We start from the raw sequence: 72,089 nt of genomic DNA, 5'->3' as shown, positions 1-72,089 counted from the left end.
GTGTCCAGACAGCAGCTCATAAAACTCTTCGGAGCCCAACCCTCCCCGGCATGGCTGGTTGCCTGCCAGTCTTGTGACACAGCAACCAGCCAGCGCCCAGGGCTGTTTCTGACGGGGTGGAGGGACCCAGGACCGAGGCATCTACCTGTGGTGCCTGCAGCTGCTTGACTCTGAACAACATGTTGTGGACGGGTACGCCCACGCTGCATGCTTTGGGATTACATGCAGCCCTGGATAATTCACACGGTTAATATTATGCTAGTAGTGACTGTAAAGTAGGGTGGAACGGTTATGTGAGTGAAGATTTAGCCTTATGGTACCAACGGAGCAGCCATAATCCCATATAGCATGAGACGCCACTCCCACCAGAGGAGCTGCGGTAATGAGAGCTCGCTGTATCAGTTACTTTATACTCTTCCTCACTTTTTCCTCCTCTATATTGCAGTGCAGGGTGGGGGAAGTGATGTTGGTGATTATACTTCCCACCAGCTGAAACCTCACTGTTTTATCTGTCCTGTGAGAAATGTAGGCTCATACATACAGCTGTTAGAAAACGTCAATACTTCATTTTGAGTGAACCAGGGCTGCAAAGGTTTAGCGTTTTACGTTTCATGCTAGCAAGCAGTTTTTTTTGATTGTCTGTTGTGTTTGTCACATCCGTGCTATTGACTTCTGTTGCCTTCCCCCCCCCAGTGATATTTATTAGCTTTGCGGTATACTGTGACAAATATGACTTAGTCCCTTGTGTTAAATGCGTTTTGATGTTCTTGATCAGTCCACTTGCAGTAGGTTGATAAATACAATCATGATATTCAAGGATAGTTCTGAGATAACAATTTTTTATGATGATATGATGAAATCCTGAACAATATAAAGCATAGTTGGTTGCTTCACTTAATTTCTGGATCTCTTTGTACTGAAATTCGTGAAATATGGTAACATAGGTTTGTTGTATCGCCTCCTTTTTCCATCATCTGCTTTTGACGTTGCTTACATGTTGCAATGGTTTGTTTTAGACCTGACTTTCACATTACACACTTTCTAAGTCACGCTCTTGGCAACAATTTCCCTTTTGCTTTAGGAATGCTTTTTGCTCCTTCGTAGTAGTCATAAGGTGAATCAACAATATCACTGATATCATGATACGACACGCACAACTAAACCGATATCATCACGAATGATATGGGACCTCCGTTAGTTTGTGACGTGTTGCTTTAATGATTTGTGTATTAATATGCTGTCTGCAAAATCTCTCTTATAGTTGACAAATGAAATGAATCCTGCTTGATATGACTGGACTTTGTGATAAAGTTACTTAAGAATATTTGTTTTCCATAAGTCAGGAATCTATAGAAAACAACTGATAGCTGGTGATGGATTTGAAAACCACCCGAGGCTCCACGGGAGGATAAGATTGGCTCGTAATGCTCCCCGTCAGAGTGTCTGCTGATAAATGTAACAGCCGTTGTCAAAGTACGTCAACATTTGTTTAGTGGGTAATGTGTTATCTCAATTCAATCATTAGACGTTAGCCCCACGGCAGGTGAATTATGAGATTTGTAGTTTCCTGTGCCGACTGTAAGCCATCAGCCCCTCCCCTCCCCTCCCGCCCTGCCCTGTTGATCCAGGACAGCGGGCGTAATCCCACACACAGCCCTGATGAGGAGCCTGTCACCCACGATGACATCACGAGGGGGGAGTGACGCAAAGTCGCCCTGCTGCGTACTGGGCCTGGCCTGCAGCACGTGGGGATTCACATGAGCATTAGTGCCGCCCGCCTGCAGAGGCTGGTGCCTGTTTAGCCACTGGCTTAAGATCTAGCATGGCTTGGTTGGCTTCACATTCAGGCTGACTTAGCAGGGGGGGAGATGTTGAACATTTGAATCAGTATGGAGATGCAAGCAGCAGCTCCATTTTGTGCCTCACATTAAGGCCTCTTCCTTGCTTATGGTCGTCTTATTTTTGTTTCGCAGGAGTGGAACAAAATTAAGTCAATTCTAAAACCCGCACAGCCGAAAGGTTCTTAGGTTTGTGTCTCGGAAATGTCTCATGTTCCTCAAGGGTTGATATGCAAATTAAAGCAGTAGTCATCTGGCTTGCCTTCTAAATGTTAATTATGTAATCAGAACATTGTTTGTACACTAAGCAGAAAGGATATTTTGGCATCATCGCCAACCCGGAGACATATGTTTCCAGTAGTGTGTATATCTGTGAATATACCTTAATACAACGTGGGAGGTTATTTCTCCACTTTATATCTGAAGTGTCTTTTATGTTTTATAAAGCTGGCGTACCCAACATTGACAAACTACTAGGATTCATTTATCTTTTGTGTGTTTTTGATATAAATTGATTACTTTGCACAGCAGCTGGATTCTCGCGAGAATTGCGCGATCAAGACTTTTTTTTTTTCTCTCAATATCAAAGATGTTTTTTCACTCTTCTCCCGACTTGCTCATCAAGAGTTTGATTGACGGATGGTTCATCCAGTCACCTGCCAAGTATTTCTTTGAAATTGCCTGCCCTTTCCCAAACACTTTCCAGTGACGTGTTCTCAGATGGTTCTGTGTAGCAAACCATCTGGAGGGTCAGGGTGATAAATTGCAGTACTGCATTTTTGAATTTAAAATTAAAGATAAGATTTTTTTGTTTGGGAGAAAAGTTTTCAAAATCTCAACTGAAGACTTTTGGTTATAGAACTTATTGTTTTCCCTTCATTATAAATCAGTGGCCCTCGTGGGGAGTCCTTTAGTATTAACACATTTTGATTAGTATAATCACCTTAGTTGTTACTGCAGAGTATTACACTTTTTAAGCTCAAGGTTGAATTTCCCCACCCTTAGTTAATAAATAGGTGGGGCAGTGCTCCGAAGGATGCAGAGGCTTGTATTTCTTCACAAAGGCTAGAAATCGATAAAGAAGCCGCCAGGGCTAAATGAGGACTTCTCACCCACGGAGTCTGGAGTTTACGTTGGCAGCCTTCTGGAACACTGAAACCAAGACATAGTGTTCACCAAGTAAAGCAATGTACCCACCCGCCTCTCTTCAGCTGTCCTTAGGAGGCAGAGCAACCCTTTGCACTGGATGCTCCATGCAGCAGTCACTCTTAATATCTTGTTTTAAGGGTTTCATTGTGTGTAAACCTCTAAAGCATGTAATGCATTGATGCAGATTAGCTTCCCACCTGCCCCTTACTCATTTAGACGATCAGATGCTCTCATAACGTTTTCTGCTGTTTCAGGTGTTAGCCGCATCCACGCTGTATGTAATGTTGTCTCCGTGTGGAATGTGGGAATGCCACTTATGGTCCCCCTCTCCACAGCAGCCTGCCTCATGCGGATGTTAATTAGCGCTCCTTGAGTGGTGATTACTGGGCCTGACAGCAGTGACAGGCCCCGGGCACAGACTAGGAGCCTCTGAGGCCAGCTTTAATAGACTTCCTCATAAACCATCACGACAGACAGACAGAGAGGAAGGAAATAAAGCTAGTTATAGATCAAATTCTAATCACGATGAATGCCAAGATATTTGCTCCGCATATTCAACTTTTTACTCAGGTAGGCTCCATTTTTGTTGAAATGCTCTTAAAGTCTGAATACAAATCAGATTTTGAGAAAGCTTGATTGTCTTTGTTGTCTTTGTGAAAATTATAAATAGAGTACATATGAAAATGTTGTAATATTAAAGCTATGTTCAGCCTGAATCATAGGGACTATTGATCATAAATCCCAATCTGCTCTCCAATAAGACACTTCCTGTTTGAGAAAGAAACGTGTGTGTGTTCATTTGTTTAACGCAGAGTTGTTGCTTCTACTAAAAGTCTTTCCTCCACTACAATGTGAGTTTTGTCGTCCGAAGCGTTGGCATGCTGTGCAGCATTTTAGCAAACTGGGCGAACTAAGTGAACTCTGTGCTAAACCATGACATCAGCTCTCAGACACTTTGATAAACACTAGCGCTCAGGAGCTAAAACTGTGGCCCATTTCAGCCGGCTGTCTTATTACTTTGCTCCAGTGAATATATATAAGTCCACATTGTGCTGAAGGGAGCCACTATGAAGCCCTCTAATGTCTTCCCCTGACCCCATGTCCCATATCCTGATCCAGATTCACGCCTCGTCACCTGATCACTGAAACATTTTTTCGTCAAGTGGAAACATCACAAGCACGTCCTGTCTGTTCTGTAAACGGGTGCCCGCCCTCACTCTATTTACTGCTTGTTGTGCAACATCAATTAAACATCTCTGATTGGAGAACTACCTTTTTTTTTTCAACATCTCTTTTTTTTTGTCAATGAAACTCTTGCCTTAACTGGGTGGAGACTTGGATGTCATGCTATGAGAAAGCACATGATGACCACCAATATATATATCATTATCTTTAATCAAGGCATTAGGCGTTCACCAGGGTTTTCTCGACAGCGCTCAAATGTCGTTTTGCTCGTGAACTCTGCACAGTGCAGTGTTTCTATGTTTAAACTGTGATTACGAGCGGATTATTTTTAGACCATCTCAAACAGGAGGTTGCTCTAAATCTGGCAACTCGGAGATTAGGTGGTTATTCTCTGTATGCATTGGTTCTGTCATTTCTCTGGCTGAGAGACAAGGACAGCTTCTGAGAGCTAGCTAGTGTAATGTCTGATGGGCATCAAGAAGCCATGTCCTAATGAACAATAAAGATGTAAAATTGAATATGAATATCATGAGAAATGCTCCGATGGGGCCTAGAATGCCGGATCAAGTAAGTGAGCTTTTGCATCGATTCAGAATCACTTTATCATATTGATTATCAGCTAATGTACGCCACACAGGAACAACAACACGTGTCACTTTGCTACCTAATCCGCACATCCTGCTTGATCGGTACTGAACACATGCCAACTAAACAGCCTTGCGCTCCCCTATTTTTCCCCCGATAATGCTACGTTCTGAACAACAAATTTGCATTGAAATAGGCAGGCTGGACCGCTAGATTAAGTTATCTGTTAGCAGGCGGTAAGCAGCACAGTACTGCTTGGCTAAATGCCGGCGCTAACCGCTGTAAACGGCGATTCCATTGACTTACATTGCTCAAGTTCAGGCTAAATGCAGTAAAATTGAGCATTGGGCAAAAGTAAATTATAACAATATGATGATTTGTTAAAATGTTATCTTGTAAAATGTAGTTTTGGAGAGAAACTTGGAATAAATACAGTAAATGTAATATCCAATAGATGTAAGAGAGGGAATTATGACCTTTGTAACTTTGTTTTGGTTTTTAATGGACTGGTATTTGAGTAATAATATAGCCAAACCACCGTGAATGTCTTTTTCTTCTTATTCCTTGTGTTGCATTTTTAAGATCAGATGGATTTGATTCACTCACAATGTTCATAGCTACTGCAACCTGAGGTCAACATATTTGTACTCCAAACAATGAAAAACCCAAGGTCAAACTCACGATCTGTAAGTAGATCTTGTTTACCTCGCCTTGTTTTTGCCTTCGAGCTCTCTTGGAGAAGAAAAGGTCTGGTGGCTGAGTTCACATGGATCGGGTTTGGATGTTTCTGAACCAGCGAGCGAGACCGGGAGGCCTCTACGGGGGGAAGTTAGACTTGGCAAATTTTTGTGTGATGACTGGACAGCTTTTGGACTGAACCAAGCTCGAGTGGCACGGCCTCAGAGGGCAGGCACGGTGTGGAATCTCTGACATCAGCTGTGTGTGCATTCAAGACTGGTGTTGTCTTACGCATTACACACACACACACACACACACACACACACACACACACACACACACACACACACACACACACATGCACACAGCTGGTGGTGAACGCTCCATCGGGGCTGGAATGTGGCTGCTACATGTTTCACAATGCAACAGTGCTATCCATTATAGCAACAATAACATACCTGCTTAAGGAATCTACTGAAACACGTTTTGGTTTCCTTATAGGGAGGCTGATCTGTTCATGCTTTATTTTTTTTATTTTTTTTATTTTTTTAATTCCCACTTCTTCTTCTTAAGTTCTTGGGTTAGCTTGACACTTCTTACAGTGTAGGCTGAGGCAAGTGTTGAAAAGATAATTAATGTCCTTATTTGGAAGGAAGATAACCAGTCCTTGCTGCAGCTGCATGGGATTCTTTGCTCCACTAAAGACAAACACTTTTTCTTGGATTCACATGAAGAAGCATTTTTATATATTTTTTTTTTGCTAATGGACTTTGAAACGGCCCACTGGTTCCTCCTAATTTCGCATGTCAACAGCAGCCTCTGTGGATGTTCTGTTTTGCCTCTGTGGGTTGTATTGATTTTTCTCCAATGACCAGCTTACTAGTATATTTCCTTTTGTCCAGGGAAATGGCCACACTCCAATTTATTCTATTGATTTCCGAGATGTAAACCAATAGTAAACCGAAAAACGCCAGTCCCCTCCCCGAGGACTGGTCGAGCACATCTGCTCAGCTCGGAGAGAATTAGTGAGGCAGAAGTTTGCAAACAGAACAGGGAGCTAACACAATCTTTACTTTTCCTGTTGTTTGCTTTTACCTTTATGAATAACATTTAAGTCAAAGGTGCTTACTAACAGAATTTTTTTTTGACATTGAGAAAACGCAAACCACTCTCTCTCTCTCTCTCTCTCTCTCTCTCTCTCTCTCTCTCTCTCTCTCTGCAGCGGCCATGTTTAAGCCAGAGGGGGATACATACAATGCAATGCTCATCATATACTTTGGCATTATGCAAGCCGTTGGAAATGAATGTGCCTACGTCACGCTGTTCTACATTATGTATCCGGTTGCCCTTGAAGAAGACCGATGTTGCAGAAAATGACAAAAAAATTGGCTGATGTATCTCCTGCTTTTTCTTCAATGGCAAGAAAATCTGCCCCATTAAATCTGTGGGTTTATTTATCAGCACAAATACAACATTGTCAGTAAAGAAAGCATTGCCCAACCCTATAGAATTATTTTTACGCTATACCAAGCAAGGATTTTGCATTGAAAGTGAAACTCATTGCAGTGAAACTCACCTCTTCAAGAAGTACTACCCTGAGCCTTCCACGTAGCACTTATTGTATTAGTTTGTTGCACTTATTGTATTCGTATTAGTTTGTTGCACTTATTGTATTCGTATTAGTCTGTTTCTGTACTTTTGCTCTGGTTTATGCTCTTAGATGCTTGTTTAAGAAAGGAGATGCACTTATGACTCCTGGTGACTAGTAGTTCTCTTGAATACCTATGTTGAATACACTTATTGTAAGTCGCTTTGGATAAAAGCGTCTGCTAAATGACTGTAATGTAATGTAATGCATTGCTATGATTTTTGTCCAAGGCTGTAAGATCCACAGATTTTTAAAATTGATTTATTAAACACATTCGCATTACACGTCAAGAGGCACTGGCACAATACTACTACAGCAGAGATACATTTTTTGCTCAGTGCATAGTACAGAGTTGCCTTTGTGCAGCCGAGAGAGAACTTGTGAAGAACCGGGGTGAAGGGCTTGGTTTCCCTTCCATTCCTTAGTGATCGGCCTCCCGTCCAGCTGCAGCTCTCTCTCTCTCTCTCTCTCTCTCTCTCTCTCTCTCTCTCTCTCTCTCTCTCTCTCTCTCTCTCTCTCTCTCTGTTATGTAATGAGAGTCAGTGTGGGCTCAGTCAGTAAACCAGATTACAGCACTCCTCCCGATAAAGAACAGCTGAAGGACAGCCACCTTTACCACACCTTTTGTTTTTCTTCCTCTCCTGGTTTTTCTTCAGCATTAAGGTGTTTATTTTGATTGTCCACAGCGAACCAACGCCCCGTTGGTGGAGCTCTAAGTCGCTGATAAAGCAAAATTAACAAGGAAGCAATTGCTGCGATCCCACTTTTTTTTTTTAATGCATGTGTCTGTGGTTTTTAAAGAGCCATCGCAGACATCTGGAGCACTTAGGCTGCCAACTCTGATAACGTTAGACCGATCGAGACGAATGCGCATCAATCATGTGGAGATTTGTGTCTCTCCTAATTCCCCTCATTAGCTGTCAGTTAAGCTCAACTGATACTGGATTTCTGACGTTGATGTTTGAGAGTTTAAAAGCCTGATAGCGATAATATCTGGCAGATAGTGCTCATTATAGCTCGAGCAAATACCATACCTTAACAAATAATCTTGATATGGATCCTGTAGGTTTTTTTTTAATGATTTGTCACAGATACGTACTAAACAGGATGTTTTATAGGTGGAAAAAGTCAACTTGTCAGTGCTCTCTAGCTAACAGACTATGTAATCGAGGCACTATTTCGGAGATAACATACTTTAGAACATCTGTACGGCAATTTCTAGTCAACTATTCGGCGAATTATGATACAAAATAGTTAATATACGTCCACACATTGGACTAGCTCTAGCTGTCAGTACTCATTGTTCTTCCAAAGGTTTTGCTTTCCATCCCACCATCAATCCAGACCGGAGGCGGAGCACCGGGGCCACACTTATCACTCCTGCCACACCAGCCACATCGCCCTCCCCTGTTTGCTTACTTTGTGCCCTTTATCTCATTACTCATACGGGGCCGAGAGAGGGTGTGTTACATTCGTTGAGATCAAAGGAACCTTTTTTTTTGTGTGTGTGTGTGTGTGTGTGATTGAACTAAAATAGATCTGACACATTAATAGCCGTGCTCTCAAACATCATGTCCGGACCATTAAAGGGAAACGGGGCAACTCAGTCGGCCTCATTTGGTCAAATAATTGTCCGGCTCGGGGGTCTTTAAGTCGTTTAAGTACCTTTTCAGGTGTAGTGTACTCCTCTCGCTCTTTGACCCCAGCTCCTTTTCCTCTTCATTTCTAAAACAAAGCTGATGTTTCACCCAATAGGGCTTCTTTGTTGCTGCAGGAAAAATGAGACAAACATGGAGCGAAACTCGCTGGTGAACATATTTGAGCATTTGAGTTGTCAAAATGGAGTAAAAAGAGCGAAAACTGGACCTACATCTATCTTGTGGACACAACGCACGACTCCAAATGAATGACTGTTGGCTGTGTAAATAAGTAACTGTTCCCTGAAAAGTCGTCCCTAAAAGTGTCCCAAAAAAAAATCATTTATAGTATGTGTAATATTGTTTAAATTATAAAAATGTTCAAGCTAGTTGAGGATCCAATTTATTGGTTCATGTCATTAAATGGTTAACCACAGCTCCTCTTCAACAACGTTGAAAAAAAATGTAGTTCTCTGTGTTCTCAAAGGTCATGCCTTATTGAGAGACCTTGCATGAGTAACCTACTCAGTGAAGCATGACAAAGCATTTAGCGCACAAGCACCTTTTGCATGTTGTAGGCTCAAGGGTAGTCTTTCTGTCTAGCATTGTGTGTGTGTGTGTGTGTGTGTGTGTGTGTGTGTGTGTGTGTGTGTGTGTGTGTGTGTGTGTGTGTGTGTGTGTGTGTGTGTGTGTGTGTGTGTGTGTGTTATACATTGTATTGTCTGTGTGTTTCTCTTCTTATGTTCCTTATCTTGGTTCTCTGTGAACACTGGGTAATGGCCTCACCCCAGGCTGATAACAACACATTGACCCAACACTAATAAATCCTGTCTGGACTTTTTAACAACAAGGACGATGAAAAAAAAATCTACTAGCAAGACCAGAATAGCTGCTTCGCTTCACATAGAAACATCACAAAGATGTTTTCTAAAACAATTACAAGTGAAGAGTTATAGCAGCTTTACAATAAAGAATTAGTAATAGAGAGTATTAGAAATAAAGAAAGTTTTCGCAATAATTACAGCAGGTAAAATTTCTTATGTGCTACTTTCTTGTGGCTTTCATGTAGTCTAATAATCAGGCTGAATTGACATTTATTTTTTAATAAAAGGAACAATCAGACATGTGCACTGTGATTCAGATGTCTGGGACCAGGCTAGGTCATATGTAAAAATGTCTTGTTGGTTTATTACTGCTTGGTGACATAGCTTTTTCCCCATTTAGCCCGTTGTTTTTCTCTTTTTCTCACCAACTTGTGTCTTCATGTTTCGAAAGTAATTGCCATTTTAAGCCATGTCATATAGTTTGCATTGTTTCTGTTCCATCAGGCGGAGAATCGTGCTCTTAAAACTCCCCCAGATGAGGATGATTTCTTTAAACTCAAAGCAGTTCGGCTGCTCATTATGGCCGAACTCTGCTGTTTATCCTGGTGTACATGTAGATAATAGGCATAGCACGATATGGAAATTTCCCATCACAATTATCACGGCCCAAAAAAATTGCAAATTCCCAATATTATCCTATTATTATAACTTTTAAAATGGCACTAAAACATACTGGAATCACTTAAACTTACATTTTGTTAAGAAGAGATAATTATTTGTTTCATTTAACAGATCAGACAAAACAAACAATCCAAAATCTTATTGAAGGTTATCACAGGTCATAAGATCTCCCTGCATAAATAAAAGATGAGTAAAAGAAAAACAACATAGCGGCAGCCTGTTCTTTTTTAGCCTATTTAAAAAAAATCAGGCTCTATTTTTCCCTTCTCTACCATGAAAGCTAGACGGCTTTTTCATGTCGCCCGTGGCGATATTTATGGGAATTCCCTGCTATCAAATTAACGCAAGTGTTACTGTGACCCGCGATAAAATCCGATACCGTCTCTGAGGGCATGCATTCCATACGAAGAGCATAAAAACGTTCCCTTTCTTAAATGTTCTAAGGGCGACAAAAACAAACTTGTGTCCCCCGTCCAAGCAGTTAGTTAACCCTCTCAGCCCAGCGAGGACTGACGCAGTGGGCTTTGGTGACCTCTCTGTCTCCCTCAGTGATCCAGGCCATTCTCCCGGCCCACAGCTCAGCACCCACGTGTTGTCAGCAGCTCCTGTTACGTAAGCCCTCCTGCCAGACAAAAGCTCAGCCATCCCAGATACAAATCACTGACTGCCCCACGTTGGCAGCAGCGCTGGTAATGTTAGCCAGAAGTACACACAGGGGCTTTCTTGTATAGATTTTTTTTTTTTTCTGTTTGTTTTTTGTAAAAATTTAACATTTTGGCTATTAAATAAGAATATATGTATTTTTTATTTTATTTTTGACATCATGGAATATAACTGATTCGGGGGAAAAAAATGCAATTTATGAACTTTAGTCCCTGCAAACCATGTGACAATCTTTGGTAACATTTTACAAAACATACACCCCACGTTTTCCATTAACCTCCTCGTTCGAAGTCTAAACCGTTTTACTGTTCCATTGTTAAGTCTGTCTGTTTTTCTTTATTTCACAAAAAAGTTTCACAATGTTGGAAGTAAACATAACCAAGACACATAGCAACAGCGTTCCTTAATTATGCTTGTCTCATGCGGGCTAATCAGACTTTCTAATATGCTCTCAAATCTGCTCCAATAAATGAAAACATGAATGAATGGCTGTGCATACAGATTGATTAAAACATCTATTTTTGAAAGATTAGTAATTTTATAATATTATTGGGGTTACACCAGAGATCTTGTGGGACAAAAACTGCGAGGATACTCTTGTGTTATTGAAGGAGATGCATGTGACATTACATGAAATGCATCAGAGTGGGTTCACAGGAATGGCTGCTGTTACAGCCCCAGAGTGACAACAGCCGTCCTTTTGTTGGTCTGTGTTGGTACTTTCTGTTCACAACCCCTCACATTTCTCGCCCTTTTTTCACAGTGCCTGGTTTTTATCTGTTCCGGTACATGTAGTCGTTACGCCAAATAGCAGCGTTTCTCAGGATAATCAAAGCGATAAATTACCTTTTTTATGGGACGTTGATAAGTAAACCAACAGTACACAGACACACGTAGCGCCTTAAAGTTCAGCCAGAGGCTTGGTTCTGCTCAAGCCATCAGACCAATAATCAAACAGATTATCATTGGTATTGGGCTGATTTTTCCAGCATCGCTACTGGAGGGCTATTAAAAAACTGAAACTTTCCATGTTGGGCTTTCACTTTGATTCAACATTTCATTTGAATTCATTTAAAAAAACATTCTGGTGTTTTTAGAAGTGTTTTTTCTTCTATATCCGAGATGGAAACAGCACTAAGTCAACTGAAGTATGATACCATAAGTTCTCTTTGAAATAGAAGAAGTTGGTGTGATGCAGCTCCACTGCGTCACACCAACTGCTTTCATTGACCACATTCATGTGAGTCTGGTCTAAATGTGTTGTTGTCAGAGTCTGCACCCAAGTTTCATACTTGTCACCGTTAGACCAAATTTCAAGGAAGACCATTAGATAAAACAGGTCGTATACAGTTTTACTTCTGCAGTCATGCTCTCTGTTCGATCTAACTCTCTGTATGCTCTCCTTCTATTTTTCTTGTTTAAAGTGGGGGCTAAATGTTTTATTTGTTATTAACCTTAAAGGGACAGTTCGTCCCTAAATCAAAGATAAATGTTTTCCCTCTTACCTCTAGTTCTATTTATCTGTCTAAATTGTTTTGTTGAAAGTTGCCCAGTGTTGTTAGCAGTAGAGATGTCTGCCTCCCCCCAAATATAACGGGACTATATGGCACAAAAAAATATAATAGTATTTGAAAAACTCCACAGCATTGTCTCTTTCCAAAATTCATGGCCCTTATAGCATTATGCCATTTATACTCATTTTAAGGCAGATAGGAAAATGATTGTTTCCTTGATAATACCTTTCTAGACGCACCCGGTTGCCCTATTTTCTATTTTCTATAGAGGTTGACGCCCAGAAACGCCCCGAACACAGCAAAACAAGAAAATACAGGCAGAGGGGAGGGACTCAACACACCGCCACATGCTTCTAGTTGGTAATTAGTGATCATTTAGAGGGATTCTTTTTTTCAATGAGTCTCAAAATAGTTTTTCCGGAAAAATCCTTCTCATTTTACCTTTTCATTTGTGAAATCCTGCCTTGGAGGAGTATGAACATCTTTTTCTGAGTCTGATAATAAACTGGACTGAATCGTGGTAGATCTTCTTTTGGTACCTATAGCAACACGCTCACTCCAACACACCCCTGGTGTTTTTTTGATGCAGTGCTATTATCGGTCAGAACACGGTCCAACCCACACCTCTGTGTAAGTCTGAATGGCGTCTAAGTCCCGTGGTGTTAACTCACCGCAGTCTCACATCTCTTAAGTTGTTGCGTATGTGATCAGTAGACCTGAATATCGCAGAATCGACAAGAATGCGAGGAGACCCTGCAGTGGAGTGGAATGCCTGACTTTGCAGAGAAACGCTCTGGAAACACTCCGCCGGGCTGAGAAAAGGCCTTTTGTGTGCTGAAGTCTGTTCCTCCCCTGCGTGCCTTTGTGGCTCTAACTGTAATAATGATGGAGGAACTGAGGGAGGGAGGAAGAGCACGAAGCGAGAGAATGATAGAGAGGTGTAAGAAGAGTAAACTCGTGACTCATCAGGCGCAGTGGAAAGGAGTTCACTGAGTCAGAGATGAGGCAGGAACATTGGGTGGTGGATGAGCCATGGGACGGATGGGAATAGATGACTGTAGGTAGATAGAAAAAAAAAAAAAAAAAAAAGAAAAGTCAGGCAAAACTGGATCAGGCAGTTTATGGACTTCAATGCAGCATAATGGCTGGAGCGTTTTATGATTGTGTGCACAGCGAATTTGTTATTGGAATACCCGGAGAACGTTGTCATTGTTCCTGCGATGACTACGCGTCGCACAATTTATTCTTTACATCTACAAAACTGATTGTAGCGATTGATGAACTGGCTTACAATGTCCAGTAAGAATAGCAGACTGTAGCTAGGATTTGCATCTAGTGTTGCAGCCCTAACATGAAGAAATGAAATGTATTTTTGACCTGCATTGATCAGCAAGATTTATCATATACCAGATGTTTGAAACGTTCTAAAAAAAAAAAATACAAGCAAAGTGCTGTAGAAGGACAACCATTACAGAACAAGGCCTGTAACTGTCCGAATTAAATCGTTCAAAGTGCTGCTGGAAAAAGTGTATGCACGCTCAGAATACCTTTCCTGGTAATTTAAAGGCTTTTATCCTTAACTTGGACCCAAAAGTGCATCTTTTTTATCCGGAGCTACTTTGATGCCTGCCCTTTTTTTTGTTTGGACCGTGCATCGACTGCCCTCCACATCCTTTGTGTCAACTCAACGGCCCAATCATGCTGACTCTCCTTTTCCCTCTCGGCCTTGATAATGTTTCCGTATCGATTTCGGCGCCCAACTGATGCGGGTCCTTTTCAGATCTGCCGTTGAAATCTGAAGAGTAAAATCGTCTGATTGATTTGGAAAGGGGGGGGCTCTTTGAAGGAGTTCTGTTTCCAGATATCACACCGCTCGAACAAATTTGACTTTGAGGTCCATTTCCTTACCTAACCCATTGTACTTTAATTGACATCTAGAATCACTGTTGATTATGACGCTCTGATAAGCAAAAATCCAGATTTTGACAGCACAAAAACAAGCAAATATTGGCATTTGATATCAGTTTGTGATGTGACTAATCTCCGATAGACTTGCAGGGGAAAACACAATTAATCTTGGCTGTTTGCTGAACACTTCCTTTGCTTTCTCTTTCATGTGGTGTTTCTGCGCCGACCTTTAATGACCTTTTTTTTCTCTGGCAGGAAAAAATAAATAAATCTTGTCTGTTTACATATTCAACAGGTCTTATCTGAAGGCGCTAATCATGCACACTGGTCTCAAGTCTAGAGTTTGAAACAGTCATGACTTCTGAATCCGAAACGGCTTATTAAAAAAACAATAACAGGATGAAGACAGAAACCACACAGTGTCGCTGCTCATACGACAAACGTCACATGCCAGTAAATCAGCTACGCTACACGTGTGGTTATTTGTTTTTTTCAAAGGTTTCAATGCAAATATGAGCAAACCGTTTGTGAGACTTTGCGTTCTGCGTCTTTTTGTCTTGACTGTGAAGGTGTCAAGTTCAAAAGCATTTGATCGTTATATCACCCTGCCTCCCATTCAGCTGACTTCAGATGTGTTTCTGCAGGTTTAACCTTATTTTATCTCTGTTCTCTTTCCAGGGGAGGCTGCTAGAGTAGCACCAGGCCGAGAGGACCGCTCCCCCTCACCCCTTCCCCTTGCCGTCCTGCCAGGGTGGCCGTGTTTTGTTTTTGGGTTTTTGTTTAGTTTGGTTTTTTTTCTGCCCGGATACAACCCCCGCAACCTGGTGAATTCATGATCACATGACCGTGGATATGGACGCAGTCCTGTCCGACTTTGTCCGTTCCACTGGAGCTGAACCAGGATTGGCCAGAGACCTGCTAGAGGGTGAGTTGCAGAGTTTTAGAGTCATAGACGGGAAACATTTTTATGAATTTCCTAATCACTGCTATTTTTGTGGGATGATACAGTGGGTCCCAAGTCACTAAGTATATTCATTTATGCAATTATCACATTGTTCTGTGAAAGTGCAACACAGTAAATACTTGTTTTTTTGGTCCAATCTTTCTTTATTAAATAAAATAAAATTAATAAATTAAACTTTTTGTCAAATCAGTTACGTTGATGTTCAATTAAGTAACATTTTCTATCCTTTAATTTATTCTTTGCTGCTCAAATCTCTTATACAATTCAGCTAAGAAAGGGGGGGGTGTGTGTGAAGTTGACAGCTGGTGATCTTCTGAGCGGCAGCCAGATTGACCGCTGTCTCAGTCAGTGCTTCAGGCTTGTTACTGTTAATTAGGCTATCATCCACCAACAGAAGGAAGGTATATCTGGAGTCAACAGGGCTCCTGTTGCCTAGCAGCAACACAAGCTGCAGATAAGTATACGGGTTAAAAAATGTAATGCAATGCAGTGAAAAAAGCAGCGAGACGAGACACGCTCCAAATTCTGATATCTACTCTCGCCAATGGCCTTCACATAAGACAAGACAGTTATTAGCTGAGTTGACTTGAGGTCAATATTTAAACTAATTAAAGACGTGTCCTTTGCTTTGACGTAGAAACTAGATTCAGGTTATCATGTTGGACCTGGTGTCTCAGACAGGTGTGGTTTCTATCCCTCTCTCTCTGTCTGTAGGCAAGAACTGGGATTTCACCGCTGCCCTCAGTGACTTTGAGCAGCTACGACAGGTGCATGCTGGGAACCTGACGTATTCGTTGGCAGAGAACAGGACGTATCCGCCGCTCGAAAAGGAGATGGCCAGGGTGGGGCGGCCTTTACTCCACCGCCAAGATGAGGTGGTGCAAGGTGAGGCCATTAAAGTGCCGGGCTCGCTGTTAAATGAGAACACCACTGGTTTGAAGCGCCCGAAAGCAGTTCCCAGACTTTAACCAGTAATAGCTAATGTATTTTTTTTTTTAAACTTAGAAATCTCCTTTCCTCTACATCCTCTGCCATTGTCCTTTAGCTGCTACAGAAAAGCGCCTGTCGAGGGGCATTTCCCACGCCAGCTCCACCATCGTGTCGCTGGCGCGCTCTCACGTCTCGAGCACTGGAGGGAGCAGCACTGAGCCCCTCCTGGACACGCCCCTCTGCACTTTCCAACTACCAGACCTCACCGTGTACCGGGACGAGTTCCGTGGCTTCATCGAGAGGGATCTGATCGAGCAGTCCATGATGGTGGCCTTGGAGCATGCTGGTGAGAAGAACTGATCACAAAAACCACATCGTAGATAAACAGACATTTGCGTGCTCACTGGTTAGGAAAAAAAGAGCTGCTTTTCTCGCCTTCTCTCTAGATACAGAACTCCTACACTGATAGATTTATAGTGGATTCACATCACTGTAAAGCTTCAACCTTAGCACACAACAGAAGATCCTTTTTATACACACACATGTTGACATGCAACAGTAGTAAAAGCACAGGTGTAAATAATATAGTTAATAATGGCTGAATTCCATTTAGCTGCTTAGGTTTCATGGTCCTGATATCGTGCATCCTGGCTAACCATACAATAGAGCCATCATTAGTGTTATTAGCACCATTAGCACATGTCTGCTTTATGGTCATATCTACCACATTTTTTGAGTGTAGAGGTTTTTCCACATTCATATCGTAATTAAAGCTAGGTCGGGTAATGTATTTTAGATTTTTTTTTTTAATATATATATAATGTAATGTAATGTAACTTGCAGACTTTATCGCTAGATTTTACAATTTTGCATTTTGGAGTTAACACTGGGCTTCTTTTTCGGTTGTATAATTTTTTTTATCTAGTTTACCCAGGTTTTAAATTAATAAGCAGAGAATACCTTCTTTTGTTGGAAACCTATCAAATGACAAATTTCATATTTCATTACAAATATCAAAAGCAAAACTGTATTCTATGTTCTACATCTTATTTTCCAGAAAAGTAGTTTTTAATACAAATACGATCTTCTTCCCAAACTTCTTTTTTTTTTTTTCTTTTCTCTATTTGATAAAAACAACAGCAACTGTTTTGGAATAATGCAGCGCCATATTTGTATAACAAACAGGTGAGCTAAGTTTTTGTTTCCCCACATGCCTGCAGGGCGACTGAACTGGTGGACTAAAGTGGTTTCTAACTGTCAGAATCTGCTGCCTCTGGCAACAAGTGGAGACGGAAATTGCCTGTTACACGCCGCCTCGCTCGGTTAGTATCACAGACCTTTTCAAACAAGACCCCAGTACCGTGCAGGTTCACACTCCATTAGAATTCATTAAGAGAGCTTCACTGTTGGTTTAAGCGCTAATTGCATTTTACAATGTTGCAGTGCACATTCACTTAGTCTCTGTGGCCCACTTAGGAAATTAATAATGTCCTGACTAATGTGCAGCCATTGTTCAAGCCCCTTTTTATGCTCCTGGATAGTAGATGGGAAAGTCATATTCATGTGCTTAACCTCTGCTTTTAAAACAAGATACTCATAGGTTCGAAGGCAAAAGCTGGCTACACGTTCAGCTTTTCATTCGTTGGTTTACAGTTCATTTTTCTGGTCTTTCAATAAGCTAATAATTTGTGTCTTTTTAAACATGTTTTTTTTTGTTTTTTTAAATGCAGGTATGTGGGGTTTTCACGACCGGGACCTGATGCTACGGAAGTCCCTCTACGCGCTGATGGACCACGGGTTGGAGCGAGAGGCACTGAAGCGCAGGTGGAGGTGGCAGCAGACCCAGCAGAACAAAGAGGTCTGTTATAGAGGCTGCACATTACTCTGGGTCCACTTTGTGATGACTGTATGAGGGGGAGTGGTAGTCTAAAAGCTTGGAGGAGCTCGTGGACTTCAGAATGTTGCTTGTTTGACTAATTTGACCAAAAGGGGCACAAATAAATAAGTATAAGCCTCCACATGCTTTTTATACCAGCATGTCTGCCTGCAGCTGCTCACACTTCTGCAAAAGAACATTTGAAATGCCAAAAGCACACAGCTCACTATTGTTCATTAGTTTTCTGTGTTCCATGGAATCCTCGCTCTCTGCTGTTGTTTACTGTTGCTCAAAACACAGTGGCAACGGTAAACAAACACCAGACACAGGCAGGACAACGTTGGGTTGCTGTAAACTCAAATTCTGAGTTATTTCCAGTGGGTGTCTATAATAACTAAAGCCTAGATTTATGGGCAAATACTGGGTAAATTTGGTTTACTACCACAAAGTCAGGCTTTTCATGCCTGGAGTAAATCTGTAGCTGTGCTGCAAATATTGGTAGATCTAGATATTTTTGATTATCAGGCCTGTGAAGATGATAACTGTCAAAATGAGTATGATTTTCCTATAAAACATTCATATAAGAAAAATCCCTCTCAAACATCACTTATGACCCATCAGAAGCGTGTGGTGGTGTTTGTATCTGCAGAGTCCCTGTCCTCTCTCTGTTTATTATTATTTATCTGTGTTCAGAACATTTCTGGGCGTCAACCTCTGCAAAAACGTAGCAACCAGGTGCCATCCAAGAGGAAGCTGGAAAAAACCAAAAGCAGACATAGACGCAGAACAACACAAGTATAGCGAGGCAAAACGGCAAGCGTTCAAAGCTCTGTTTCAAAACAAGAGTGAATTTGTGGTCGGCTTTCATCAGCTGCTGAGCGCCCTCACCTTAACTGCGGTCAGGGGGGCGTGTGCTTCAGGTGTCGTTGAGTCAGGGAGGAGGAGCCATAAGTGACATAAAGTTCGACCTGTACAAAGCTTACAGTGTTCAGTTTTTGTTGACATTGTCAGAAATGACATCATGCAGGAACCTACACCAGGTTAACACGGGGAAAAGGTTTTTAGAAGGGCTTCTGAAAATAGCATTTTTAACGCAAAACCAGAAATTTGAATGTTTGGATTTTAATACATAAAGAACACCACTGGTAAAGCTACAGATTAATATAAAAACCTCATTAAACAAATAACTCGCCCTTCAGTTAAATTAACTCCTTTGTGATTGGGTCAAAAAATAAACAAACAAAATAAAACTGAACATTATAGGTTTTTTATAAAAGTAGACTTTATGGTATAACAGTTGTACTGGATTTCCTTAGATTGTACAGCTGTACCTACGATTATAGTGACCAGTGAGTGTTGGTAGAGGCAATACAACTGCTGTAACAACAAAACATTTAAAAGTTTGCACAACAGGTTTGGCAGGATTTAAATCTTCTCCTGGTAAACAACCTCGCATTTAATTGTCAGCTGATAGTCCCTTTTTGCCTCTTCGTCAGCAGCCTTGACAACATGCCGCTGACCTTATCAAATATAAAGTGGATTTAAGATTGTTTTATCGTTATCATCGCCCTGCTGTTGAACATTATTATCTTAAAGCGACGGTATCTCCACCTTACTATTGGTACTCTTTATCAGAGAGAGACTGTTTGAGTTGTTCATGCACTCCGCTTCACTTCCACACTCTTCAGAGGCTTTTTTTTGTTTGTTTTGTCACAGAATACAATGACTCTTCTCCCAAATCAAGCAAGCGTAGCAGCACACTGAGTATGTTTTCCAAAGTGGTTGCAGACAGCGTGCAGACACCCGCGGATGAGATGCCACACGAATGACTGCCTCATGTTCAACGGCCACCACAGAGGTGTCCTTTTAGCAAATCACTGAAACCAAAATTGCTCTGGTGGAGCTGCACAGAGGCCAGCGGTAGAGGACTGCGGCTGCGCTGGGATGTTTTATTTCCTGAATGTGCCTTGAAGGGGATTAAAAACATTGAGTGTGAGGAATAAAACATAAAACTGTCCATATATGGATATTTGTGAGGGTTTTGTTGTGACCGACAGAGGATTTGAGTTAGATTCTTTCCTCAATTGTCAGCATGTAACCTTGTGGTAAGACGCCATAACGTCAGTGCATGCTTTTGTGACATTTGACACTCCCTCTCTAAATGACAAATGTGTGTGTGTGTGTGTGTGTGTGTGTGTGTGTGTGTCCTTCCTTTCTCCTCAGTCCGGTCTGGTGTACACGGAGGAGGAGTGGCAGAAAGAGTGGAATGAACTGTTGAAGCTTGCCTCCAGTGAGCCCAGAATACACTACAGCACCAACGGCACCAACGGGTGAGGAGGCCCGGCTCGGACAATGCGGGGACTGTTAGCCCCGACGCACACTTTAGTCACACTCATGTTTTTATTCATGAAAACAAAACAACGGCGCTCACAGTCAGAACTGGGCGGCTTGCCCTGGTTTTAGTCAATCTGCTGTTTATTGTAGCAGGCTTAAGTTCAAAAGGGTTAGATATACTGACGACGCTCCGCAATACAAACTCCAACTCTCGGTGTGGTTTCGCCTTCATACGGTTATGAATTTTCTGTTTGTGGCCCAACAAAACGTCTACAATTCGCATTCTTTCGTTATTATTAGTCATAAGGAAACCATTTTCTAATCCCCTCCCCACAGTATAAACAATTGTGTCTCTGTCGTCTTCAGGGCGGAGTCCTCAGACGAACCGGTGTACGAGAGTTTAGAGGAGTTCCACGTCTTTGTCTTGGCCCACGTCCTCAGGAGACCCATAGTGGTGGTGGCCGACACCATGCTGAGGGACTCGGGAGGAGAGGGTAAATAGGCCCAGAAGCCTCACATTGCTAATGCATCACTTTCTTTAATATTTCATAATAATGTTGAGAATTTCATCATAAAACTCCTCCCCCATTGTACCTAGAATTTTTGAATAAAACATTCTTGATTAAGTCGTCAATGGCTGATGACTTGTCACTCATGAGTTGTTCAAAGGAAGTAAGCGCCACCCATCTGGTATCTCAAGCTGGGTAAAACAAACAATATGAACTATTGACAAATACTGTGTGACCTATTGTTGATCGCATACACACATTTTACTGATATCAGAGGTGAGAACATCTAGTTATGGAATGATTGCAACACAAATGAGAATAATATATAAATACACCTCCAACTAGAGAAGTACCGGTTTGATTTATTGAGATTACAGTTTTGGCTCAAATCCTCCCAGTGTGCCGTATCGCCAGGAAACAGTGCTGAGGTCCTCTTTTTTTTTTTTTTTTTTTTTTTCCCGGATGTTTAATGTCCTCGATACTCTTTTCCCCAGCCTTTGCTCCCATCCCGTTCGGAGGCATCTACCTACCGCTGGAGGTGCCAGCTGCCAAGTGCCACCGCTCGCCCCTCGTCCTGGCATACGACCAGGCGCACTTCTCTGCCCTGGTCTCCATGGAGCAGAGGGACAGTTCCAAAGACCAAGGTAATGCTCTGCCTCATTCATCTTTATTAACATGTGAATAATGACTAACTTTTTTTGTTTTGTTTCTTTTTGCAGCCCTCCTAGTAATCTGTTGACATTTTAAAACATCGATATGGATGTACACTTTTGTAGTTTTCATACGTTAATGTGTGTAAGGTTTCGAGCTAGAGTTTTCTGACAGTACATTGTAGTTAGACCCACTTCACAGTTTGGCGCCTTTGCTTGAGGGGTCAGTCTTTTTTTATATATTGACCTTAGTGGTTTATTTAAGAATAGTGACTAATAGCCTGTGGGCTTTTGAGTATATCCAGTGATCTCTCCAGTTCAACACCAAGCAAGCAAACGACCTCCTTTCCAGTGTTAAAGTAGATGATTTTTTTAGTTTTTTTTATGAAAGTTTGACGGATAAAGTCAAAGATTTGTCGTAAAAAAAAATATATACTCCAGATAACTACATTGGTGTAAAGGCTGTTTTCTTATGTTTTCACCTTTTACAGAATAGAATTTTGAAGAAAAACACTGAGTACTAGTGCTCACACTAAAGTTTTTGCACAAATTATAAGTGTATCATCAAAATTCGAGACATGGCCCAGACATCGAACTGTTTACCAGTCTATAAATATCATCCAAAGACAATATCGGTCAGACGCCGCAGACTAAATTCCAAAATAGAAAGTGAAAGAATTGATTGCACTCAGAAGTATTTCCTGTCTGCAGACGATCCTGTGCTGGATTCAAACGTTTGATCTTTTTTCTAAGAATACTTCTTCTCTCCATCTCTACCAGCAGTTGTGATCCCTCTAACCGACTCGGAGCACAAAATGTTGCCTCTGCACTTCGCTGTGGACCCTGGGAAAGACTGGGAGTGGGGCAAGGATGACACAGACAACGTGATGCTGGCAAGGTAGGGTCTCCTTCTAAAAAAAACACCTCGCATATGTATGTACATCCAGCTATTTATATCGGGGTCAAACGTATTACAAATGTCTTTATTAGGATGCAAATGATTCATCTTGTATGCGTTTTATGGACAGCTGTCCCTATAGCACACAGTGTCAGTGTGCAGGGATTGACCCCTGACTCCAGATTAGCGACACTCCAGTGCCAGTGACAATAAGATTAGCTCTAAATACCTTCTATGAATGGACCCGGGGAAGGAGACGCCAAAATAGCAGCTCGGTAAAAATAACCATCCACGTCAGTCGATGACACTGTGGATGTCTTACTCAGATGAGATGGTGGACAGAGATGATATTACACAAGTGGCTGCCTCATATTGTTTGGAAAAAGGTCATTGAGTTAATTCTAGTGCAGAACAAGAATGCACAACCGCAAGATGCTTTTAGTGCATTTGCTATTTACTGCGTAATTCCGAGCCAAATGGCCAGTGACTGTTGAAAAGCAGCATCCAAATCATTCAGTTTTATTACATCAAGTTAGCTGCTATCCCTGGAAGCAGCTAGGTTTATGTAAAACTGAATACACTCTTTTGTAAATGAGTTATTTCTTGTAGTATGTTTCTTCCTCTGCATATTGTTTGGGATGTATTTCCTCTGGTACCGTGGTTTAGAAATCCAGCTCCCTGACTGTTGTCCAATACTCTCTAACAGCTAGAACATGAGAGATAACATCATCAACTTGCAAAACATCAACATTAATCGAATGTTTTCATTAGTAGGACACTGGAGCTCAAAAGTGTTTTTTTTTTTATCTCCTCTCACCGAGCTGTGACTCATTCCTCTCTCTCCTTCTCCTTTTCACCCAGCGTGGCTCTTTCTTTGGAGGCCAAGCTCCAGATGTTACACAGCTACATGACGGTCACCTGGCTGCCCCTGCCCTGTGAGGTAAAGATGAAAGTCCACGCGTCCATCAAGAGGCCATGTTTGCTCCTCTACAGCGGGGAGGTTTTATAAAGCCGCCAGGGTCCACCACAACTTTTTAGCGGATAACCTCGTTTCTACCCAAGCTGCTTTTTGCAATTTGATGAAATTCTGCACAGACATGGATGTTAACTGCACCGTGACTGGTTGGCAGAGGCGTACAACCGCATGGTGGTAATACTAGTTTACTCTTCCATCAGACAAGCTGTCCTTTGGCTGCTACACAGAGCGTATGTTAAAAACAAACCACACTGGGTCATTCAGGTCATAAAGTCCTGCAGCACAAATACTGTGACAAAGCTCTTCTTGTGTGCCACACACTAGCAGCAAGGAGCTTGAAATGACTAGTTTTATAGCAGTTTCATAGTTAAGCTGCAGGGGACTGGCCCCCCAGACAACAGGAAACCCTGTATTGACCTATCATTTTAAAGGGATTGTTCTGATTAGAAGTGCTACCAGAGGATAACTGTGTGGTGGGTATTATAGCGGAGGGACGGAGCGTTCTGTAAGCGCTTCTTGTTTGACATCAGAACCGTGCGTCATCGTGGAGGTCATGACTTTTCCAAATGCAGCATCGTTGATTTTAGAGCTTCCATGACATGTTTGCAGATATGAAAAGGCTTTTGTGTTTTTGCATTGGTCTGCAAAAAACAGCTCTATGAATCACTCTTTTTCGCATTCCTTTTCCCCCACAATACCTAATGGACATCTGCTGTACTGCTAGAGTTTAGCCAGAACGTGACTTTTTTTTCCATTTCTTATGAATATTATAAATATTTCCATTGTGATACGGTCAGAGGATTGGGACCTGATGTCATTTTCCCGACAGCACTTTTTCACTAGCTTGTGTTTCTGCTTTGTTTACTTTTACAGCAAGCACCTCTGGCCCAACCAGAGTCTCCCACAGCGTCAGCAGGAGAGGATGCCCGGACGCCTCCTGACTCAGGAGAGTCGGATAAGGAGTCCGTCAGCAGCAGCTCCAATGGCAACGGAGACACAACAACAGCATCCACGGTCAACGGAGGTGGGTCCTTGGCCAAGAACAGCTCCTCCTCCTCATCTAGTTCCTCCAGCAGTGGGTCGGCCGGGGCGGGGACAGGAACAGTGGGGAAGGACAAAACCAAGAAGGACAAGGACAAGGATAAAGACAAAAAGAGGGCGGACTCTGTGGCCAATAAGCTCGGCAGTTTTGGCAAAAGCCTGGGCAGCAAGCTGAAGAAGAACGTGGGCGGGCTGATGACGGGAAAGAACGCCGGAGCTGGAGGTGCCAAGCAGGACGGTGTGGAGAAGAAGAAGGGCTCGTTTAGGGGGAGGAAGGGCAGCAAGGATAGCTCGCCCTCAGCCCACGCCTCAGAGGATTCTGGGAAAGGCTCCCCCTCCTCAGGTAGCGAGCGCCTCAACGGAACGGGGAGCAGCATGAGCAGCAGCGGCGGGAGCAGCACCGAGAGCGAGAACTACAAGTACAGCGCCGACGTCAAGGTCAGCCTGGGCATCCTGCGAGCCGCCATGCAAGGGGAGAGGAAGTTAATCTTCGCCAGCCTTCTCACCACCAGCAACCGGCAGCCCTTCCAGGAGGAGATGATCCAGCGGTACCTGGCCGACGCAGAGGAGCGCTTTCGTGCCGAGCAGGAACAGCAGCGGCGCGACGCGGAGAGGAAGGGCGTCACCAACGGCATCCAGCCGCCTAAGAAGGAGACGGTAGCCGGAACGGACCTGAGCTACCGGCCTTATGAGGCCAAAGAGGAGCTGACGGAGGACGCGCCGCCTTCCTTCAACCAGCTCAAGCCCTCTCCTCTGAGCCCCTCCATGTACTCTGGAGTCGTGCCCATCCCCCGGCCCTCCTTCATCGACCAGACTCCTGTCGCAACCCCCCTCACCCAGCACCTTCACATGCACGGCTACATGGACACCCGGCGCCAGCTAGCCGGCGGTTCCCCGGCAACCTCCTACCCGGGCCTCCCCTCTTACGCCACCCTTCCCCGGCACTGCCCCGCAACGCAGGCTCCCTCCCATCCCCAGTACAATAACTCACAAGGCCCCGCCTCCCTGAGCCCCTCTCGCCTGGCGCCCTCGTACCCCCCCGAGTTCGACCCCCCAGACTACCCTGGGGCTGAACCTGCGGGAGGGAGTTACACCAACGGCTTCCGGGACATGCGCTCCAACTTAGACTCTCGGAGCGGGCAACCCCCGGTCAGACACTACTCGCTGGGCAGCGCCGGCGGTCTGCAGTCCAGCCGCTGTCGGACACCCAACTGCACCTACTACGGACACCCCGAGACGGGCAACTACTGCTCCTACTGCTACCGGGAAGAGCTGAAGAAGAGGGAGCCAGAACTAGCCATCCATAGGTTCTGAATGAACCTTGCTATGGCTTGAATTTGATTGAGTGGCCTTTTTCAGTTTAAAAAAAACAAAAAACAAAAAAAGAAACGGCTGGAGCATCAGCCTCTGAATGAACAAGAGAAAGGCACAACCAGCTCCCTCCCTTCTTTTTTTTTTTTTTTTTTTTTTTTTAGCCGTGTCACTTCCTGTTGGAATAGACGACCTCAGAAAGTGTCAGAGCGTCGTCATGACTACAGAATAAACAGGGTGGATTCTCGCTGCTGGGGTCACATGTTAGACCATAGAATTAACTTACTGCACTTCTGTTACATTTTGCTGTGGCTCTTATGCAGGCGTCGTGTGTGTGTGTGTGTGTGTGTGTGTGTGTGTGTGTGTGTGTGTGTGTGTGTGTGTGTGTGTGTGTGTGTGTGTGTGTGTGTGTGTGTGTGTGTGTGTGTGTGTGTGTGTGTGTGTGTGTGTGTGTGTGTGTGTGTGTGAGCGAGCTGCAGGCTCTCCTCCTTTATCAGTTTCACGCCTTGCTACTGTCTCCTCCTAGTGGAGAGAATGTATACGGCAAGCGCCATACAAAACACTCATCAACACACATATATACAGCACACGCACACAGAAACACTAAGTCAGACTCACACTACCACAAACACAGAGACGCAAGCACAAACACAAGAGTGTCACCAGTCCATATGTGGTCGGTGACCATGTCTGGATGGTTAATTAAGGGATGTTTGAGCATTGTGAAGTCAGTTCTGGTTCGGTTGATTTCAGTGTTACGCAGATTTTTACACTACTGTTCCTAGATGCTTGCGTCACGCGTACCTCGGGAAACAGCAGAATGAATCCTCGTGGAATTGCTTTTTTTTTCGCTGGTCCATATTTGCACAATGCGAATTTGAAAACTACCGCGCCATGCTAAAGATGAAGCGTTCTGTGGGCTGCTGTGGTGCTACTATTACAGAATGCAAACACATAAATGTCCATGCATCAAATACAACTGCTCTGCACTGTTATCCTTTTTGGCAAAACACTACTTATAAAGCTATAAATTGGATTTATTAAAGAGGTCAACCTGTTGGAAGATTTGAATGCAATTGGTCAGTTTATTAACCAGGCATTGTTGAACAAAGACGACACAGCAACACGTCGACACAGCCCCACGGTGGGATACTGATCCTAGAGCCTGATCCAGAGTATTCCAGACGTTTTGTCTCAATGTTTGTCTTTCTCAGTTGGTTATTCTTCTGTCTGTAACAATAGTTGCCGTTGAGGCATTTATTTATTGTGGCCCAACACAGCCATGCAATACTACACACTACAAAGTCAAAATGTCACATAGCACAACAGTTTTTGGAGACATCCTGCACATATGCGTAACATCCTTTCAAAGTTAAATCATTCAAATGCAACACGTTTTTGGGGGGTAATTTGACAAGTAAATGAACCCATTTGTTACTAAATAAGTGACATAAACTTGGTCAACACAAACGGTCTGCAGTTGTGACAATTGTCTCCAATTTCTGTTTGCACCATGCAAAGGGACGCATGCGTCTTTAGTTGGATGTTGATACACAATAATATTCTCACGGTATTGACAAATTGTGGTAACAGGTTATGATTCTGAAAAACTTTGAAATGACATGCCGTCTGGTGGTTGAGAAATGTGACACGTGTTTCATGCAATCGCACGAAAGGTCAAACGTTGAGGGTTTCCTTCCTCACGAGACATCTTAATGCTCATTGGTTTTCAATATCACTGCAAACTGACATTCTACTAAAGGCCGGTTCTCAATTTCTGACATTCGTCCCGACAAAAATCCAGTTGCGTTCTTCTTCTCTTTTTTGCACAATTTCAAGCACTTTCCTGATGTCCGTAGATACAAAACTTTTTACTGTTTTTGAAGTGGCCTGACTGTTGTCTTTTGTTCATCTCTGCAGACACTGCCACCTATGTTCATGATAGAAATCAGGGGCACGGGCCGGAGGGGGGGTTTTCTCGAAAAGGATTTCGTTACTGTAGAGCTACAGCGTTTTGGTGCCGGCGTCACCGTCTAACTCAGTTTCCTAGTTGCCTTTTTCAGCATTCGTTCTCGTGGCATCGCAGTCCTGTTTGTACGTTGAGTATTCACTGCTTGCCTCATTTCCTGCAGTCTCTACTACTACTACTACTACTACTACTACTACTACTACTACTACTACTGCCCCACAATGTAACAAATTATAATAATTACTAAATCGTGTTGAAGCTATTGCGATTATGCCATTATTCTATTCAGTTAGTTATATCAACGAGTTGATACCGGCTAATGTTAAGTTCGAGTCTTCCTTATTAAAATATTCAGATTTAAGGCTGTTTTAATGTCAAAACGACTACTTAAATACTTAATTATTTCCCCTTTAATAAGCCATGGGGGGGGGTCTTTCTTTTGAAGTAGTGTGACTCATGTTGAGGAATCCGTTCTTTGGCATTAAGTCTAGAAAAGCACAATTTAGTATGCAATTCACTGCCTTGCCCAGTTGAGGGCAGTCTTGTTTTCTTTTTGTTTTTTTAAACTCTGCGTTTGGAGTTTAAACCTCGCGACCTATACTCAAAACTACAAGTAATAATAACCAAAATATTAGGGGCAGCATTTTGGGTAGTGCTGATTCAACACTATGCTACACTGTAATACAGTATTTTCTGTGATGCGAAAGCTGGTTAAGGAAGAAGGGAGTTCATTTTGCTGTGCATTTTAAAGTAACACTAGAGTTTTAATGACAATAAAACACTTAAATCATGCTATTTCCCAAAAAAACAAAACACAAAAAACGTGCATTTGCTGTGTTTACGTGTGTTGACCCGTGTCCGTGCACTAACAGTTTAACTCAGACAAAACCCAGTGTTCTCTTACTGTGGGAAGGTGATGCCTGTTTTTAAAGATGTGTACGTGTGCAAACTCTCTTTCCCTCTCTCCAAAGTAATAATTAGCTGACAAAACCATTTCATTTTTTATTTTTATTTTGCAATGAAACGGATGCCTCATAAAAACATGTAAGACATCAGACTCTACAGGCTACAAACACCTTTTTTGTATTTATGAAGAAGAAATAACAGAAAACGATGAGAGGTTGTATAAATATGTTCCAAGTTATTTTTGTAAGCCCAAAGTTTTACAGTGTTTTTAAAAAGGGTAAGAATGTATGTTGTTGGAGACTGAAACGCGTATGGCCGATGAGCTTGTCAGAGCCTGGATTTGGTGTTTACCAGAAAGTGACATTTTTGCCGCCGAAAGCGACTCCCAGACACACGAGCCTCTTGATACTCGAGGCTCTCTCATTGCAAACTAATTTCCTCAAAGCTGACCTAACGAGACACCATTTGAGAATATATATATATTTATAGTGAGATTTTTTAATAGGTTTCCTTGTGGAATGTTTAGTTGCGACATTTTAGGATGTTCTTTCTCACATGGCTAATTGTCTAGCAGTCTGGCTTTTTATTTGTTTGTTGCTCTTTTTTTGGGGGGATTTGTACATTTTTTTTGTTTACTTTTTTTTTTTTTTCTACAGCCACCGATCCGTGCTATGCTAAAACATGACAGCAGCGTTCTTGTTGACCCAGCTCGTTTTTCTCCAAACCAGAAGAGAAATGGCTCAGAATTAGTTTTGCGACATAACTGACCCGATATATTTTTATATATATTGTACAACACTGTATTTTCTGTGTGAGCAGAACATTCATCATCGGTGACGTTAACATGGAATACTTCGAGTTGCATGGGACTGGAACTGTTGCATGTACATGGCGATCCATTTTACCAAATTTGTGCATTATTTTCACTTGATTTCAGTTGTCCTGGTATTTTTGATCTGTTTTTATTTTCTATCGTTTTAATGTTTTTTTTTTGTTGTTTTTCTTTTTGAGAGGAGAGCCCTAAGGCTGTGTGACAGTGCAATCTGGATAGAAAGAACATCAGATTTTATGTTAGGTTATTATTATTATTATAATTATTAATTTTTTTTGCACCGTTTGAATAAATTCTCATTGTATTTCAAGAATGCTACGCTTCCTCTCTTTTCTGTGTTTGACATGAAAAATAACTTTTGTAATCTACACATTGCTGGATCATAAATGTTCACTGATATTAGATTAATTCCATAAAAAAATAATGATGGACAATACATAATGACATAAAGATGATTTTACACATTTTAAATTTTGTCCATACATAAAGTTGCAGCACTAGGCTGGAACATCTTGGAATTAGAATTTTTAATTTTTGCTGCATTTACTTTCCTACTTGACAGTAAACTGAATTTTTGGGGGGTTGGACTGTTTTTCAGACAAAACAACCGATTGGAAGACGTCACTTTTTTGTACATTTTATATACCAGGTGAAAATAACTGACAGATTATTCAAAAATTAAAATAATTGTTGGTTGCATCCCTACTTGGAATGGGCCAAATTCTACATTTGCTTTATGTCTGAAGCAAATTCTAAAAGACTGTCCTCTAACTGCACAGTGCCCTATAAGCAAGGCACTGAATGCCTGATAGCTCCAAAGCAACGGTTTACTCTCACCTCTTTGTGTCGAGAAAATAATTTCCTCATCTGTCAAACAGGTATCGAGTTATCATCATCGTCATTAAAGCGGAGCTGCAGAGAAACACTAAAATGGAATAGAAACAAACTAAATAGATAAATACGGAGCTCAGACATATATTTAAATGTGAATACCTAATTGTTATCTGTGACATTCTGTATTACCCTAACCTTGTTGCATTATACATTGTTGAATAACTCCAGCTCAGATGATGCAAGGTCCTGTGTCTGGGACTGTTTTATGTATCAGAGAAATCGGAGACCCTTATGTAATATTGAACAGTTTCCCATGTGGTAAAAAATCCAGACCTCTCTCTATTATAGTTCACAAGGACTCTGTCTCTCCACCTGTTCAGCAGCAGCACACACCGTCGCTCAGGATTACTCAAACTTTCCCCCGTTCTCTCTCCGGACAGGAATTTTCTTCTGAATCGGCCTCCTGTATTTGTCTGGAAGAAAGTTACAAGTGGTTTCTTTCCGCTCGTTTGGATGAGAGAGGGGAGGAGCCAGTCCCCACGCAGAGCTGCTAAAGGATCAGGAAAAAAGGTACTGCTGACCAAAAAAGAGCCTGTAGATGGTCAATTATCTTCTTCATTTTACAAGCTTGAATCACCAGAAAGTTGACAGTTTTATGGATACAAGTTGGCTGAATACAAAGCTATCAAACCTGACTCTTTCATTTGTCCATAAAAAAAGTTGTTTCCTTGAATACCATTTGAGAAAAAAAAAGACAAATTAATACAAGATCTACTTAACAAAGATGTTTCTCATGTGTTTAAACAAAGTACACTGATATATGGAAAGCAATATCAAAACAAAGGACAAGACAAGCTTGGACAGTTTGAGTTCAGGATTCTGACTTAAAACACATTATACAGATTAATAGGACTTTTCAGAGTTGTGTTAGTCCAATGGTGCAAAGGAACTATTTACTCGAGTAAAAAACAGTATTGAGGTACTACTTCACAATATTTCAGAGAGATACATTGGACATCTATACTGACTGTGCATATTAAGATGATGCATATTGTTTAAGATTAAACTACCCAAGTTTGCATTAGGCAGATAACATTACAAAGGCACTGTATAAAAAGGGTCAGAGCAGACTGTATCTGCTGAGGAGACTGAGGTCTTTTGGAGTGCAGGGAGCACTCCTGAAGACCTTCTTTGACTCTGTGGTGGCATCAGCCATTTTTTATGCAGTGGTCTGCTGGAGCAGCAGCATCTCGACAGCTGACAAGAAGAGACTAAATAAGCTTGTCAGGAAGGCCAGCAGTGTGCTGGGGTGTCCACTGGATACGGTGGAGGTGGTGGGAGACAGGAGGATGATGGCCAAGCTGTCATCCCTGATGAACAACACCTCCCACCCCATGCAGGACACTCTGGCAGCTCTGTGCAGCTCCTTCAGCCACCGGCTGCTTCACCCCCGGTGTGTGAAGGAGAGGTACCGCAGGTCCTTCCTTCCTGCTGCTGTCAGGCTGCACAACCAGCTCTGCTCCCAGCAGACCACATGACACATGACAATAAAAACCTGTGCAATACATTACACTGTGCAATTATAGTTATAATAGTTTTTTTTTTCTGTCTATAAATATAATATTTCAGTTATTGTTGATTTCTACTGTTTTTTATTGCCTATTTATCATACTTTTTTAAAAATTTTTTTTTTATTTTTTTATCTTGTTTTTCTTTTACTATGTATCTTGTGTGCACTTCACCCTATGCTGCTGTAATCCTGCAAATGTCCCCGCTGCGGGACTAATAAAGGATTATCTTATCTTATCTTATCTTACCTTTTACCTGGAGCAGCTACAACAGGAAAAAATGCTACTTACCACATGAATGCAATATTATTAATAATCCAGTAATATATGATAGATACGCCTTTATTGAGTGGGTAAATTCAGGTGTTGCAGCAGCACAAGTATAGGTGAAAAAATAAAATAAATAAAAAATGAAACAAAATTGGAAATTAAACTGTTCAAGACCAATTTAACTTAACATTACAAAGCAAGCAGTCTTCATACAGTATCCACGACCAGTGTATATCAACAGCATGATGAGTGTTTTTTTAATTTTTTATTAGAGGTGTATGTTACTGATATTGCTTTTGTATTTTTACTTGTTTTTAATGCAGGACTTATACTAGTATGAGTATTTAACTGGTATTTATACATAGTAGTACCTCTTCCCCCACTGTGTACAATGTTATTGTTTAGTGGTGGTGAGTTCAAGGGGGTTTAGAAAAATCGGGGAAAACTGAACACTTTGCTCCTCCCGTCACTGTCGGTTAATCAATCTTAAAAACTTATTATGTGCTTTTTTTTTTGTATCTCCAATCCAGATGGTGTATAAATATTCTTTTCATTTCCCACATACACTGGCCCTTTAAGAAGCTCCACCGCTGCACTTAGCTTTTCTATTTTTTTTTTTTTTTTTTTTCCACCACCACCACCACCACCAGTGTGTTTTCACTATGGCGAGCGGATAAACAAACAACACAGAGCCCGATGGCTGGGAAAACAGCGGTACAGTGAACGCATCTCCTCGCTGGTGACTGGAGCGCACACGCGTTCCTCACAGCCCGGTGACGGTGGGGGGTTTTCGGCTGGGTGTGCTCTCGGGACACGGAGGCTGTCGGTGCAATCAGCCACAATAGTTTGCTTGTCTCGGCTGCAGCAGCCGGTGGACTCCGGACTCTTTTCTTGTCTTTCTGACGGCTAAAAATGAAAAGAGGGGAAAACTAACACTGCAGCCATAATCTTATTATATCACAGATTTATTCTTTTTTTTTTTTTTTTTTTTTTTTTTTGCTTGTTTTTTATTTTTTTTAAATAGAGTTGAATTATAATACAAAAATGTTGACAGGCTCTAAAACCACGTTCAAAGTGAGACAAATGCTCCCAGACATCAAGGTAAGGTTGCATATGCCAATGTCTAAGCTTTAAACTGTATATGTTTTGCATGTGTTTAATAATAGTAATTTAACCATTATATCTTTTTATATATATATATATTTTATATATATATATATATATATATATATATATATATATATATATATATATATTTATATATATATATATATATATATATATATATATATATATATATATATATATATATATATATATATATATATATATTTATATTATATATATATATATATATTATATATATATATTTATATATATTTATATATATATATATATATTTATATATATATATATATGTATCTGGGACTTTGGTGTAGGTTATTTACAGTAATATTCAGGTGAATTATGATTTGAGGTTTGATTTCTGGCTGTGTGTTTATCCCACAACAGTCAATAATGCTTCAGTGGTACACGTCCAACAGTTCACATGTGATTTAACACCACAGAGGCAATGTCATGATGCAGGAAACACACCATCCCTCAGTCCCCATGCAGAGCTGTAAATCTACATTCAGATAGTTTTGCAGCTTTTCCTGATTAGAAACCTGCCTCCCTTCTGCAGAGATCCCTCTGTCAGCCTATTTGGGCTGCAAAAAAAGGTCTGCTTTCCCCCCCTCTGTCTGAACAACAGGGAGATGCATAATTGCAGTAAGGGTACAATAATGTCGCTGTCTTTGGCTGCTTGCCTTGTTAAAGACAAAAGTAGTGGTGGCTAATCTTAATCACTTCTTGTGGCAGGGGGTTTCCCCTAATATGGGATTAAGACGTTATGCAGACGATCATCTCCTGTGCAGTGAACAGTTGTAGCCTACATGGAGCTGTAATGAAAAGCTTTGGAATGCACTAGGAAAAATCTTTGCATTGCAAGTGATCAGCAAGATACTGTCCCAGTTTTGGAGCACCTGAGAGGATAGAGGTAAGAGGGACTTATTAGTTTGAGAAGACGGCACAAAGCAACGTGTACGCACAGATTGAATGAGCTCATTCCTCTGGGAACGCTCCCTTGGCACCGGCTTTGTGTTGCCTGGCTTTTTTGTCTCTCCCTGGTTATTTCCAGCAGCCGCAGGGGGAAACGTTAACAGATGCCTCTTTACTCTGCCTTCGGGCGAGGCTTTGCATGTGGAGTGGGGGGGTGATGTGCCCTACACAACATCTGGCCGTCGCCATGGAGACAGCAGTCGGGAGCTAGAGGCGTTTTTCTGAATTTGATTACCTCCGACAGAGACGAGCAGAAATCATCACAGTCCCCCCGCCCACCACCACCACCACCACCACCACCAAAGGAATCCCATGTGTCCAAGTATGAGAATGTGGCCGAGCCTAAGATATGGTAATGTGGGGTAGAGTAGGCTGTGTGGATTGTATGCACAGGCCACCCACACACTCCTGTGGGTTTCACTTCCATGAGCGTGTGTTAAGACTGCTTTAGAAAAAACTGAATCCAATCCTGGGATGAATTTGGGCCAGATGGCTTTGCAGTTTGCATGTACTGAAGAACCTCCTCTTCTCTAATAACCAACTCATTTTGGATGGCATCATTTATGAACGGGCTCTAACTAAATCATTACTTTCTTGATTAATCAATGAAGTATCTGTTCAACAAATAGGGAAACATGTCCATCACAATGTCCTAAGGCCATAGACATCTTCAGATTGCTTGGTTTGTGCGACCAATGGTCCAAAACCCAAATCAATCTTATTTACAATCACATAAGACAAATGAAAGCAGCAGATCCTCTCAATTTAGAAGCTTGAAGTAGGAAACATTTGGCCATTTTGGCTCAAAATATGAACAGATAAGAAAACAACAGCAGTACATGCTACATGAGGATGCTGAGGCCCACATAGCAGGTTTATTCAGGCTTACTTTGGCTGCGCCTATCCCCTTGAGTTCTCTCTATCTGCATCTCCCAGCCAGCTTTGAAGCAGTCAGCATGAAAGGCACACAGCACAAAGCTCCACAGAAGCAAAAATATGCCAGAGGAGGGATCATCTGAGCTCTATTCAGAGCGGCTGAAGATCCAAGGCCGATACGAGTGGGCCCGAAAGCAGTAAAGTTACCCACACCCGCTCCCACAGGAACCAGCCGTCACATTGGCTGCAAGCCCCTGAGCTGCCGAGGCTTCCACTGCTTAAACAGAGCACGACAAAGGGCTCGTCTTAGTGGCCGAGCAGATTTATGGTCCTGTTAGAGGGTGTATCGATCTGACATTGGGTGATAATTAACCAGATGCACTATTCACTTGCCAAAGGGCTGAGGGGCTAAGCCCTTTGTCTGCTTCGAGTGTATGTAATGGCTCTGATAATGTCACACGTGGGACCCGAGCCGCCAGAGTAGAGGTGACTGTCGAAAAAAACCATTTCATAAAAGCCGAGAAACGGTGATGAGCCACTGAGGATCAACTATGCAGCATTAGATTTTCACTTTAAGCCATTTGGCTGACACTGACATTGGCAACGATGGACTGTTAGTGAGAATGTAAGAGGTTTAGAGATGCAAGTGTGCTCCAGAGACCAAGAGGAGGAAACCATGCTGCAGTTTATGGCTGTCAGACATGTGATCTTTAAGTCACTCACAGAAGTATCTGTCTGTCTGGCCTCTAGGCAAACCCTCCAGTCCTTTTAAAAAAGAAGAATCCAAGAAACTGATCGCTGCACTGACAGGCGCTGTAGTGATGGATGGAATAATCAAGTGTGAGTTGTGAATGCAGGCTGAAGGAAACAGGGCAGTAAGCTGCACTGATTACTTTTTAATTTGATGGGGGTTTTTTTATACCATGATGATGATGAAGTCAGTCCATCACTATTTAATGGAATGGCATATGATTTGATACAGCTATCCATGGTCCCCACTCCCAGAGGATGAACCCTACTGACTTTAGTGCTCCCCTGACTTTTCATCTAACGCCACTATGAGGTTGTCATGTGTGGTTTTGATTGAAATGTCTCAACAGCAATTGGATAGACTGTCTGGAATCTGGTCATGAGGATTTCCAGATCCATAATCCCGATCCGAGGCCTTACATTTTGGGTATCTCCTAAACAGAGTCACGATCTGATATGTGTATTTACCCAAATGTTGATTTAAATATGTATCTGACACATTGATACACCATGTGTAGCCTTCCAAATTTGGCTGTTCTTTGTGTTCATCGTATTTAGAAAACATGCTCAACATGGTCAACATTATCCTGCTCGACATCAGTATGTTAGCATTGTCATTGTGAGCATGATAGCATGCTGATATCTGTTAGCACATAGGCCAACGTAGCAATGTTCCTTAGAACAGCGTCACAGAGGTTGTAGACTCTTAGTCTGGTCAAACTACTGTCCTCCTTTAGAAATAGAATGCTGTTGTGTTTGGTTTCATATGACCTTTGAACCTTCCTGTACACACCTTTACGATTATCAACTGCGCAAACATCTGTTTAACTGACCAATTCAGCATTAAAAGGAGGGGATAATGAAGTTTTGGACTATGTTATGAGACGGTAATTTGCAAAATCATTCATCAGGGATACCACTGGAAGGGCCAGTAATTATCTGTTTGTTGTGCGTCTAGAAGTCTAGACGGATGTTGTTACAATTAAGAATGGATACGAATGCAACCACAGCTGTAAATATTCCCTTGTTTCCAGGCTTTCATGGAAGATTTCTGAATAAAACGTTACAACAAGGAGAGCTGTGCTAATTGAGATCGGCTTTTGCAGAGAAATGGGTTAAAAGCTGGATATTCACTATAGTGCAAAGCAGTAATTCTCCCATTAAATATTAACCGTATGAATTCCCAATTCATGAAACATTGATTTATATTTCAGCCTATATGCCGGACTCTGTTTCTGTCTTTTCTGTCTTTTTTGTCATATTGAAGCCAAAATGGAGTTTTTGCTGGAATGCAGTTGTTTTTTTATACGCTATCTGTAGATGTTATTTCCACTGAGGACATTGCTCCACTGCTCAATATATTCAGGGCAGTAGTTTTTTCCTTATTGCTTTGCTTTCAGTGCATAAATACATTTTATATCAGGTCCCCTGTTTCTATTAAACACAGGATATTATTGCAGGTCTGCTTCTAGACAAGGAATTATCTCCTGTTATTCTGAATGGAATAAGAGGAAACGCTTCAAAGAGAGCCACTTTTAGCAAAAACTACATCATGTTCTCATTTTCCTTTCAAGCCAGTTCACAATGCCATACGACTGAAAAGCACAAAACAAATGACTGGGGTTGTTATTCTTTTCAGTAAAGTGAGCTTTGGCTAAAAAGCTAATGTGTATTTTACAAGCCCAAAGCGACACATACCACAGTAGGAGAAGCATTCAAAAGGCTTTTTCATCTTAACAACGGATGTCCACAGTGTGTTTTTGAGAAGGTACTACAAAAAAGTATCCATAATTCAGTGTTTGAGAAAACCATATTCTGTAGACCAGTGTTTTCTAAACGTTTTTTTTCTGGGGAGGGCCCAATTTTTAGAAATGACAAACCATCACAACCAAATTCAAAATATGCCTTATCAATAAATTGTGGGCAGAGCGGATTTGTTCATAAATGGACATTTCTTACCATTTTTACCTCCATTTCCACATCACATTATATTATCTTGAATAGTTAAACCAGCCATTTTGAAGAGATATACAGTTCATAAATCTAAATAAATGTTTATGCATGCGTTATTGAAAACATATACACATGTTAAGTATTCAATAACTGAGACCAAATACATACATTTAGGCAGATTTAACAGGCTTTCGTTTTTTCTTCTTACCAGTAAAACAAAAACAGAATGTACACTTGCCCTTCATATTAGATTTACTTATGTTATAAGTAGGCTACAATTATCAGAATAAATACAAACATTCAGGGTCCCTAATGTGGCTTAAAAGTGTACTGCAGATATAAAAGACAGTGGAAGAAATTCTGCAAAATGATTTGGCAACCCTAATGAAATCTCCTGTGACCCACCTGTGGGTTCTGTGGGAAAGATGGCTTTAGACTGTTTGAATACAGCTCAGCTTGCTGGTAGAGATTTTTCGCAATATATCACCTCTCACTTAAACAAGTCTTGTAATCTCATTGCATTAATTTCACTTTCCCACTTAAACAAGATTGTAAGAATGACACACGACTGGAATTGTAGAGATTAGGATCATATTCTTCCAGTGTTGCTCCATAATTCCCTTTTTTTTCTCTTCCCTCTTGAGTTGGGCCTGTTGTAAAAGGAAAGAGAAGTATGTTCCAGACCCAGGAACAAGCTCACTTCAGTGCATTGCAGAAGTCTAGCCACAGTAGCGAGAGGGAAGCCATGAGCAATGGAAACTGCATTAAGCCTTGGCCACTGTCCCCGAGGATGAAGGGAGGGAGCAGAGGAGGGCAAAAGTGGGGCAGAGAGGCAGCATGGGGGAGAGAAGGAGAGAGAGAGGGAGAGAGAGAGAGGCAATGAAAGTGATAGAGTGGGGACGCTGAAGCCACACGATTAAAGCAAAAGTGAAATGTCAGCCTAAACACGGCCCTGGAAATGTGGTTTTTGAGAGATACGTGACTCAGAGACGAAGGCAGCCTCGCTCTAGCGCTACAGCAGAATGATGCTGAGACATTATTTATTTCCCGCTCTCCTTATCTTTGCAAGTGAAGAAGAATGCCTTTATTTCACAGAGAAATGCATTTGCTGTTCTGTCACACAAATCAATACATTTTTTGCTAGACTCATATCACGCGTATCACATTATGTACATAGCCCAGTCTGCAGTGCAATGCCAGCAGTACTTCACCTTGTGTACTGCGGTGTTATCTAGCGAGTTTGCTTGCCTCACAAAACCCCGAGGCCCAAGTCTGCCAGACTTGACAACCTTCAGAGGACAGATACAAAGACACTACACTTAAAGGAATAACAAAACAAGTCTGAATAGCCTCTGATGTTCTAAAAAAAAGGGGGTAAGGAATTCAGCCGTGGGTTTGCTGTGGGTGTTGATGGAGAGACTGAGGGGGAAGCATAAAACATTTTAAGGCCAGATGAAAAAAAAAAAAAATGAACAATGCAAGCAGAAACTAAGTCTTGTAAAATTTGAGTGTCCTGCTGTATAATCAAAAATGGCTTGTTTTTCTCCAGCGGTTTTTCACTAACGGAGCTTTTGGGCTTTTTGTTTTGGTCAGCGAAACGGTTAGAACTATGTTTTAAATCTGTCAGGGTGAACCCCAAGCTAGTGGATAACACTTGTAGTTTTATTCCAGATGTTTAAGTTGGCAGTGTAGAACTATTTAATAGCACAACACAAAGCCAACATGCCCATATGATGGATTACGTGAGTTAATTAAAACTGTTTGTTTCTACTGCAATCAATCATGACTCTTTTAGAACTTGTTTAATTAATAAGCAAATTAGTATGTTTTTTTTTTCTTCTACTGTACTTTTTTATTTTAGAAAAGAAATATTGTAAATATATGGTTTGTTAACAGTTTAGAGTATATGTATTAAAATATAATAATAATATCACAACACCACCCGTAGCAAACTGCAGAATCTATGCATTTTTGTAAAAGAAACAGCCAGATGCTCTCACGTACAAAGAAAGACAACCAGCTATGAATAACTGTGATTTACTGGCTTTTCCAAAGAGCAAAGGTGCTCTTTGTTAAAAAACATTTTATGTGGGGGCCCACAAGCTTGGAGTCTCAGGTTTTCATGAGCAGGCTGCTAACACAGAATTCTCCACACTGCAAACCTGTTAGCGTAACATTAGTGACTGAGTAGATTCATTGTTATTGTTCACGCATCCTTGCTGAGTCGCAGAAACACCGGCGCTTTAGGGATAGAGCTGTAAACGAAACTATGATTAATGGTTTCACTGCGGGAGAAGCTCAGAAATAGCTGAGGCTCTACAATGTATAGTTTTCTTGGATGTAAACTCACGGCCCTAACTCTATTTCTGTACCAGTTTGTTCCCCACCTGTATAATCACGGTGTCCTCTCCCATGGCAGGCCTTGGCGTATTATGGGATTTGAAGCCGATAAATGTAAAGTGCCTTCACAAAGGGGGGTTCGCAGCGAAGTTAATTGGAAGCATATGTGCTAGTCAGCTCAAAGTCTGATTATTAAAAAAAAAAACCTCTGTGACTGCGGGGTTGGATTCTTGCTTGTAGAAAACGACTCAAGCACGTGAGGCTTGGTGACTATTATAGAAAAGCAGGAACAAACTTCCAAAATGGAAACTGAGAATCATGGAGCATTGTGTGGCTGGCTTTGTTTCTTTGTCTGAAATGAAAATAGGTCCATTGAGAGCAGCCAGACTTTGATGAGAGAAGCAGCCAGAGTCACAAGTTAAATCTAATCGACAACACCGAAGATGACATATGGTGCTCTCCATGTGGTTTACTGTGTTCTGTTTATTTCTTGACTACACAATTAAAAGAGTCTGAGGGCAGTGAGATGAGAAGATCGGTACCACTCTCATGTCCGTCTGTTATATTTATAGCTACAGCTAGCAGACAGTTTTTGCGTGACGAATGATCCTCTCAACTTACCCACGACAAGAAAGCACATATCCTGTTAGAAACTTCCCATGTTTATTCGAGCAGCTTGCACTCTGCATCATTGTACTTTTATCTAAATTTCATTGTCGTTGTTTTTTGTGTTTTTGTGTTGATGTATATACTTTTGCATTTTTACATTTCATGTTGTACATACTAGTTTAATGTTTATCCTTGTTTTTTGGATTTGTTTATTTGTCTATTTGTTTGTATTAGTGAGCGGAAGAAACCGGAGTCAAATTCCTTGTATGCTTATGCATCCATGGCCATTAAAGCTGATTCAGATTCTGATTCTGATTCTGAAATAAGCAAGTTCCCAAGATGTCGAACTATTCCTTTTAAGCACAGAGCGTCTCTTGTCGACAGTGATGCGTATAATACAGGCATTCGCTTCGGAAACAAACGGGATGAAACCTTGTTAATGTCTGCTGTTTTCTCTTACAGGAGAGGATGCTGAGTCAGAGTGGCGGGAACGCAAGGAGTCGAGATGTGTTGGGCTTACGCTGCCTACCAGGTAGGATCGTGCTTTTAAATGTACTACTTTTCAACTTTTGAGACTTGTCTTGCGTCCATTAAATGAATGAAAGAATGACTCATTCAAGAAACTTTACCAATAAAGAGTTTCCAAATAAACATTGCAGCCAGTCAGACACAAGAAATGTATAAACGTACTAAATAATGGGACACCTCACAGCACAAACTTCAATATACAACTGCCATGCTGCTCTGGGATCAGATGAAATATCACTGCCGGTGCTGCATTCATTGTTCTCTGTTGTTTGAAATCTCCGTATTGCACTTGTAGCCACACCTGGACCGGGAATGTCACAGCAGGTGCTTTCCCCTTTTGAGATGGGCAAACATCTGCTGATGAAAAAGCTAATCTGAACATACAAAAGTGTGTGTGTGTGTGGATCAAATAGTATTTTAGCTTTATTTCAGAATGAAAAGTGCTCTAATGTTAACAGAATTAAATTATTATCAGCAGCAAAAGTTGAGGCGTTGCAGTCCGCCCCTTGAATGCAGACTGTCCAATCCTAGCCTAGCAAAGGGTCAATGATCCTGATCACCCTGAAATCACTCTACTTTCCCCCCCAACTATAACCACCCTCTGCTGTAGTGAGAGCTGGTCCAGATAGTTTAGCTGGAAGTCGACCCTCTTAACCCAAGTGATAATCCGTTAGTTGGTGCAGAGCCACAGAAAGTCTTTGCTGCTGCAGTCTAAGTTATTTCCCCAGCCCTGCCCTGCTCATATTCCTGTCAGCAACACCCTGCTGGAGCTTCTTATAAGAATGGCAGCAGACCAGTCGGGCCTGGATCTGAGACGGGCTAATCTTTAACACTGCATATCAGCAGTTACTCACAGCGCTCTTCACCAGAGCAGATGTAAATGAGTGTGTGAGTTTATGAGGTGGGGTGATGCTTGCTCAGCGTTTTAGTCTCAGACTGTCCCCTTATGACTGATATCTCTTAAGTCACATTTGTTTTTGTTTTTTTCAAGTTCAGTTTAATTTTTTGTTCACGGACACTTAAAATACAAGCCCATTCATACTTTGTATTTATTTTTCCCTTTTTTTTTTTCCACACACGCTTCCTTCCATATTTAATTCACTTAGTCAGTATAATTTGTTTTCCAGCAGTGTGTTTTCATCAAATACTTTCCAAACCCCGCTGGCCCAACACACACACACACACACACACACACACACACACACACACACACACACACACACACACACACACACACACACACACACACACACACACACACACACACACACACACACACACACACAGAGATCCTATTCTTAGCTTTTAACATTTCACTGTGAAAATGTTGACCTTCTTTACCTCACATTTTCCCCCCCTGTTGGCTTTCAACTTCATCTCCATCTCCAACACCGTCCTACTGTTCCCTTTCTGCTCTCTCTCTTCTCTTTCTCTCCTTCTCCACCTCCATTCCAGGCAGATTAGAAACACAGCTGTCCATGAGAACCTGCCTTGCATTAAGAGAAGAGAAGAGGGAAAAATGTGTATTGGCAGCATTGTTGTGTCTGTTCTTTTTTCTCTTTTTCCATTGAGGCCAAGGAGCTAAAATAGCTTTCTAATAGTCTGCAGTAAAGGTAACATTTCATCTTATTTTTTTGACCTTTTTTCTAAACCGGTTCAGATTTCGGGCGGGGAAATCTATCCCTTGGCTCTGTGCACGTTCTGCGGAGTAAGTGTTGAGACAATTTGTGAGAACAAGTTCACTTTCAGACACAAAGGAGTCGCGAGTCAGTGTTACCCCACCGAGTGAGAGGGCTCACATTGCACCTGTGGACTCTCTCTCTTTCTTTCTCCCTTTCTCTCTCATGCACGTACTCTGCAGAAGGATGGATCAACTGTCCACGCTGCGTTTTGTTTTTTTTGTGTGTGTTTTCATATCAATAACAACACAGTGGTGCTATTGCTGCATGGGAGGGGGGATTTAGGGAGGGCTTTGAAAAAAGAGCTGAAGCTTGATCCACTGACAAGTTAAGAACAACCATAGGAATCTCAAAATCAGAAATACGTTTGCAGAAGTCGTCCCGTTCTCCCAGTAGTTGACGGGGCGGTGCTCGGTGTTCTACGGGTGTTCTCATGTGACACCGGGACACAGGACCGCAGAAACCGAGCCGGCCTGCGGGAGGGCAAACGGGTCAGGACAGCTCCGGCTGCCATAGGTGGATCATGTACCTTTTCAATGCTGCGAGTGGGGGGAGGGGGTTGTACTGTCCATTCACACACAATGCCAAGAGTCCAGGACCCCCTTCAGAGCAACTTCACGATCCCCTTTCTCCACAGTCTTATGTTACTGTGGGATTAAAAGGCTGTCAATCAGCGTTAGGCCTCGTTGATTGATGGACAAGAGACCAGAGCATGGATATTTGTATACTTGGGCTTCGATTTCTTGCTAACGAAAAAAGGATTAAATTATCTAATAATAAATATGTCTGGAGACAATTTTCATACATGTATCTGGTTTGTCATTTCTAGAGATCACAGTGTAACCTGCATACTACAGAGCTACTTCACAGACACAGACATGTTTTCCTTCTGTTGTATTACATGAGAGGCTGACCTAACTTCTCGTCACCATTTTGAAACTGTTGTCAACATTGGTGGATGTTGCGTCACATGAATGTTTGTGGTTTGGGGTTCTCTGTGCTATAGTTTGTCAAAGGTGCAGTCTTCTGGACATTTTGTGCTCGGTTAAATTATAGTCTGAACTCCAGGCCAGACTTTTCTCTCTCTTCTTTTCCGCTCTGCATGCATCATAGCTGAAAATGAGGAACAAATGTGGATGAAAACAAAATAAAACTGAGACTGAGAGCGTGTGGTTGAAATCTCTCTCGGCTGTATTTTCTCAGGCCGATTCTTCAGGTCGCTCTCTCCTCATCAGTGACCACAACATCAACAGAAGCAGCTGGAACATTTACAGGGGGAAAACTCAAATTTAAACTTCCTTTAAATATCCTTTATTTTTTCCTAACGGCATGTAAGGAATGCAAACACTTTTAAAATACTTTATTTAACACATTCCTGAAGATGTCTAGTCTTGGACTGTGTTCCAAATGGGGAACTGCATACATACTGCTTTACTTCATCTGCATACTGCCTACTAAATTAATGATTAAGTATGCCAGGCAGCAGACTGTTCATATGGAAGTATTCTCAAGCAATACGTCTTCTCTGCATCTAATGACCATATCAATCACAGCCTTACTGGTTTGAGCTGCCATTAAATGAAAAATGTATATTTCAGTGTCAAATATATTTTCTTCAGTTCAACATATATGTGAGCTCCTGCGTCTTTACCCCTTAGCTGTGCCTTAATGTCACATGCCATATTCATAATTTTATCCATCAGTGAATTATTTAAACCTTTTGCCTCGCAGTCTGCCATTGGTCATTCTGAAGAGCCGCCGCAATGCATTTTGGGATGGTTGAGAATGCACATTAAGCTCGCGTCTCATCTAATATACATCTGGTTTCTCGCGTACACAAAATCCACATAAAATGCAGTCAGAACGCATTAAATTCTCAATTTAAGTCATAGTCTGTTTTTCTGCGATTTCAAACAGACCAAGAACATTTCTCAGTTTTTAAATTGTACTGATTTCCTCCACTTGGCCAAGGACGCAGTTTTCTGCAAGGAATAGAGGTTAAGAGATAAGATAAGATAAGATAATCCTTTATTAGTCCCACAACGGTTACATTTGCATGATTACAGCGACAGAGTGAGTAGATAGTGCAAAGAAACAGATAAGAGACATAAGTAGAAAAACAAGATCATAACAGGTATAATAAATAAGTAATCACACAGTAAAAGTATAATAAATCAATTTTAAAAAAGTAAAAAAAACAACAACAATAAATTAAATATGATAAACGGACAGAAAGAAGCTACAAGGTACTGCCTTCGTAGAGCATACAGTGTTACACTCTGTCTGTAGCTCTCCAGGAAGCACATAAAATGTTTTATGTGATTAAAGGACAACATTCTCGTAAAAAACACCTTCACTTTTCACAGCTGACTCATTCTGGGCCGAACCACCTGCTAACACAAACTCCCTGAGTCTCACCAAAGAGTGCAGCTAGGGACCAGGATCCTCTGCTGCCTGTCTTCCTCTTCCTTTACCCCCAGCTCCCAAATCTGCAAAGCAGGAACAGGAATGTTTTCGGCTCCGTTGCACCCAGGGGAGGCATTAAAACGAGGCACGGAAAAGCCCCAGATTGTCCTTTTTAGAAAGACAACAAGGGTTCACTTGTGTTCACTGTGATACTTAGCATCTCAAATCTCTGTCGCTAGACTGGATTTAATTGATAAGTCCAGCATCGGGTTTTCATGAGTGCTTTAGAGGCTAAAGGGAATACGCATAATCACAGAGCACGCCCTAACATTTAAACTCCTCTTGTGCAATCAGCAAATTATGGTGTTGGAAGTAAAGGCTCCTCATCCTCTTTCTCTCACAGCATAAACAAGCTTCATGTGTAAAAATGTCTTCTTCCTGTTTGTGCTTTGTTATCCCCCAAAACACTCTTTACGCTAAGTAGCCCGACTGCTCTTTGGTCATGTTCGGTTTTAATTGCTGAGCTAGTTCCTTCCACATGTGCAGTGAAGGAATTTTGTGTTTTCCCTCAGAATGTTTTTTTTAAATTTCGAGGGACTGACCAGCAGTCTTTCCTCGTCTATTTCACGGTCTTTAGAGCCAATATCAAAACATTTGCCTTGCCATGTGTCTTGCCAAACACTCTTGTTGTGGACAGAAAGTCCATTTTTCCTCAGCCACCCTAACCTGGACTCTGTTGCCATGGAAACCCACAGTCTAGCTGGCAAAGGCTTTGTACTCCTGCGGGAAACTGTGTGAAATGTGCTGTCTCACCCCTGTGTGTGTGTGTGTGTGTGTGTGTGTGTGTGTGTGTGTGTGTGTGTGTGTGTGTGTGTGTGTGTGTGTGTGTGTGTGTGTGTGTGTGTGTGTGTGTGTGTGTGTGTGTGTGTGTGTGTGTGTGTGTGTGTGTGTGTGTGTGTGTGTGTGTGTGTGTGTGTGTGTGTGTGTTCTGGTGAAACAGTTTTCTTTTTTTTCCCCTTTTGAAAGTGTTTATTCACATCTGTGTTTGTTTGTAGGAGAGTTCTCGGGGTGAAAAGTTTGTTTCTGGAAGCTTTTGTCCTAGAATTTCAGACGCTTATTCAACCTTCCTCTCCACTTAGGAATGATGTGGATCCATCAGTCTCAATCAGCAGATTACTAATAAAGTCCTGCTCAACTATAGAATTCAACATATCAAACTATTAAAACTGGGAAATATATTTTTGCATGGCTAGACATTTCTCAAAAGCTAGATGTTTATTAAAGAGATTTAAAGTAGCCTATACAGGTAAAGGTGCTCTCCTTCTCTGAGTCATCGACCCTCATTGACCTTTCCTTATACTATACTTACCTAACTATTGTTAGCGGCCATTGGACATTATTACATTTCTCACAAATTATCCACTGAATTTTGTCATGCAGTTTTTTTTATAACTTCCTGTGGTTAAAATAGATAACATCTTTGGGGATGTACAGCTGTACCTTAGAGAAACCGTGTGACTTTTCACTTTTTGATAATTCACCCATATGTAAATCTGAAAGTATTTACCAGCAAACAAATAAGTGTAATGTAACTCAAACCAGAGTCCCTGTCATGTGTAAGTCGGCTGTTTGGTTGTTCTTCCTGCTCCGCCCTGTTCGTCCTCTGTAGCCTGAGGACTTGCAACAATAAGCAACAGCTTGACCTTTTTGTTTGAAGGTATTTGTTACACCCACTCCCAATAGCTGAGCTTCCAAGCTGCCGTTTGTTTTTCTGTTCACTTCCTGTTTTGTATCCTCTGTGGAGCCCCCACCTATACGCATGTTGTTATGTCCTTTCATCAGACATGTACAACACCACACCACCCATAAATTCAAACCTCTAACCTCTGCTTTCCGTCTCCCTTTTGTCCCCCACTAGGCGAGTGTGTGCTTCAGCGGGCTGTTATGGTGAGGAAGAAGTTGACTGCCAGGGAAGGAAGGGGTTGGGTGTCTGGGACCCTCTTCTGTACCCACTTCAGGGTGGCCTTCGTGCCCCAGGACAGTCCCAAACCTGACGTGAGTCCTTCTGAGCAGCTGTGCTGATTAAATTCTCTTATTCATATTATTTCATGGTGAAATAATGTGTCGTTATTGTTTTTTTAAAGGACAACATTGTAAAATACATATAGGACATTTAACAGAATGCAAAAATTGTGATGATGTGTACATATATATTTTTATTTAAATAACCTTCATGTTGCAGGACAATGCAGATCCAGTGCTTTTAGGAGATCATGATGTGGCTTTGGCGTCCATAGAGAAGGTTGTGGTTGGTGAGTGAAACCTTAATGTATGCCCACATTCTTTACTCATGACCAGAAAGAATGCTATCATAAGAGATGTATTTACTTTTATGTGACACTGTCTGGTTGGATACTGTATATCTTTCCCTTTTGCTGTGATAATGTTTAGTCTACAGCAAACAACTATCAGATTTTGAAATCTATCACATTTTATTAAACAGTACTTATGTTTCTTATAATGAAGATAAGAGGAAACTGACATGTTTCATCGCTTGTTAAAAATGTTTTTGATTACATTTCTGAACCAATTGCATATCATTATCATTAAATTGGTTTTGAATTCAAAAAGTTAAGATTTCTGAATTTGCTGATTTCCAACACCTGTCTGAGGGTTATTACCACAGCATGTGACTCTTCCATTACCAATAAAATCCACTAGAGAGGTTTTTACTAAATGCAAATATTGGCTGTTGCAGAAAACATGCTGACCATAAATAATATCAAATATTGAATTTGATTTTAAGGTTTATTAAACTTGCATAATAGCCCTAACTATGGTGTGTTAATACAAGTTATAAGGACACTTCCCCATCATTACTAAAATGTAATTATGCAAAGTGAGATAATTAAATAATGTGCAGGTTTTTGGCTCCATGGTAAAGTTATTTCCAGTAGAGGTCACATACATTAGGTCTCACCCATAAACTGTAAGTATGTACTCTGTGGTTTTTGGGCTCTTGACCCATTTGTCTGTCTAATGTTTAATTAGTAATCACTTTTTTTCCCCCTCTGTGTTGCAGTGGGCCCAAACAGGACCAAGCTGGTGACTCCAAACTCCTCGCTGAAGTTCACTCCAGAGGAGCTGGTGCTTTACTGCAGGGACCTGCGAGTCATCTGCTTCCTGTTTGACCGCCTCACTCCTGACGCACAAGTCATAGAGGTGTGTGTGTCCATCCTCTGACTTTATGAATTTAGTCTTATTTTAAGCTTCCACCGGCTTAAACACTGAACTTTTGTTTGCCAAGTCCAAAAACAGGAATTTGCAGAAAACCTTCAAATAACTTTCTATTTATTAGTTTTCTGTTATTTCATGCAGTTTTTTTCTTGTTCTTCTTTTTAATCAAGTCAATTTCCTGTGTGTTTCAGTATGCCCCGTTTTATGCCTTCTTATACACACTTTCCAAATTCTTCTCCTAGAGACTTGTGCACCAGGGTTGGTAAATATTTGCCTGTGCCTGTATGTTTATTGGCTTAGATTCAAGGCTCTGGTTACCGTCATACTGTCCACGAGTCATTTCAGAGCCTAAAGACTTCTGCGTGGAGAAGCTGATCTGTGCCATACACCGTTGATGCGACTCTGCAGGGCATTGCTGTTGAAAGCCGATGACCTTTGTCATGTTGATGGGCTCACTGTGGTTTCCCTCCTCAGATAACCTACACCATCGCCAAGACCTACCAGCCTCCTAAACCAGGGTCAGTTTTATCTTTCCAGAACGCTGCCCTGGGGAGTGTAGGTGAGTAGATGAATGCATTCACCCCCCATACACAACCATGCATTCCCTCCCTGGCACTGGTCCAATAGCTCATCAGTCTGTCTGTCATCCTGCAGCTATATTGAGTCATCAAGGACATAGAGGGGTATTCAATATAGCACACATATTTTTTTTTCCTTTTCATCATTTTGCTTTGTTAAACTAGATTCACGATAATAATAATAATAATATGTTTGGATGTTTATGACGTAGAAAAGGATCTAAAGTATTTATCAGTAAATATGACATTCATTCTTTTTTCTGTGCATATTTCACTGTGATGAATATTCATAGAAATAACAGCTCTGTGAAAGTGAGAAGCAAATGCCCACAAGAATCAAAGACGCAGCCCGAATGTGTCAGTCATGTGCCGTACTTGCTTTTGAGAGGCTTCAAGGTTGTTCTCCCGATGAGCCTTTCATCAAGTCTGTTCTCACTTGTATTTTCACCCTCACTAGCTCCAGGGACAGAATGTTCCCAAAAAAACACTGCTTGTCATTTTCACAAGACTTCACCTCTGTTTCATCTTTTTTTTGTTTCTATCTATGTGTACTTTGCGCCGTACCATCAGGACATGATGTTACAACTTAAGACCGGAGAAGAATATTAAACAGGAAACATAATGGTTTCTGTGCAGACCAGAAAGACATCAAAAGCTCACATCCTCTCCGGTTTGCAAAAAAATAGAAACATTCTCGTCTAATATGATGCTCGCATTAAATGCTGTCTTTGAAACCATGCCCAGATGTGAGGAAATCTCTTGAGTGGTTTGAAAGTGAGGCTCAATAACATTTTCATGGGCTCATTTTGACAGCGATTGAAAGCCTCAATTTATGAAAGATTAAACCGCAGTAATTAAATGTAATATTGTGCTATCAGAGAGAGGGAATCCAGCTGTGTCAGCAAATAGGAAACACTTTACATCTTAATAATAAAATAAAAGCTCTTTACCATTATGCCCGGTTGTAACTAAGCCACTGGCTGTTCCCCACGACCATATAGAGTAACATGAGCCAGTCTGTACAATACATTATGCTATGTTAAAGCCACGCCAGGCTGACCAGGCTGTGGATGACTGTCAGCGGTTGGATAAATAATGCAGGCCCCCCCCTCTCCGGAACAAGACGCTATATGACCTACAGATAAACTCTGCCCCAGGGGTCAAGTGTGTCCAGTGTGGGGTCAGTGCGTTGAAGACGTGACTTTAACATTGTGATTTTCCAAAAGAATCAATCACGGCCTCGGATGTGATTTTCATTTTATTAACATAAAATATATTCAATCCAGTGGAACTAAGATTTTTGTGTAGAGTAGCTGAAAGGATTCTGACCCTTTTTAAATAGCTTGTTATTCTCTTTGAATACATCTCAGGGCGTAACAGTAGTGGTTGCCATGTTGCTGTTGGCAACCACTTCTGATAATTGCAAACCAATTATTGGCCTTTGGTTGCAATCAGAGACAGCAAAGGGCAAAATGTGGCCATTGGCAACCATTTAAAAAAACAAATTGGCAACCAATTGTTGGCCTTTGGTTGAAATCAACAGCAAACACTTTTTTAACATATTAAAAATAGGGACAGCAAAATAACAACCCAAAATAAATAAAGGTCGACTAATTATTTTCTCATTTTAACGATCAATCATGGTCTATAAAAAAGTCATAAAATAGGGAACAATGCCCTTAACAAGCTCCCAAAGTCCAACGTTTCATCTTTAGATTGCTTATTTTTTCCAACCAACTGTACAAAACCCAAATAAATCCAGTTACCGATGATATAAAAGAGAGAATATTGGCCAATCTTCACATAAGAGTAGCTGGAAACAGAAATCATTCAAAAAATTATATAAATAATGTATCAGCCCTTTTCATAATACACAAAGGTAGTGCACTATTAGTTATTCTCTGATCAGTCCACTGCAGTATCTTTATACCACACCTGGGCTCACTGGGCTCATTTTGCTAAATTGCTTCCCCTGATCCCTCTCTTTAAAAAAGATTTCAAAGGCTGTTTAACAAGATGGATATGCTGTGTTTGTATAAATTATAATTAAAAAGTCACAATATCATCCCACACTGTACCTGGTCTAGTCACTTAAAGTGACACAAGCATGAAAACAATATTTGCACATTTCTATTATTGAGATGTTTCTTTTTTCTTCCAGAAATGAAACAGTTTCTAAGCAACCGTCGACGAAACACCCACATGAACTGGTACGAGTCCAATTCAGACTGGGAGCAAGAGCTGGAGAGATGCGGGGCAATTGGCTGGAGAGTCAGCTCAGTCAACGACCGCTTCGAGATGTCCACCAGGTAAAACCACACCCGAGGTGAAAAATAACCGTCACGTCTTTGTGTCTGTTGTGTTTTAAAGCCATGTTTTAATGTGGTATATTATGGTATATCCGTTTCCCAGGTATCAAGTCAAGTCTAAACTCCTATAAAGAACTCAGTTTGCTCAACTGATGTGTTCTGAAAGGTCAAAGCTGTTGGCTCTTTGAATACATAAAAAATCTCATCCATCCAAAACTGTGCCTTCTTCCTGTTTCCTGTCAGCCTGCCGAGATCCATCGTGGTTCCACAGAAGGTTTTGGACACTGAGCTGAAGAAAAGCTTCGCCCACTTCAATGAAGGACGCATCCCTGTGAGTGCACTTAGTGTTGAGAAATGTTTGTATTTAACTGCCGCTTCACCAACCACCACTCGTTTAAGATCTGTTCATTAAAGTCCCAGTGGAACAGAATTTAGAGGGTCTTAAGCTTCTCTACTGTGACTATTATCCAGTGAAACTGAATATTAAAGCAGTTTACAGTCAAAAGAGAGATTGAAATCAAATCCTTTCCATTTGATTTGACTGCTAAAAGGTGGACAGGCTTAGAATGTATGGCGACATGAGCTACAGAGGACTGTGGCTCCACACAAACCTCCCTTGTTGCTAAAATTGCACATTGATTGATCGATTTAATAATATTATTGGATTAAATTAGTTGGTACTAGTTTAAGGAAGCACATGTCGTATTTTGTTTTACAGGAAGAAACAATGATTGGATTGTTATATAGAAATGCAAAAGGTTTCTTTTTGGGGTAATCTAATCATTTTTATCTCAACTATATGTGTAAACTGCCTCAATCCTATGAAATATTATTTTCTCTGAAGGCCATTTAATACAAAAAACGATCATTTTATTGGAATACATTTTCTACTTACTTTATATATATATTTTTGAATGGTCCTGGACTCCACCCTGTATGTATAATTCCTGTATTTTTAACTCCAAAACCAAGAAACTGAGAGACAAACTTGGAATGTAATTAACGGTAGGGCTGCTCACAAAACATTTTAAAGGTGCTTCAGGGACAACACTCTCTGAATATTCTGGAGATCAAAACACATTTCCAGTTCAGAACCAACTGTGCTGTCTCTCTTAAAATGCAAATAACATTACATGCTTGACTTTGCATTTTCATGCTGTAAGAAGAAGGCGCTGACTTTCAAAACTTCAAGCTTGAGAAATTAAAAAAATGTAAATTAGTCCTTTTCCTTCCCAAGTGTATATTATATATTGTAATAGAAGGATGCAGTCATCTTTTAGACATGTTTCCTTTTAACATTCCTGTGAGACAAATTACAAGATGAGCACAGATGCAGGGAGTGCCTTTGGGGAGCTTTAACAACGTGGAAGGTGTTGTTAAAGAGAGTGAAACTGTGTTCCGTGTTGCAGCGCTGGTGTTGGCGACACCCTCGAGGCAGCGATCTACTGCGAATGGCCAGTTTCCAGAACAACATCTACCATGAGAAAGACGACATCAGGTGTGTGTTTGATGTTTGCCAGATAGTGAATGTGAATGTGCTGAGAGAGACGATTTAGCTGACTGCAGGCTGTAACTGTCACAAGACAAAGCAGTGTTACAGTAAACTAATTACAGGTTTGAAGTCACGCCTTAAAGCTGCTGTGGGAAACTTTATTTTGTTCACTGGCAGGCAGAGTTGTTATTAGATCAGTTTTACGATTCTGGATATTGAATTTTATTAACTTTTACTTTAATTTAAGCTCCCGATCTGCCTACAATTCACATATAACAGGTTTAATTGTAGCTCAGTCACATCGCCAGCCGTTGGAAGAAGTCCTCTCTCTGCCTCTGAGCCACAATTAGCAGTCAGATTATTTAAATCATCCTGGAGAGAAGATGCAGTGTTGTGTTTGTTAGTTTCATGAATACAGGAAACCAAACTGCTGAAATAGTCTTCACTAAAATATCCGCTGGCCACAGCCTAACTACTGCGAGCTGTTAAAGAAGCTTGAGACTACAGTTTAAAAGCAACATAATACAGCATTCAGTCAGAATAGCAGACTGAACTTGCATAAATGAGATTTTAGTACTGATGTAACATTGAAACCAACTACTTCTGAGGAAATCTTACAGTGTGCTCTGAATTTGAAAGGCATTTGACTTCAAGCTGTCAAGTCTTTGGAGATCCAGTGTTCACAGAGATGTGACTAAAAAGCTACCGAAAGGCGTATAACTTGTTTACAAAGTTTGCAGATGGGGCAGCGTTCTAACAGCAGGATGTGTTCCATAGAAACCTGGAGATGATCCTGTTTGGGTGCCAGTCGTCTCTGTGTGTGGTGGTGGAGCTGGGCGAGGAGCTGCCCTCGCCCGCAGATATCCAGCTGGCACACAGCCGCCTGCGCGCCCTCTGTCTGGGAGGTGGGGATAAGACATGTACACACACACACAACATCTGAGCAAATATGTATTTATGCACGCCATAAAAAAATCACATCCAGCATTTAGTGACGAATGAAGCGTCCATATCTTTCACTGGTTACATAGACTTCTATCAAGTAAGGTAGGCGTCTGAAGGGTCCCTGACACAAAAATATATTTTATTCATTCACTTTAAGATATAATAAGTGTCTTATCTGCCTATAAACAATTACATTATCCAAAATGATTCTAACAATAATCAAACTTTGAGTAATCCCTAGTTTTAAAGGATGCAACGATCAGTTTAATTTGGTCGACTGTCACTGGCATCAAATACATCATACCAATACATCATACTAATACACCATATGAGCGTTGTGGTTGTTTTTGCCAGACGCTGTCATAAATTGTCTTTTTAATCCAGCTGTGCTCACAGCCCCTCCCGGAAGTCCTTTGAATGAGCGACCCATAACAACAGTAAATTACATATTCTGCATTTAAGTCACTTATTTATTCAAAGAGTCATTTTGTCATCCAAACCACTGAGGTTCTTTACATTTTCCACAAAATTCCTACCTTTCTTTGTACATTTAAAAAATATATAATTACATCACTGTTTTGCAGAGTTGTTTTTGGGTCTGAAACTCCAACAGTTGCAGCTAAAAACAGGCTTTACGAGATGGCCTTTATTGTTGTTTTTGACATGTAGGCACACACGGCACATTCCATGGTTGAGTAAACAGAGAGATGACAAAAACTCATGGTCATCTACACCTACTGGCCCTGGAACTGAAACGCTGACCTCACATACACACATTCACAGACATTCTCTTTGCACAGGGACAATGTGTAAAGGTCAACGATCATCACGGTTCACACATTTGTCAGCTCAGTGTTTTGTCTTTTGTGGGTGAGTGCTTCACAGCTCAGAGTCCTTGGTTTACTGGCAGTGGGCTTCGGGTCTTCACAACAACTAGATAGGAAATGAAAATAGACTTTGGGGATTGTATTAAAGGCTAATCTGTATCAGATTATGTGGATTTGAATTCAAGACGGGGATGATTTATTTTGAGGAGGTACCTTTTCTATTGGTTTGAAATAGTTGTTCAATCTTATGTTTTAAATAACAAATTCTGCTCTCAGTCGGTAACAACTAGACTCCAGCATTACGTATTAAAATGTCCTGATTTCAATGAAAGTTGAACACATTCAGTGTCGCGTTGTTAAATTGACTATTTTTGAAGTTGGATTTCTGGGTAAAACTCTAATAAACAGAAAAAAACTGAAATGTAAGCATTACATTGTGATATGAGCATACAGCTTTTTGAAAAATGAACTCTAAGGCCTGGAAGTAATGCTCATAATCAAAGATTTTTAATGTGCACTTACTTATGTTTCGACAAACAGCATGTCTTGAGAGAAGAAGACAAGTTTTTGTAGAAATACGTCATGTCTGAACACGATCTGTTTTGGCTTCTAGATATCTCCACATCTGTGTCAGTGCCTGACGACAAATGGCTCTCTACCCTGGAAAGCACCCACTGGCTGGACTACATCAGGTAACAGCTCTGATTGGCATGTCTGGCAATCCATGTCATCCATAACAAAAAGCTATCAGGTTCTTCCACCCATGGGTATTTATTGTTAAACTTGTGCTGTCAAACTGTTCATTTCAAGGGCTGTGATCAAGAGGCATGTAAAATCCTTGAACTAAAGACTTAATATAATTAAAGTACCATATTTAATTTCATCCAAAGCTTTCAGCTTACTGATCACTTGGGGTTAATTTACTGTTTGTTTGTTTGTTTGTTAAATGCACCATCCTTGATAAGGAAACCCTGACATTTTTCTCCAATGTGCATAACCGTGGAGCTAGTTATTTACTGATTTGTTTATGTAGAAAAAATAATTGTAATTAGCTTTACTCAATGGAAACATCAGTTAATTTGTGTATTTATGCAAGAGTAAAACTTAAGAGAAGGATCAGTAGTTAAAGTGATTTCAAGGAAAAATTAAACCAAAATTATAACGTTAGTTGTGTTAAAAATAGTTTATTATATTTCCAAGTATTTACATTATTTTTGAGGCATATTTGTGATGTAATCGCTGTGTTCGTGAACATACTAAGATGAATCTGGTTTAATATATTTCACCTGCCGCTCTGTCCCCAGGGCCTGTCTGAGGAAAGCTTCGGAGGTTGCCTGCCTGCTCCGTGGCGGTCACCTGACTGTGGCACTGCAAGGTGAGTCACGTGACCCGGACGCCGGCTCATATTATTCAATCCATTCATTATTCACGGGCCTCCCTCTCATTAATCCCACATTAGGGCTTGCCCTGAAGCAGCTATGTACCGGCGACAAGCACACTCCACCGAGCCTACATGCACACTGTCAATAGGCCTCCATGCGTTGAAGAACACGGTAACACCAGGCTGCATCTGTTGTGTTTGCGTATGAAAGGCGAGATAGACGACATATATGAAATATGACATCCACCTCATGGAAATGATTGATCACATGACATTTAAAACATATTATTGAAGACTTAAGTTTATCTCAAAACCTTCGTATATAAGGTTAATGGGAAATATTAACTTTGAACATTAAGCAAATCCTGCAAATTGCACTCTTGCATAATGTTCTATATCTACCTATGAATAGAAAAGGTGCACTCCGTAGAGCGCAGGTCTCCACCAGGTCTGTCTGCAACGAGCACTTCTGTATTGTGTGATTGAATGATTACAACCCACATTTGGCTTATCACCCATCCAGACACCAATGGCCTGCACGGGGGAAAAAGCCGTTGTGGTGCCACGCAAGCCATTGGAAATAATGTGTTTAACAGCACAGTGGCTCTGTTGCCGTGTTCTGTGTGAAAGGCCTGTAAGACTAGTGAGTGAGGAGTCAGCATGCAGTGAAATGCTTGATTTAAAAAAGGCAAAAAAAAAAAATCTGAGAAACTTTAGAGGCACCACAACCACAAGATGGTACTTAAGCGTGCAGTCATAAATGAGCACCCAAAATATTTAGCAGTTTGCTGCAGCATAATGCGAGACTAGCTGTGGACAGACACAGAGGATCACACTCACTCACTGACGCATGCACACACCCGACGGATCCAATGATCCTTCTGTTGGAGATAATTATAACAACAAAAATGAATTGTACCAGAGCAGGAAGAAGACGTAGCTACTGTGAGAGGTAGAGCGGCACCAACTGTAAATATAGCTTGGCTCATCTTCACACAGCACCGTCCCTTGCTCCATACTGCTGGATTGATATGGGGTGGATTTGTTTCTGGCGTTGCCTGGGGATACTCCACAGGCCGTGTCTGAATGTTGCTTTGTTGGGGTTTCCCCCCCTTAGAACAAGACAGTCGCCTCTATGTGACTTTGTGTCGAGACAAGGAAAATGCTGGCTGCTGTTTGTTGTGGAGTAGAGGTGTCAACTGATCTCAACCTGGCAGTTGGATCAGGTGACGGGGAAAGCTACTGGACAGACCAGGCGAACCCAAACGTGCAGTGAGGGTGACCTCAGAGTGTCTGGCTGGAGCTCCCGTCTGTACATCTTCAGCTTTTGGTTTGTTGTGTTATTGTTGTTCTGATTCCTTGTATTGTAGATGTGTCTAACAGTGAAGGAATCGGGACTAAACAGTTGAAAAGAAGGATGATTTTAAGAGATAATATGTTGCAGTAGATTCCATTTCATGACTCACTTTACAGACAGTAGGCTGTTGTTGATTCCTTATCATCTGGTCTGGCTTCCTGTAGTGGATTCATAAACACCCAGAGATAGACCCGACTCTGCTGACTCAAACAATGGCCGTTTTCAGTGGAGGATGTTTACAACTTTCTGCTGGTGTTTGACTTTCTCTTCTGCTCTGCAGCTGTAAGCGACCTAACATGAGGCCGGGCTTTAAAATCGTTTATATATCAGTGGCTCTCCAAGTCTCTTTGATGCAGCAGATCTGTCTCTGGCTGGGTCAGCCGTAAATATCCCTCTGCAGAAATGACTCACTACATTAGCCCAAAAACAACTTGGTCTCTCAACATGCCTCTTCCTCTTTCTCTTGTTCTGCCTCGCACTGTTTTTTTTTCCTTCGTATTCATCTATCATGCAAATTTCCCCGCTGCGGGACTAATAAAGGATTATCTTATCTTATCTTATCTTATCTTATCATCACTTTTATCTGCAGGTCTGTCCAATCGGCCTTTTCTTTGCCTATTGCTCCCTCTCCCTCTCTCTTTTGTCCAACAGAATAAGCCTGAAGGAGAGTAAGAGCAGAATTAAATGGTGGTTGTAAATGAAAGGGTTGTTTGTCCGTAGTGGTGCTCTAAAATTGAAAACTGTTTGACCTCAATACACAATTGAGCTTCTGTCTGTAAATGATATCAAAGTGGCTCATCACAATTTTCCAAGAGAATCTGTACACTAATAAAGCCACAGGGATTTTTTCGCAATGCAATAGGAATACAAGTACTGCTAACATGATCATTACTAATATTTAGAAATGCATTAAAAAAAATAAAACGGCAGTATTGTGAGAATCCAGCTGCCGTTCAAGGTAACACCTCTCCAGCATGTTGATGTAAAATGAAGGTCAGGTAATAGCATAAACGCTTGAAGACCTTTCGTTGTTTTTATACGCTACAGAGGCGGACGACCGGGACATGGGCTGTGTGGTGTCCAGCCTGGTGCAGGTGATGTGCGACCCCCACTGTCGGACCCAGCACGGTTTCCAGAGCCTGGTGCAGAAGGAGTGGGTGATGGCCGGCCACCGCTTCTACAGCCGCATCAACTACCACCGCGACAACGACAAGGAGGAGGTGAGAGGAGGCATCGCCAGTGACAATCACAAGTTTAAATATGCAGATATAGAGTCGTACATAATGGTTTCATTTGTCTTTATATATGTTTTATTTCCCATTGTTTTGCCTGAAATGATTGTTTTTATTAAATGGTATTGTTTTATGTGCACCTGTTAAGCTTGTGTAGCTAAAGACGCTATAAATAAAGTTGATTTACTCGCTAACTCCTCTCCCCCTCTCTTCTCTCTCTCGGTCCCTGCAGGCTCCCGTCTTCCTGCTCTTCCTGGACTGTGTTTGGCAGCTCCTGTCCCAGTTTCCCTCTCGCTTCCAGCTGACAGATGACTTCCTGTTGGCCCTGCACGACAGCATCCACCTGCCACTCTTCTCCAGCTTCTTGGCCAACAGCCAGCGAGAGAGATGCAAGCGCTCCCAGGTACTGGACACCTGAGAGGGGGCTTTAGTATTTTGGCAACTCTATTGTGTCATTATTGTAATAGAGGCAATCCAACATGTAGAGATATTTCTGGATCTGTGTGATACTCTCTGTTTAATTTTCAGTTTTTTTAATCATGAAAAAAACAGACCTAGACAAATCCCCATTACCCTGAATCTAATATATGAGAACACTGACGCATAGAAAGAAGATTTGACATAAACATAAACGTTCAAAATGTTTATCCTCCTCTACCCAGAACCTCGGGCAGTCCTACACACCAGTCAATGGTTGGAGAGACGTGGATTCTTCCTCGGACCCCTCTGACCCCCCTCTGCCCTCGGTGTGGGACTGGTCTCTGCAGTACAGCAAGCACAGACGAGACCGCTTCACCCAACCCGTCCCCCCGATCCCTCCTCTCCAGCCGCTGCTCAACGGCAACCTCAACACCAACCCAGACACACACAGGGTGGGTAACTCCTTTCTGATGCAACACACCCTCTAGTGGCCATGGGGGGGGGGATCTTTAGGTTTAACAATGGCTGATTCCAGAGAGCATGTCATGTTGGGATTTTAATGTCTTTGTGGCTTTTGACATAAAATGTATCATTTGATTGTTTAGATCCCAACTGTTTTGCATCTAAACAATGGATGCTCATTATAATATTGCTAGAAAACCAATTGTTTTAACAGAAAATCTTCACTGATGAATAAAGGAAAGAACTGAAGTCCGGCTATATTGAGGCGGTAAACTGCCGGAGGGGGTCACTTGTAATAGAAGGAACTTAACTGTATGTGTTGCATTTGCAACAAGGTCCAACGTTGTTGCAAAAAGAGGAAGCGGGCTTTAAATAGTAAACACGTGTGCCAACAACATCATCAACAGGCACGACTACGCCAGTGTCAGTTCTCGCGCTTGTTTTTGTGACAAAACGTAGTTTGGACTGCCAGGCCTTCTTTTTTCCTTCTGATGAAAGATCTTGTCATGTGTGAGTCACTGTTACCAGTCAGTCATGAAGTGTGAAAACCACAACGACTTCAAGGCCCCCTGATCACAAGATAGCAGGTTGCGTCCTGTCAACAGTACAGCGATCTGACGACTATGAAAGTCTTGTGGCGTGAACTTGACTTTACTGAGCTGACTCAGTATTTGAAACAAGCCACTGCGCCCTCTTGTGGTAGTAATAAAACATGCATTCATTTCGAATTGACTCCTCGGGAAGAGGCTGAACATGATGATGTCAAAGATCTGCTAAGTTCACAGATTTAGTGCTCTTCTCTGGTAACAGGAGTGCAAAACAGTGAAATAGAGAAGTTTAGTAATTCTTTTTTAAATACATACCTACAGTACATTCTCTTTACACTTCATGTCACATGGTTGATACCCACAGAACACCACATTAGCTTGTTACTGTGAGTGAAACCTATAGAATTCAATAGTTAGGTTACTTTAGTAAGTAGTAAGTTTTGGCTGACTGTAGCTTTTCCTCCCATATCTGCCCACCAGCTGACTGACACCATCCCCGGCTCAGTCTTCCTCCTCTCTCGTGGAATCTTCTCCTGTCCGGCCAACCTGCTTCCCTGGCGCGGCGGCAGTTCGGGCGTTTACAAGAAGAGCCACCGGAGGGCGGCGTCCTCCGAGAACGTGCCGGGCCTTGAGAGGCTGCTGAAAGCCTGGGCCTTGACTGAGTTTCCCCAGGGCCTCACTTCCACCTCTGGACCTCAAGGACCACTTGACCCCTACGAGCCCTTACTGCCTCTCCTCGTGGGGCCCTGCATGGGCCTGTGGAAGGAGTGCTACCTCCGGGGGGCGCTCCATGCACAGGTACGATGGAACTGTCCCATAGGTGGTTTGGAATACTTAAATAAGAATGAGAGTGAATCAGGAACAGTCAGCGTAGCGCCATATACTTAGATTACCATCAAACTTGTGTTAACTGACTTTTTTGGTTTGCGGTCTATAATGATAAGAATATATATATATATATATATATATATATATACACACTGCTGCACTTTCTTCTTTTTCTTTTTGACCTCTCCAGACCTCTAAAAATCATCTGAATGAATCATTATGAGACAGGAAAAAACACTTCCTGGTTAAACTGTCCACACTTTTGCTTTTGTTTGTGATGGGCTACAGCTAGATGCTGCTTTGTTTTAAGGAGTCAGAAGGTTTTGAAACCACTTATTTTCTCTTTTCTATTATTATCATGAATTCTCCTGAAGAGACAATAATGATATTATTCTGACCAAACAAAAATGATCTGTGAAGCCAATGCCTCGTTGTCACAGAACTCAACTGTTTTAAGCCCCTCACTAAAACACACTCATCAAAGAGCTACTAGAGATACCTTTCAACTGGGTGATATATTCGAAACTACACAGCTGAATTTTAATGTTTTTTTTGAGTATTTCTGCTTTTTTTTTTTTTTTTGCAGCCTCCTGAATTTACAAATTCCCACCTAGCTCAAAGAAGATATATATATATTTTTTTACCCAACACAAGGACATTCAAATCATTAAAAGTGAGCTGGAAGGAACTGTTCAGGGTTGGGCTGATTATTTGATGTTCTTACAAAATCAGGGTTACTTGACATTTTGTATTTAGATAATAATGTAAGTAGATTTTTTTTCAGGCATGCATTCAAGGCCCAATATATATTTAAAAAAATATGCATCAGATAGGCAGCACTAATGACCCAACTGTCTAGCTTAATTATTGCAGGCTTGAGTGTCAGTGTAAGTGCGGATGCGTCATTGGGTTTGTCAAGTATGCGACATCCCCCACATCATTTTATTTTTAATTAAATTTGGCCCACAAAACTTCCGGAAGGCTCCACATATCTGCAGCGTTACATCCTCTCACGTCATGACTTCAGAGATGCGTCTCTTTGATGTGCAGATTAGATTGAGCTGTCGATCGACAAACTCCTAATACGGAGGCGGTGCGGCCTTTGTGATGTTTGTGCAACAGCGCGTTTATCTGCGTCCCCGCGGTGATGTCAATAATAGTGGAGGGCCGTGTGGGTGGATGCAGTCCTCTATTACATGGGTGCTGCAGAGGAACAAGTTAAACCTATCAAACTGCTAAAACACCGAACAGTGTAGAGAGAGTAGAGTCAATTGTGTTTGTCTGTGCAACTCAAGTGTTTCCCCTACAATTTCACACACCATTAAAGTGCCTCCCCAGGCCAACAAAAACCCATTTCTGTCTTTTTCTCTAAGCGGCAATGACACAAGATATCTATTCATTCACAAATCACTCTGCTTGGGAACCTCTGCACAGCTCAACTCTCAAACAAACTCCAGTTAGTTTCTTTACCCGGAGAACTGGAGCAGAAATCTAAGTCTTGTTTTAACGTGTTTGTTGGCAGTTTTCTTGCCTTGTCACAGTTGTATCAACGTCTAGACACGACACCAAACATCTCGCATGTATACATTATACATTATACATTTTATAACAGAATAAAAAAGAAATACTGTACACCTCCCTAACACAGTCAACAAAAAAACCTGAATGTTGTTTTTCTGGATCTAGATGAGGCATTTCCGTTTTTTGTGTTTTCACGACAGCCCCCGTAGTTTTCGTTCGGGCTTCGCACATGGGAGAAGTTTTAGTCCGTTGCAATCTGGAACCTCGCCACTAGATGCCGACAAATCCACAAACACTGCACCTTTAAATGGGATGGCGATATTCAATTTTTGTGTTGTTTTAAACAAAACAAACAATGTGTTAGTTCACCTCTCAGTACTCTACAACTTCCCTACCTTCCCTTTTTTTCTGACGCTTTATGGTCTATTTACTCTAAATGGATCATAATTTACAAAATGAGCATCATGCTGTACTGAACAAGACTTTATACTAGCTATTCAGACCATAAACTCATGTTTACAGTATTTACTGAGGTAATAAATCCAGTGAGAAGTAGAGTCATTTTCTCATAGACTTCTTTTTGCAACCAGAGAAGTCGCACCCTGATGGACAGAAGTTCCCTTCTGCATTGAATTCACTTCTCAGAACGGAGGTTGCTGCCTGGTTTGATATAAGCATATAAGGAAAATCATTTTTTGTATTTATTGTTAAATGGGGCCACAACATGACAGGGGATGTGATCTAAAAGAGTTTAAAAGGTTGTTGTTTTTTTTTGTCTCGACTTTAAGTGATAATTCCTAAGACCCCTCTGGTGTGAGCAATGAGGCTGAAGAAGTTAAGTTGATGGCCACCCAGTGAGAGAGAAATCAACCATGTTTCCTTCCGTCCTCAGGCGTTCTCCCACCCCGTCTCAGCAAACCACCCCCACCCTGTGGAGCGGCTGGCCCGGGAGGTGCAGCAGCTCAAAGACAAGCTCGCACAAGCGTCCACCAGCACGGATCCGAACCCGCCCACCAAGACGGCCGAGCCCCGGCGGACCGACACCAACCTGAACCAAAACACCAACAACGGCACCTTCCTCTTCCCATCATCGCGGCCTCAGAGCACGGCGGCGCCCAGAGCGGCTCCCAGAGCGGCGCCCCCTCCTACCTCCACCAACCACCAGACCTCCAGGGCTCCTCCGCCCGCCTCGGCTCCACCATCCAGGCACGGCCACAAAGACAATGGCGGCGGCAACAAGCACACGTTCCTGTTTGGGCACTCTTCCGTAGCAGAGGCCCGTCCTGACCAGCGCTACTACCCAGCACCCAATAATGCCAAGCTGCCTAAGAGCAACGGGTCCTCCATAGCGTCCTGAGATCTGGTCCTCGTCTTAACTCTCCTCAGATACGACACAGACCGTTTCACCCTTAGACCCGGTGCTATCAGCAAATCACCTGCCTGCACAATATGAAACTGACCTCTCTGATCTCTCACTGGTAACATGTACAGAGGAAACCCAGGCGTGTGTTTCCTATCAAACCATATTTGATTAACTATAAGGTGATTTAAAAAACCATTTAGGTGGCCCCCGCAGTGAACAGCAACAGTATGAAATAATCAGTGCATGCGCTCCCAACTCTGCTACGCCTCGTCTGTACTGTATTACAAAAATGTGACAAGTGTTTTGTATAAATGTAAAGAATATCTTCAATATTCCATTTGATGAAATATATCCAAGACAAAAAGAGAAATTGCTGTAGATGCTTAAACAATGTATAACAACAGAACTTTAGAAGCACAGTATCTTGAAACGCAGCAGAAACTGTCATGACACATTTTTGTAAAACGCCATGACACCCTTAAAGAAAGACAGAGAGCTTGTAGTTTCCATTTTTAGCTTCTTATCCAAAATGGGACTCAGATAGTGGTGTGATAAGGCGGTTTCTTAAGGGCACTTTGAGAGGACACATGCCAGTGAATAGACACATCTGTCTCACTGGATCTGATCTGTGTGACTACATGTCTCGTTTGTTGTTTTTTTTTTTTTTTTTACAACTAGCTCTTTAGATCTTTATTATGTCACGCTAATGTGCAAAGTTCAGAATTTGTATCTCGGCTTCAAATATAAAAGTACAACATCGTTTGAAACAACAATCATTTTTGAAAACTGTCATTTTTGGACTGCAGGCGCTGCGGCCGGTGACTTTAAAGTGGGATTTAGGGCATGAGAGCTATTTTGGTACCGCTCTCATATCTCTCCACTTGCATTCACGCTTGTGAGCAGCAAGAGGCCTAATTTTTCAGAGTGTTAGTCTGGATGTGGCTACAGGAGCTGCGTATTACTGCAGTCTAACTCAGTTCCTGCATGACCGACATGATTTCAGGGCTTTAGTTATATAATCCTTTCTAAACTTTCATTTTTATTATAGTATTAAGTATTTTTGACAATTATTGGTCAATTTGTTGATGTCATACATGAAGAGAAGTGTGATTTCTGAATTATTTCTTACCAAATTTAGTATTGTTTTGGGAATTTCTCCATCATTTTGTGGTGGAATTGAATAACACAAACATTATTCTGTCTTTTCATTGCCGTACCTTGAGAAGGTACCAGTGTTGGAAGCAAAGGGAAGCTTATTTCTTCCTGTGTTTACTTCTCCTGTTTTTCTCTTTTTGTCCGGAGGTGTATTAGTATGCAGCCAGCATTTAGGTCAAGGACTAGGAAGTGTCTGACTGTATTTAAAAGCACAGAGGGAGCTATCTGGTCCTGCGCCTTTAAAGAATAACAGGTTGTCGTTCGCATGATGTGGGTGTCGAGTAGATGCAGTGGCGTCATTCCCCCTCGGACGAATGAAATTATGAATCTGAAGACGAGTGTTTTTTCTAAATTTTGTTTTTTGGCTGGATAACAATTGTCAGATGTTTGTCTGATGCCGAGCTTCTCTCATGTCAAAACGGTACCTCACTTGATAGCACTATGAATTATTAAATTGTTGTAAATATTCATCACATCAATATCAAGGCACATTGATATCGGCTTTTCCAGGTGTGATGCCAATGCATTGGCTCATCTTCCGTGTAGAAAAAACTAAAACAAAACACATGGTAATCTTTATCCTGTCACATAGAATATCGTATCTGATCTTCTGCTACGCCTGTCGGTCTGTATCGTTGTATAATTTAATGTTTTTGGTACGAGCACCACTTCATTTTTGCCAGATGTACATATTTTTTGTATCAGCATGTTTTGAGCCTGATAAATAAAAAAAAGTGTTATCAGTTGATAAACTCTCCACTGTGTTCATAATCTGTGCCACAAAAATGAAAATAAAACATTCTCATACACAGCTCACAAACTTTATTTTTTAACAAAATAAATATTTACATATGATCTGGGACACTTAAAAAGCAGCATGGCACTTTACATGTCATTTTAAATCCAACTGCCTTGCGTGATATGTTGAATTAGATTAAAAACAACTTTGAGAATTCATATGCAAAACGCTCGATACTCTCACAGGAAATGTACAAAGTAAGAACTCGGAAATGTTGAATGTACAAAATATCTACAGCACAGTTAGCTCATGTGAAGCTCTGGTTTAGTCTCGCCAGATTCCAACATTATGTTCAGTAGAATCAAACTCACTGTTTCAACTGATTTTTTTTTATGCAGAAAACCTGCACGCTATTCAGAACATGACAGTTGTTTTTCTGGCTCACTATGTTGTTTCACCACACTTTTGGGGGAAAAAAAGGACAGAAAGTTGTTAACATGACGAGCAAGTTTTCCATGTATTGAAATTCATTTTGGCACTTTTAAACTTACGGATGTTAGTCTCATGCATTCTCACACGTTTCACCTGAAAACCACGGACGACAGAGTAAGAGAGACGGAGTAAAGTAAAGTGGCCCTTAGCTGCAGTTCATGTTACAACGTTATCTTTCTTGGCAGTGGCAGCGCATTAAAAAGCAACCGAGTCATAACATCAGAAAGAGAGTCTACATCTCTCCCCCATGATAGAGCTTCACCTTCACCCCCATCGACTCCCGTGCCCCTTCCCCGCACACTGATCCTGCTGCAGGATGCCGTCGGGCCCGTAGAAGTACCCGGAGGATGACGGGCCGAGGCCTCCCAGCTGGCGGATGGACTTGCACATGGGGCAGGGGTAGTCGGACAGGCCCTCGATGTCCTCGAAGGCCAGGTTGACGATCTGGTCGCAGCAGGGGTCGCAGTAGAGGTGTCCGCAGGAGAGGCGCTTCAGGCGGGCCTCGTAGGTGATGCAGCCCTGGCAGTGCGGCAGGTCGGGGCCCAGCGACAGGGAGCCGGTCAGGGAGCTGCTCTCCAGGCTGCCGGCCTGGCTGGAGCTCTGCTTGGTGGGAGACCTGGAGAAAAAAAAAGAGAGAAGGGAGCAGTCAGGATGTGAAGGACAAAACAGTCACACGCTGTAGAGCTGCAGCGATATGGACTTGTTTGTTTATTATTAAATCAACACTGGCTGGTTACAGCCTCTCAAATGTGATCATGTTCTGCTTTTCTCTGATTTATTTAATGTCAAACTGAATATGAGTTTTTGGACTCATATTCAGACATTTAAAGACCTCATGATTGGCTCTGAGAGTTCGACATATTTATGCTTCCTCAAATCCACGTCCATTCCTTTCTCGTGAATAAGATATCTCAGGAACACCTTGAGGGACTCTCGTAAAATTTGGAACAAAACTCCACTTGAACTCAAGGATGAACTGATTAGAATTCAGGGGTCAAAGGTTAAGGCCACTATGATATATCGGTGTCAGTTGATAAACGACAGGAAACACAGAACAGAAATGTCGAAGATATGTTTGAACTATTTTTTGTGCAGTGTCTCCATCACATAGTTTGACCAACACAGAGCACAAGTTTAATTTAATTTAATTTAATTTAAACATCGTGGTCACAATTCTTTCAGGACATTTTTTTATATTTGCTTGGGTTTTTTTATTGATTTACTGTTTAGCCTTAAAATTGCCCATAAACAAAATATATTAAATTAACAATTGAATAAAACAGGGGAAAATAAGCAATTCCCATTTTACTGGCAACAATAGCTAAAGAATTTACTAAATAATCGACTAATCACTTTAACACTGTTTTAAATCGTATCACTTTATCCATGCTGCTCTTCTTTAAAGCAGATTTGCTTGAAATCTAAATCAAACAAGCCAAACTAGGGCTGCAACTGATGCTGTTTCCATTATTGACTAACCTGTCAGTTATTTTCTTGATTAATTGAGTCATTGTTTGGCCTGTATAGTGCAAGAGAATAGTAACAGATGTCCATCATAGTGACTTTAGATGTCTTGTTTTGTCCAGATATATTCATATGACAGTGATATAAAACAGAAAAGCAGCAAATCTTCACATTAGAAACACTGGAGCAAGAGAATGTTTGACATCTTTGTTTTATAAAAGACTTCAAATGATTAATAGATTTTCCAAATAGAAGCCAGCTGCCTGACAATCCTAACCAGACCTTCTTTAAAAACATGACACAGCATGTTGCACTTGACGCACATGGGAACAAGCTGGGTTCAGGATTTTCCAGTGCAAACACTAAAAAGAGATTTGATGTTTGTGTACAGATTTGTTCCAGAGGAATAAATAACTGGTCAAACAAGAAGTGATCACCGTTAGGGTGGAGCTGTGTGATTGCTCCATAATTTAAACTGTGCAGGTGTGTCTCTGCAGACATTTCTTGGTCTTGAGATTGAGACGGCATGTTCTGGTTCAGACCTTTAATTATGGCAAATTATCCTCATGATGCCTGAAGATTAATAACCCCTGTTCTTAAAATACACTTGTATGACACCCAGGCGTCCTCTGATAATGGACACCTTATAAATAGCTTTAAAAGGTTTTCATATTCACTGTTTACTAAAATAACATTCTCACACAAACCTTGGCCTTCAGTTTAGGAAAGGCTGAATAAAATGAGAGCAAATAATGACTCAGAAAAATCCTGTTGTCATAACAACTGTGAAGTGAAGGAGGATATTTCCTCTTTATAAAAAAAAAAATCTATTTCTACCTGATTTGTCACAGCCTGCTGACATTAAATCGTTTCACACATCAAATGTGTCCTCAGAGACAGAGCGTTGTCCTTTGCACTGAGGATTACACAATCCAGGATTATAACAGTGATGATTCCTTTTTTTTCTTTTTTTTTTTTTTTTAAATGCAAGCAAATATGAAAAAGAAATAAACAGGTGAATGCACAGGAGATTTGAAAACAGGTGCTTATTATTAAAGTCATGACTGATGGCCACACACACACACACACACACACACACACACACACACACACACACACACACACACACAGAGGATTATTATAGGAACATTGCAGGTTGCATGGGGTGAAACAGGCTGATCAATGTGCACTCACTTTGACGACGATGAATCTTTAAAGCAGTCGAATCTGAGAGCTGCTAGGATCCTCCACAGCAGATCCATGCCGGCTCCTCTCATGGTACAACACTAATGTCATCGACCTGCTTTCTGGCGAGCGTCATATTTTTTATTTTATTTTTTAAAGAAAAAAAATTAAAAAACGACACCGTTGAGTTGAAAAAAGAGAAAACAACCCGACCACACTCCCACGTTGTGTGTTTAAATGTGCGAATGACAAGGATGCGCCATCATCATCATCATCATCATCATCAGCAGCAGCAGCAGCACACATTTGAATGGAGGTAAACAAAGCGCTTCTCTCGTGCCTGTGCGTGTTTGAGTCGCTCGTTTCTCCCGTCGTGCCTCCCCTCTTCCTCCTCCTCCTCCTCCTCCTCTTCCTCCTCCTCCTCCTCCTCCTCCGCAGAAGCAGCAGCAGCGCAGAGTGGACGCAGAGAGGCGCAGCTGAGGTGTTTCATTTGACTGACAGACCTCACTAATGAGGAGGAGGAGGAGGAGGAGGAGGAGGAGGAGGAGGAGGAGGAGGATTCAATGGCCTCAAAGTACTTTAAAGAGGTTTAGAAATGAAGAGGTAACGTCACACCTTAGTAGTGTTACATATTCACTGAATCATTTTAACCTCACCAACACCTCTGGATTTAAATCATGTGTAGATGTGTCAATATAATATTTTGATATAAAGTCATTTTCCTTAATAAAAGAAAAAGAAAAGAAAAAAGAACAGCATAACTGCCTTTCAATTGTTCTAACTGCACCATGTACTGTCTGTCTGCTCCCAGCAGACCACATGACACTAAAAACCTGTGCAATACAATACACTGTGCAGTTATAGTTATAATAGTTTTTCTGTCTGTACATATAATATTTCAGTTATTGTGGATTCTTTACTGTTTTTTATTGCTTATTTATAATACTTGTTACTTCTTTTATTTTCTTTTATCTTGTTTTTCTTTTACTATGTCTCTTGTTTGCACTATAACCTATGCTGCCGTAATCCTGTACATTTCCCCACTGTGGGACTAATAAAGGATTATCTTATCTTATCTTATCTTATCTTATCTTATCTTATTGTTTTATGCTATGCTATGTATTTTTTAAGACCTCCAGCAGAGATTGGGAGCATTTTTTAATTGCCTCTTAATGGCTCTCAACATGTCATTGGCTAGCCGGTGGCTCAAAGCTAACGGTGCTAACAGCGGTAACAGTGCAAAGTGCTGACAGAGCTAAACGTATCTTTTTACTTTTAGTACATACTGCAGCGGCAGTGTGCATTCAACTGGGACATACTACTTCCTCATAACATGGCACCCTGACCTTTGACCCTCTTGCTCATATATGTCCTGTGCAAAGGATTGTGGGTCAGAGAAGCCAGAAAAGCACACTGGTTTACATTCTGCAAAATCTTACCAGGTGTAGTAGGACATCCTGGTACTTTTGGGCTTACTGCATTTGAAATACTATCTATTGGGATATACTAAATATGTGTTTGGCATATATCGCAGAGGGAACCGGGGGTTGGGTGTAAAGCTTCCTTACAACACTGTTGGTCAAGACTGCTACATCAGTTTTTACCTCCATATGAGAGCAGTGCAGAGCCGCTGTGAGCTGTGACCCATGAGGCACACTCACGTGCACTAACATGCACTAAAAGCTGACACAGGCCTGTCAACAAAGAAAGGAGAAAATCTGATAACAACACCCACAGAGGAAGAGACGCTTCATTCTCTGTTCAGGTAGACTCAGGCACTACTCCACTATATCTTTACACAGATATTAGTTGTTTTCTGCTATATTAATGTTCAGAATGTTGAATACAGCTCCTTTAAAATATGTATGTTAATATATTTATATATACTCTGAGATATGGAATCATACATGAAATATATTTAAATATGTTGTTCCCTTTGATTTATTTTTAAAATGTTATTCTCAATTTTTTTCCTCTAGCCTCGTTTTACATATTGATATTTGGTCTAATGATACAGTTCAGCATTCACATATGTAGGCTTTCATTGTTCTGTTTATTTTGAGCTATTTTCCCCTGCACTGTGCATTCATGACATCATTATCAAATGTACTGTTGGCAGCAGTAGGATCAGAATATGATTCATAATACATATACACATTATTGAGAATGTTTTAGTTCAAAAATGGGAATGAAGACGGATTCAAGTAGAGTTTGTCTAGTTGTGTTTTTACCTTTTGGATTATAGTATGATATTTAAAATATGAAAACTGTGGGATTTAGAGAGCAGATTTTGAGTTTTTGCTAGTATTTGGTTGAATATAACAAACTTATCAATACTAATAAGAAGAAGTTATAGTTAGTTAGTTATGGACTGAATATTTGACATTTTCACTGTGAGCATTGCCTAAAGTAACCACCAGGTGGCGACAAGTATTAACCCTAAAAACAAACTACAAACATTTTATCATTCATCATTTTCTCCCTTAATGACAAGAAGAATATTTCCACCATTTTACAATACAAATACTCAAAACTGTGACTGTTGGTCCTCATAAACACCAGCCAACACAGTATATCCTAAACTCCCGTAGGTGTAAGAATATTACTGTTTGTCAGAGGTTGTACAGGCATTGAATGCCTCATTGAGATTAATGAGTCGTATTGCATCATGGTTAACACTGAGATTAAAATAATGGACACAAGGTCAGTTTTAGACTGAATTGAGCTGCTCAGCACATGTTCCTGTGCAGTTTTACATTAACCCGTCTGTTTGCTGCTGGGATTCATTACATTACTCTTCCAGCTGCAGATAAGGGCAGGCGGAGTCATAAACTGGCCCCGGCTGCGTTATTGTCTCCAGGAAATTTGATCCTGTCTGGAAAGTAAATTGTGTGTCAACCAGGCGTGACCTTGCTTTTTTTTGTGAAGGCAGGTAAAGAGGACACAATCCACAAACAATGAGGAGTCAGCAGCTGCAGACACACACACACACACACACACACACACACACACACACACACACACACACACACACACACACACACACACACACACACACACACGTGGTGTAGAGCTGCAGTTTGTCTCTGGAGGTAGATTTTGCTCTGTGGAGATGATGATGTGGAGTGTCAGGGC

At 41.4% G+C, this 72,089-nt stretch overlaps 2 protein-coding genes across 3 annotated transcripts; both read left to right on the top strand.

Annotated features, from left to right (window-relative positions):
- The first annotated feature begins 15,144 nt into the window (after nt 1-15,144).
- otud7b (OTU deubiquitinase 7B) lies at nt 15,145-25,856 on the top strand. 2 transcript variants are annotated; one of them, XM_054621892.1, is made up of 11 exons: nt 15,145-15,235; nt 15,989-16,159; nt 16,320-16,550; nt 17,425-17,526; nt 17,935-18,062; nt 20,304-20,410; nt 20,781-20,908; nt 21,418-21,567; nt 22,357-22,471; nt 23,333-23,411; nt 24,321-25,856. In XM_054621892.1, the coding sequence occupies exons 1-11, from the start codon at nt 15,151-15,153 to the stop codon at nt 25,800-25,802; spliced, it is 2,778 nt and encodes a 925-aa protein (XP_054477867.1). In that variant the 5' UTR covers nt 15,145-15,150; the 3' UTR covers nt 25,803-25,856. The 2 variants fall into 2 exon arrangements, with proteins under 2 accessions (XP_054477867.1, XP_054477866.1); XM_054621891.1 differs by having other exon boundaries at nt 22,354-22,471.
- A 7,353-nt stretch (nt 25,857-33,209) lies between these two features.
- mtmr11 (myotubularin related protein 11) lies at nt 33,210-65,826 on the top strand. Its single transcript, XM_054622014.1, has 17 exons — nt 33,210-33,279; nt 41,269-41,338; nt 47,338-47,474; nt 47,662-47,731; nt 48,502-48,641; nt 49,131-49,215; nt 51,396-51,543; nt 51,787-51,874; nt 52,953-53,041; nt 53,813-53,940; nt 55,421-55,499; nt 56,112-56,182; nt 58,593-58,765; nt 59,010-59,180; nt 59,440-59,649; nt 60,688-61,005; nt 63,449-65,826. Exons 1-17 carry the CDS (start codon nt 33,223-33,225, stop codon nt 63,911-63,913), a joined length of 2,499 nt encoding a protein of 832 aa, XP_054477989.1. The 5' UTR covers nt 33,210-33,222; the 3' UTR covers nt 63,914-65,826.
- The last annotated feature ends 6,263 nt before the right edge of the window (nt 65,827-72,089 follow it).

Source organism: Anoplopoma fimbria, chromosome 20 (genome assembly GCF_027596085.1).
Source record: "Anoplopoma fimbria isolate UVic2021 breed Golden Eagle Sablefish chromosome 20, Afim_UVic_2022, whole genome shotgun sequence".
NCBI classification, from domain to species: domain Eukaryota; kingdom Metazoa; phylum Chordata; class Actinopteri; order Perciformes; family Anoplopomatidae; genus Anoplopoma; species Anoplopoma fimbria.
Note: the sequence above shows the minus strand (reverse complement) of the source record. Positions and strands in the feature narration are given on the sequence as shown.

Bases quoted from the DNA above. Each gene is read 5' to 3' on its own strand.
- mtmr11 (XM_054622014.1), top strand. From the start codon at position 33,223: ATGTTGACAGGCTCTAAAACCACGTTCAAAGTGAGACAAATGCTCCCA. The intron at 47,732-48,501 runs GTGAGTGAAACC...TCTGTGTTGCAG, and splicing joins CATAGAGAAGGTTGTGGTTG to TGGGCCCAAACAGGACCAAG. The intron at 48,642-49,130 runs GTGTGTGTGTCC...TTCCCTCCTCAG, and splicing joins CTGACGCACAAGTCATAGAG to ATAACCTACACCATCGCCAA.
- otud7b (XM_054621891.1), top strand. From the start codon at position 15,151: ATGACCGTGGATATGGACGCAGTCCTGTCCGACTTTGTCCGTTCCACT. The intron at 15,236-15,988 runs GTGAGTTGCAGA...CTCTGTCTGTAG, and splicing joins GGCCAGAGACCTGCTAGAGG to GCAAGAACTGGGATTTCACC. The intron at 16,160-16,319 runs GTGAGGCCATTA...ATTGTCCTTTAG, and splicing joins CCAAGATGAGGTGGTGCAAG to CTGCTACAGAAAAGCGCCTG.